Below are 70,280 nucleotides of genomic sequence, written 5' to 3'. Positions count from 1 at the left end.
TCTGTCCTCACTGTGTCGGGGCCATGCTAAAGTCCCTGCAGAAGGAGGAGATTTCATTCATGCAACAGCTATTTGTTGAGCATCTACTCTGTGCCAGGCCTGTGCTAAGTTCTGGGTCACACTAGGGCAAAAATGTGACATGGTATTTGTTTTTGGTGGACTTTGTAGTCTAATGGGTGAAAGGGATGATCAACAAATGAACAGAAAAATTAAAAATTGGGAGAAGAGCCACTAAGGAAATAAACAGGATGTTGTTCAATTACATAAACAAATAGGAGGATGTACCTTGGGATTGGGCAGTCAGGGAGGACTTTCCTGAGGAGGTGATAGTTATGCTGAGACCTAAGAGCCATCTTGCCAAAAGTGAGGGACAGAGCATTCCAGGCGGCAGGAACTGAGAGGAGGGTAAGTGACTGGACGTGGGTCAGAGAGAGAGAGAGGTAAGAGGTGAGGTTGGAGAGGGAGGCTGGGCCAGGTCATTGAACACCAATTTGAGGAGTTTGGATTTTATTTTGAGTGTGATGTGTTTTAAGCAGGGCAGAGATGTGATTGACTCTTGTTTATAAAATGTCCCTCTGGGGGACAAAACAATAGCAGAAGCAGAGAAAACTGCAGAGTTCAAGGTAGGGGTCGCTGGGGGAGCGGGGGGGGGGGGAAGTGGGTGGATTTGAGAGATATTTTGGAGAGAGAATCACCCATTCTTGCTGATGAACTGAAAATGGATATCTTGATTCTATTTATTTATTTATTTATTTATTTTTAATTTATTTTAGATAAAGAAGAAGGGAGAGAGAGATAGAAACATCAATGAGAGAGAACATCAATTGGCTGCCTCCTGCACGTCCCCCACTGGGGATTTGGCCCACAACTTGGGCATGTGCCCTGACCAGGAATCAAACCTGTGACCTCTTGGTGCATGGGTCGATGCTCAACCACACTGAGCCACACTGGCCGGGCTTGATTCTTTTTAGTATAAAAATAACACATACTCTTTGTTTCAATGCCTTTCTCAACCAGGTACTTTACAGAATTTTCCCTGTCCGGCCCTGGGCATTGGACCCAGCGCTTTCTGCACAGTTTCCCTTCCCCAAGCGAAGTTTGCAGCTACCTCCGTGTCCTGCACTAGCCTCAGCTCAGCCGGGAGCACCATGCCACCCAGCGAACACCTACAAGCTCACTCATGCTGCACAGCAGGAAGTCAGGCATTGCACACCAATTCTAGGTTATGTTTGAAAGAGAGAGATTAAAAGACTTACTCCAGATCACACGGCCTCCATGTAGTGAGTTAAAAAACCCCAAATGTAGTTATATTGCTATTAGATCATATATAGTCATTCCAAGAAACATTACCTAAGAGAGATCCTTAGAGAATTTGCTTTAATAAATAGCTAAGAATTCATTTATTCAATAAACCCGCCGAGCTTCTGTGATCTGTTATGGGCATCAGCTCTCTGTTATCTGCCGCATGCCCAGCACCCAGCCAGCCTCTGGCATTACAAAGATAAAGCCCCTCCCCTCATGAAGCTCACAGTTTTGTGGATGAAGGGGTGTCTGGAGGAGGATGGTAAGGACATCTCCAAAGTGAAGGACTATAATGCAGTAAGACCGTGCAGGAGAAAAGTCACACACAACACGCTACAGGAAAGCAAAACCAAATGGTGTGTAAACCCACTGACTATGTATCTAATGCAGAGCACATACTAGATACCGCGAAAAGCTTGGAAATACTTCTTTTCAACAAGTGTATTTAGCCCATTAATTTAAACCATCCACTAAGGCTGGCTCTCCAGGGCCAAGGTAAATGTCAACCCTGGCTTTCAAATGGTCCTAGATTTCAAACTGGTTATACAGCTATTTGTCCTGTGCCTAAGACTGGCTTTGCTTCGGGGTGGCCTCTTAGAACAGAGCTCCTTGAAGAAAGAGATCATGTTTTGGGCTTTCTTTGCATCTGCGCCCTTCAGTCTTCAGGAATGACTTCCTGAATACCTACTGTGTGCCAGATTGTAGTTGCTGGGAGCACAGAGCAAGGACAATGGCAGGCATGGTCCCCGTGCTCATGGAATTTGCAATGGGTGCCCAACCAACTCTCAGAAGCAACTCACAGAAGGTCTTCTTGCATGGTATTGATTGCCATCTATGGCTTTACGACCTTCATCTCAGAGTCATCTGACCTCCAAACTCATATCCAACTTTGAACTCTACCTGGGTAAATGACTTGCCATAAACTCATTATGTCCAAAACCAGTTTCTAGATTCTCACCAATGCCACCACCAACCTGGTCCTCCCCCAGCCTTCCCTGCCTCCATGAATCATCACCCACCTAATTACATAAATCCATACTCTAGGAAGCATCCCTGATTCTCCCCACACACATACACACACGTCCGATCTCTGCACTGATCCCCGTCACCACCATCACCGTCATCTTTTACTCCTGTTATCACAATAGCATCCCCACGGACATTCTCCCGGCTCACCCCGTCCTAATCCGTGTGCTACTCAGTGGTGAGGTCGATCTCATAACATGTAAACAAAAGCGAATCTGTCCCCTGCTGTAACCTTTCAGGGACTGCCCATGGCTCTCAGAGTAAAATCCCAGCTCCACAGTTACCTTGTCTCTCCTGCCTGCCTCTCCTCGGCGTGGGCCACTGTCACTTTGCCCTGGCCGGTGTCATCTCCTTTCTCTTCCTGGACCCATAGCGCCCCTTCCCATGCCTGCTGCTCTGCCACTGACTTCTCCTCCTCTGCCTTGTTCTTCTTTTTTTAAAATTTTTTCTTTATTGATTTTTAAGGAGGCGGGATGGAGAGGGAGAGAGAGATAGAAACATTGATGAGAGAGAACATCAGTTGGCTGCCTCCTGCATGCCCCCCCCACCACCACTGGGAATTTGGTCCACAGCCTGGGCATGTACCCTGACTGGGAATCAAACCGGGGACCTCTTGGTGTGTGGGTCAATGCTCAGCCACTGAGTCACATCAGCCAGGTGTCTGCCTTGTTCTTTAAACAGCTGGATTCCCCCCTCAGGCTTTAGCTCAAATGTCACCTCCTCAGAGAAGCCTCCCCTGGCTTCCCAATCCAATGCAGCAACCCCACCCTGGTGACTGTCAGTCATAACACTCAATTCTCCCCTTTGCAGCATTCGTGAGACCAAATCTTGCGTGGTCTTAGCAATGGAGAATGTAGGGTCCATGAGGGTAGGGTTAACATCCCTCTTCACTCAAATATTTGTTGACTTGAAACAAAACGACGACAAAAGCTTCCCAGGGCTGCTGTGAGGATGACGCGAGACTGTGTGGGGACACTCAGAGTGCCCAGGCAGCCTGCAGATTCCAGGAACGAGCGAGCCATTACCCTCTCCTCCCGGGAAGAAAGCCTGAGACAAGAGAGCAAGAAACATACAGGATGCTCCCGACCACACTTGGAGAAAGTTATTTTATTGGGTTTCCTCCTTTCCCTCTTAGCAATGTGTCTATTTTTAAAGAGCTGGAAGAGTGAGATACAAGACCAGTGGCTTCAGAGATCAGCCCTCCTTGGCCTCTTCCCACCTGCTCGCCAGCAGCCACCTGTGCGAAGATGCGGGCTCCTGCCCAGCCTCCCTCTGTCCCCACCTCGCTGAGCGCACCGGCCCTGTGCTCCTGACCCCAGGAGGCTTTGAAGCCAGGAGCTGCGGCTGCCTGCTTGTAACAAGGCACCACGGATGGTGACGAATCATCAATAAGAAACAGGCACCTGATGACACGGCAGCCATCTGCTGTCAACACGGACCCTGCCCGCAGTCATCTGCGAACTCCAGGCAGCCCACCTCCCGGAGAGGCCGCAGGGTGCAGGGACAGGCGCTGGGGGCCGGCAGAACGCACTGGAGCTTAGCAAGTAGGGATCAAGCCCCGCCGTGTGCCAGGAACTACATCTGGGTTCCTTCCCTGGCTCTGCTTTTAAGCCAGGAGACCAGGGTCAGTCCCTTAGCTCTCTAACCATCAGTGTTCCTAATCTGTAAAATAGGTATTCTCATCGTTCAAAGCGGGCATAATAATCATTCCAAGCGGGTAGCAAGGATTTATAGTTTTGATAAACAGAGGAGACACTCAAATATTTGTTGAACTGAAACAAAACAAACAACTGTGAAAGCTTCCCCGAGGGCTGCTCTGAGGATTCCACGAAACTGTGTGCATATGTGTACGTGGGTGCGTGTGTGTGCACGCGGGTGTGCGCATGTGCATATGTGTGTGTGAAAGCACCTGGCACAGTGCTTTTTGATGAAGGTCGTTTTCATCAATGGTTTCATTTCATTTCACTTATTCAACAAATATGGACAGAGTGCTCCCTATGCCAGGCACCATGCTACGCGTGCCAGATACAGTTGCCCAAAGAGATGAGGTACTGGCCTCCTTTGAGCCTGCTTTGCTGTAGGGGAGGATGAGAGCATCAGGTGATCCCAGAGCAAAATAAAAGTACTGGGGCAATGAGAGCCCGAAATGGGGGGTTTGACCTTGAGGGTCCCCTGGGGCCCTGCTTAAACTGACACCTGAAGAAGTAGAGGTGTTAACAAAGAGAGGAGGGAAGAATGTTCTGGGGAAGGAACACAAGCCGGACGAAACCCTGGGGCAGAAGGTAGCCAGGACCTGTGAGGGTCTGCAGGGAGCCAGTACTTCTGGAGGGTGCAGAGTGGGTGTGAAGAGGAAGAAGTGGCAGGAACTGTGTCTTTGTCCTGAGAGCCATGGGAAGCACTCACAGGTTTAGTCAGGGTGTCACGGGAGCAGGTTTGATGCTTTGCAAGGTTCCCTTGGGCTGCTGCATGGAGAAGAGGTTGGAGGAAACCAAGGGAAAGTAGCAGCCAGAAGGTTACTGTGGTCATCCTGGAGGAAGATGAGGTGGCCTGGTCATCAAGGTGACGGCAGACTGGGGAGAGCATCCAGGTAGCTGGCTGCACCGGGGGATGGATGAGGCTGCCGCTCACCAGGGGGACAGGAGTAACCGCCCCACTTACAGATGAGAGAATCAAGCCTCCGAGGGGAGAACGGGTCCCCACAAACAGCAGGTGACGAGACCAGGGCCAGTCTTCCGCCTCAAAGGTTCGATGTGAGGAACAATGTCAGGTATCATTATTTAGGCAAATGCTAAGCAGCTGAGTGAAGACTGGTCCCTGGGGCCAGAGCTGGCTCCTTTCCCAAGGCTCCTGCTGCCAAAGGCTAGGAAGGCACCTCCAGCTGCCCAGTCCTGCCCAAGTTCAAGGATGCCAGCAGCGGGCGGGGGGGACCAAGCTCGAGGGCCAGCTGGAGACAGGCCCCGGGGAAGCTGAGGAGGTGCCCTCGGGAGGCATGCAGACCTGAGTACAAATCCTGACTTTGCCACCTCCAGCTATGTGCCCCATGACCCTGCCAGGGGCTTCCTGGGGGCTGACCCCCACTTGACTACAAACTTTTGTGAGCCAGGCTGGGTCCACTGAAGTAACTCGTGTCCCTTTCACCCGAGAACAGCTGCCCTGTCTCCGCGGGGACAGCTTCTGGTGGGAGACGGGTGGGGGTGACGAGCACCTGCGCAGGGCCCCCAAGCACGTGGTAGGAGTGGTCCCTCAGTGAGAGGACTATTTTATCCCGACACCGTCTGACTCACCAGTGCAGGGTGGACATACAACGCGGACTGATCTTAGTCAGTTTTATTGTTTGTAAACTCGCCATAGACAACACAACTCCAGTCGCTTGGACTCAGAGCAGCTGGACGCCACCACCCTGCCCCTCATGTGGCACTGCCTACTTGCCACCTGCTTCCCGGCTTTGCCAGATGCCATCTCCCACTGCCACTTCCTCTGAAGAGCAGGGGCAGCTTGATAGACTTTTTGGAACACAGGTGATAGAGTCAGGTGCTCATTTATTTACTTACCCCGCAAGTCTTTATGCAGCGCTGCTGTGTATCAGGATCAACATTAGATGCTGTAAATACCAGTATGTGTTAGACGTGATACTGCCCTTGGCAGAGCTCATTCGCTCATTCCCTCATTCACCTGGTATGGTATTAGTTGAGCACCTACTGTATGCCAAGCCCCATGCTAATCATGGGAACTGTGGCTCCTCAGTAAGGTTATGGAATGGGAATGGTAGCCTTCCTCAAGAAGATGCTACGTCAGCTCTCCTCTGCAGACAAGTAGAAGATAACCAGATGGAGAAGGGGAAGAGCGTGTTCTAGATGGAGGGACCAACATGGGCAAAGTCCCAGAGGTATGAAATGATCTGAAATCAGGGAACCACAAGTCATTCTATGTGGCTGAGAAGTCCACGTGGGTGACTGGGCAGGAGCAGGGCCAGAGAGAAATCAGGGACAGATCATAAAGGGCCTTGGATGATACGCTAAGGAGGGGAACTTTTTACTGAAAGCCATGGGGGTGTCACTGAAGGGTTTTAGGCTGGGCTGAGAAAGGGGATAATAAGTAGGGACAACCATCAGCAGACCCTACAAAGATCTGGTGGCAGAGTGGGGAATGGCTTGGAATACGTGAGACTGAAGACAGGGAACCCAGGTGGGAAGCGATTTAGGAAGCTGAGACAGAGGCAGAGGGATGGAAATGATGGATGCGCCCAAAAGACAGCAGATGGTGAATCTACAAGGGGTGGCTTATCAGTTAGCCATTGCCAGAAAATGCTGCAGACCAAACCGTTCCAAACTGAGTGACTTAAACAACCTTTATTCTAGATCACCCGAGAGTTGGTTGATCTTGGCTGGGCTTGGCTGGACTCCCTTGCACAGCTGCAGTTGGTTGATTTCAGCCGGGCTTCCTTAGGGAGGTTTGGTCCTTCTCTGTGGATCCCTCCCTCCTCCTCGTCCTGGCAGCAGCGAGGCGTGTTCTTCTCATGGCAGTGAGGGCGTGGGCACAAGAGAACAGACCAACAGGCAAGCAACTCACAAGCCTTTAGGTACATCCTACCCGCCAACCTCTTACTGGTTAAGTCATGGGGCTGAACCCCAGGTGGAGGGGTAGGAGCTATATTCCTCTTTTTTAGAGGAAGAACCTCCTAGTCACAGGGCACAGGAGAGACCAACAGGGTCCATTCATGTCATTTCGCACAAATGAGGGCTTGGAAAGGGAAGGCAAAGACAGGGAGGAGGTCATGAGGTTTTTCTGCCAAGAATGTGACACATGTCAGCCCAACTGCCTCCAAAGCTTGGACCTGCTCCCTGTTGTACCCCACAGCCATACTCACCTGGGCCCAGCCCCATCGGGAATACCTAAAACAGGGGTCATCTCAGATGCCGTGCCTGTGCAGCCTGGCCACCTGCTCGGGATGTTCCGAGGGAAGAAGCAACCTCCACTCCAGCCCGAGCCCCTCCCAGGCCTTCCCTGCTCTCTGCCAGCTGTGCCGGGCCCTCCAGCCTTGCTCTGGCCCAGAGTCACTGGCAGACTAGCTTTTCCTCCTCACTCAGGCTGTGGATACACATTTCGGAGATGTGTTTTCCTCCACGCGGGCAGAAACAGTTGAGCCACTGCTTCTGTCCTGCAAACGGAGGGGTGGGTGGGAAAGGAGGTGTGTGCTGGGGCGGGGGAAGAATCTCCTCCTTCCCTCCTCACTGCGACGCCCCCTCTGCACACACCTCTCCTCTCTGGCTGCCCCTCCAGACCGGCTACCTGATTTCTCCACGGCTGCAACGAAGAGGGAGCTTTAATCTCCCCAGAGGGTAACCCTGGGGGACGGAAGCGGAAGTGGCCTGTAAGCTGATGGCCCGACTGGGTGACCTCAGGAGGTCACCTTCCCTTTCTTAATCTCAGTATTCACACCTACAAAACAGTAACACTGGTCCAGGAATCCTTGAATGTTTAACAAACACTCGTATGCTGCTTACTAAATGCCATGCTACCTTAAGTGCTTTGCAAATATTCACTCGTTCGATGATCATAACAACACTCCAAGTCGCCCTGGCCGGTTTGGCTCAGCGGTTAGAGCGTTGGCCTGCGGTCCGGAGAGACCCGGGTTCGGTTCCCGCTAAGGGCACATACCTTGGTTGCAGTTTGTCCCCGGCCCTGGTTGGGTCGTGTGGGTGGCAACCACTCGATGTGTCGCTTTCACGTCGATGTTTCTCTCTCTCTCTCTCCCTCTCACTCTATCTGAACAAAATATCGAAAAATGTCCTCGGGTGAGGATAAAAAAAAAAAAAAAAAAAAACAACACTCCAAGTCATCCTCATTTTAGAGCTTGGATACTGAGGAACAGAGAGGTTAAGTAATTTCCCCAGGGCCACACAGCCAGGAAATGACAGAGTCAGAGTTTAAACACAGGCAGTCCGGCGCCAGAGTCCACACTTAACCACCGCTTTTTCTCCTCTTCCCTTCAAATTTCTAGAAATCCAAAGGACTGGCCTCTAGGAGTCATGCCTGTCCCACAATCTTCTTTATTTCCTTTTGAATAAGATTGGATTGTGTCCCCCCAAAAGATATGTTCAAATCCTTACCCCTGGTATGTGAATGTGACCTTCAGAATAGGGTCCTCGCAAATGTAACCAAGTTAAGATGAGGCTGTACTGGATGAGGGTGGGCTTTAATTAACCACAAGTGGCGTTTGCACAAGAGAAAGGAGAGGGAGATTTGGTGACAGATACATCAAGACCCAGGGACGCACAGGGAAGATGTCCGTGTGAAACAGGCAGCGATCAGAGTGATGCACCTGCAGGCTGAGGACTGCCGAGGAGGACAGGCAGCCCCCAGAAGCTGGAGAGGCCAGCCAGGGTGCTCCCCTCGAGCCTCTTGGGGATCACAGCCCTGCACACACCTTGACCGCAGACTTCTACCCTCCGGAATTGTGAGAAAACGTCTGTTCTTTTAAGCCACCCAGTGTGTGGTCACTCATGCAATGGACGAAGAACCCCTGCAGGCTTCAGCGGAGGCAGCCCTGGAAAATGCCCTCCAGCGGGCAGCCTTCTGTACCCACCCATGCATGTCTCAGATCCCCTGTCTCCTGCCACCCCTCATTTCTTCTTCATGGCCTTGTAGCCCCCCCACCAGGCCGACCTTGATTCCCAGGGAACCTTGGTCCTGAAATGCAAGCCCCAGGCTTGGGAGGACTGGGTTGAAAGGATGAACAGCAGATATGGAACCTGGATGGGAAGCTAATTGGGGGACAGGTATCGTGAACTTTATGGGGGCTGTGAATGGGGCTTTGGGAGCCTGGGAGAAGGCTTGGAAGTCTGAGTGGCGTGCCCTGGAGCCCCAGTCCTTGACCTGCAGCTCAAAGCCACTCCAGGTGCCAGTCACATCTGCCACCTCTCAGCCTCAGTTTCCAGCCATCCAGAGGAGGACCGAGTCTGCCCGCTGTGCCGGGTGAGCAGGAGAATTGAATGAGACGGTGGACGTGGAAAGGCTTTAGGGAGTTGTCAAGTGGAACAGAGGCTGGTTGGGAATCCTTGTGCCTCTTCCCACAGGGCCAAGCACCCGGAACTGAGTCTTGCTCGTCCTCACCTTCTCTAAACACTGGACGCAAAGCCTGGTTCTCGGTGGGTGAGCATACGTATTAACGGCAGTGAATTTTGCCTCATATCTTGATTAATCTTCAATATGACAAAGTCAGCGTTCCATTCCCAAAACTATGGTTTTCTACTTCTGGCTGAGCACACAGCCCAGCGAGCACGCCCAGGTGATCCGGCGGGGCAGCCGAGCAGGAGAGCTCGGGCCTGCTAGCTCCCTTTCCTCCCCACCCGGCCTCCATCCTTCCTGCCCAGCAGTACCGCGCAGACTCCTCCTCCAGGCTGTTCTCCAGAATCCTCGTGCTCAGCCTGCCTCTCAGCGGGCTGACATCTGCAACCATGGGGAAGACCCACGGTTTCAGGTGGATGTGTAATGAGGTCTGGTGGGGCCTACCTCTCTCGGGGATCCCAGTGATGACATATAAAAGACCGAACAGGTAGGATGGAAGCTTCCCAGGCATGGGAACCTGAATCCTGCTCTGTCACCTCCTTGCTCTGTGGGCTTGGGCAAGCCATCCACCTCTCAAATCTACACTTTGCCTGTAAAATCGGGCTCCTGGGTTTTTTATAAGGAACACATGAGATGTGTAGTGTGAGGTCATTAGCTCTGGCCTGTACTTCTGAGGTTTCATAGTCACACCCGGCAGACCTCCTGGCTTCTGGAACAACTTGTCCTTGATCGTGATAAACCTCTGGCTCTGTGGGATGTCCAACGTGTATCCAGAGACCAGACCTCTAGTCTGATGCTTCCCAGAGCTGCACCCAAAAACCTACGCATGCCCCTGGTCAGGAGCTGATGGCCCAGAGACCGTACGGCTGGACAAGCATGACCAAAGGCAGATGACCTGCCCATGCCCACCATGGTAACCAGAACCATCTGCTTGGTGGCATCATGGTGGGGGAAGTGGATAGACAGCTTGTATCATTGGGCCCTAAAATGGACTTGCTGGGGGACAAGGAGATGTAGCGGAGGCCAGCTTGGCTCTCGTCCCAGGCAGAGGGGCCCAGGGCCCTGGCAGGCCGTGCGCAGTTCTCCTCACCGGGAGGCAGCTCTGTCCCCCAGGGAGGAGCTGCCGGAAGGCCGTTAGCACCGGCCAGGTACTTTCCATCAGCCCCAGCAGGAATTAGCTGAGGCTGCTAAGTGGCCTCCTGCTTTCTGCTGTGCTCTGGAGAAAGGGGGAGGGGAAGGGGAGGGGGGAGTAGCACCAGCGGTGTGCGCATGGGGTGATTGTCATGGTTACGCTCTGACAAAACAAATGGCTCTGCTTCCTGCAGGCCACCTAAACAGCCATTGCAATGTGGGCACTGATCAAGCTGGCTGCCAGGCTTGGGCACTGGAGCCTAGCCCTAGGTGCCCCCTCCAGCAGCTGTGGGTAAGGGAACCAGTTGCTGGCACTGTGGACAGAGGGAGTATTTGCTCAGACACGTGTTGCTTCTGGGGCAAGGTAAGGGCTGGTCCAGCTTGTGAGGATGAGGGGCCGGCAGCCGGGCTGTCCCAAGTGTGTGCGCGAGGGTGTACGTGAGAACTTATGTGCCTGTGTGTGTGCATGAAGGTGTACACGTTGTGTGCTTGCCTAGAGAGGTGGATCAGCAGAAGACGGCTCAGGATGTTCCAGCATTAGAAGTGAGAGATAACACGACCACATGTTGCTGCTCGAATTCTCTCTCTCCCTCTCCCTCTCCCTCTCCCTCTCCCTCTCTCTCTCTCTCCTTCTCTCTCTCTCTCTCTCTCTCTCTCTCTCTCCTCTCTCTCTCCCTCTCCTTCTCTTCTGTGTGTGATTCTCTCTGCGTCTTCTTCTCCTTGTGTCTCTCTGTCTCTCTCCTCTCTGCCTCTGCCTCCCTCTTCCCTCTCTCTCAATCACCCCCATTCCTGCCACCTGTTTCTACCATCGCCCAGTCCCCCACCTCTTGTCTGTCCTCCAGGGCCCAGGGACAGGCAGGAGCTCTGCGGGCTGCTCACCCCTAGCTGCGGGGCTCGTGCCCGCTGCCCTCCGGGCGCCCGGAGTCAGACTGTCCCCAAAGCTGCCGGCAAGCGCGCCCTTCTCAGAGCCCCGCGTCCCCGGCTCCTGCCAGGTAAGCGGAGCTCCAGGCGGGAGAAAGGGTCCTCCGGCGGTGGGAGGAGGGCGGCTCAGGGGCACTGCCGGGGTGCAGCAGTGGCTAACACGTCAAGCCCTGGCTGGAGTCCCGTCATAACATCTCCTGCAGCTGCTGCAACAGTTTACGTGCCTTGGCTCCCTCCGCACCGCGCACTGCACCGAGCCGCCCGCCGCGCAGCAGACAGCGGGGCAGGGGGTCATACCTTCCCCCTGCCCCCTCCCCCTCCCCACCCCCCAAGAGCAACAGGCACCTTCCTGTCTCTCTTCCTACTCGCTTTTCTTTCCTTTTTGGAAGAAGACTTAAGAGGCGGCAGAGCGCTCTTCCTCTCTGCTGGCTCGGCAGCCTGTTCTCTGGGTTCAGCTGTCCCAACCCAGCCAGCGCGCGGCAGCTGGGCAGAGGCTCAAAGGGAACGAGTGAACCCCAGGCCTCTTGCTCAGGGGTGGCGGGCAGAGGGCACGGAGGCTCCCTTGGTTAGCTGGACAGGAGGGGGGTGCCGCTGCGCGCACGCGCTGAGTGTGGGGATGTGTGCTTGAAAAGTGTACGGGCATGTGCGTGCAGAGGTGTCCTTGGACGCTAGTGACGTGCATGGAGTGAGCTACATGAGTTGTGGGGGGGGGGTGTGCAAATGCGCTTACATGTTTAGGGGCGCATGTGTGGGATGCCCTGTGTCTGCTGGTGTGCAGGGATTTAAGAGTGTAGGTCACGTGCATGCATGTGCGCCCGTGTGAGCGCACACATACAACTATGCAGGCAACTGTAGATTAAACTTGACCCAGAGATTGCTGGGCAGGATCCCAAAGGCCTGAAGTAGCTGCTTGCGGCCCCCCAGCTTTGGTTAGCATCCATCTCCAGGGATAGTGTTTTGGCTGTTTCCAATCCAGACCAACCAGGCGATGATCCAGGGCCCGAGGTGAGGTAGGCACTGTACCTTGATGAGTGGCCTGCAGACACCACTGCTTTTCTGTTGTGAGACAGGCCAAGGTTCCTGGGCTGGGGGTGACTGGGGTTCTGAGCACCCTCCTCGGCCCAGGGTAATTTGGGGTCTGTGGAAGTCCAGCCTCAAATCCCGGCCAGATGAAGCTCTCGGAAGGGACTCTAGCCATTGACCATTGGTTTGCTGCTTGGTGGAATGGGCTGCTGGTGATGTTGTCTTGGGCCCGGAGGGAAGAGTGGCGTTCCTGTCCCTTCTGGTCTCCCTTGTGGTGCTCAGCTCTGGGTGAGCGCCTGTATCGGCCTCCCCTTGCCGCACATGTGATGCGGATTGCAGTTCCACAGGAAAAGGGAGGGACCGTCTTGGTGGAAGAGGGACAGTGGAAGGGGTACCCAGAGGCTCCTCTAGGACCTTGGGCATCTGCTCAGGTTCAAGTTGTCCTGTCTGCTGGGTGAATGGGTCTCTTAGCACCTCCTGGCTGATTCCCTCCAACTACGTGACCTGGGCAACCAACGGCCAAGCTGACTTAGCTTCCTTGTGGTCTCACGGGCATCCTCAGTCCAGCCAGACTGGGAAGGGGACTTGGGCCATGCCAAGCAATGGGCCACCATACACAGGAAGTCAAAAGACTTCCATGGGGGTTTTGGAAACAGCCCAATGGGCTCTGTAGACAAAGTATGTCTCCAGGTCACCAGGAGCACAAATCCTTTTATCCCGTTAACCTCTTTTAAGAGGATGTGCCCACTGGGTGCTCCCAGCTGCAACCTCTCCCTACCAGGGGTGGGGAACCTTTTTTCTGCCAAGGGCCATTTGGATATTTATAACATCATTCATGGGCCATACAAAATTATCAACTTAAAAATGAGTCCGCTATATTTGGTCAGGCTGATTTGGTGAGGCGTGTGGTGTTAGCTGGTGTTGATTTCGCAGGCCTTTTACGGCCCACGGGCCGGACGTCCCCCACCCCTGCCAGACCGTGCTTTCCAGGTTACTCCCCAGCAGTACGGCTGGCCCATGCAGTCTCCTGGAGAGGGGGGCTGGGATCAGGAGTTTTCAGTGTGGGGCTTAGAAGGCTTCCTGGAGGAGGTGATGTTACAATGGGAACGTGGAGGGAGCAATGGCAGGGAGTGGATATATGGATGGATAAAGAGGAGCAGGAAGGTTTATATGTGGCCGGAGATGTGAGTACAGGCAGGCTTGGGAGGTGCGTGAAGTTTTGATTAGCTGGTATCAAGTAATTCGGTTTGAATGAACAGACAAGCTAGGGTGAAAAGAGGGAAAGGAATAAAAATCGTTTGGTCCGCTGGGTGCCCACGTTATGCCAGGCCCTGCGCTGAGCACTGGGTCTCTGGCCTTAAGGAGCTTGCAGTCTCTGGGGAGACCAACATTAATCAATTACCCAAGATTATGTAAACTAGCGCCCATGAGAAGAGATCTCGTCGGGACAGCCAAGAGGAGGATGCTCAGGAAGCCCATGTGGGCGTGAGGCATGGAGGCCAGGGCCAGGCTGGAAGCACACCTTTGTGAGTCATCTGCTCGCGCTGGAGTAGTGCAGAGGTCCGCACTTCGGGAAGGAGGGGAGGCCTGACATTGGACCTTGAGGGATTCTTGCCTATGAAGACCAGTCACTCGCCTTACTTTAGTCGTGGCCCTGGGAGAAGAGCCCACACAAGAAACAGAGAAGGGACAGCTGGAGTGAAGAGACCAGTACCTTCCCTGCCTTGTGACACCCCCTTACCAGGCACCTCACCTGTAGTATGGTATTATATCCCCATTGTATAGATGATGAAACTGAGTCTTGGAGGGCTCAAAGAGCTAGGTGTAAGGTCACATAAAAATGACAGAGCTGTTTCACCAGAAATGAAGTGAGAGATGCTGGCACGTTTGCCAAACAGTGTCTGAGTATGTGCTACGTCCCGGGTGCCCCGAGAGAAGCGGAAATGAGCTGCCATCCTTTAGAAGAGATGTTAGGACCATTCCGTGGAGGATGGTTATTACAGCAGGGTATGGCTGAGTGAGGCTGCATCCTGAGGGGCTCAGAGGGGGAGAGTCACACCCAGATAAAGGAAGCAGGGAAGGCTTCAAGGAGGAGGTGGGACTTGGAAGGGCCCAGAGGGTAAGCAGGTCTAGAAACAGAGATGAGACACCGATGCTGTGTGTTGAGGGAAGAGCATAGCAAGGGCATAGAGTTGGTGCTCATGAGGGATCTGGGAAGGAGCAACCATTGTGGTTTGTTGGGAGCATAGGGTAAGACTGGAGGAGCTATGTGGGGCCGGGCTGCAGAGGAGGTTGCGGTGATCATCGGGGAGGCTGGATTTGAGATGGAGGAGCTGGGCTTCGGTTAAGGCTATTGACAGTCCTGGAGCAGAGAAGAGAAGCACTGTGATCAGATCGGGACCTCAGGAAGACAAATTGACAACCTGAGGAGTTGAAATTTCATCTCTTGGATACTCACTGAGATCTGGAGGGATCCCAGTCCCCAATTTGAACACTTTGCTAGGTGATGTGAACATTCCCGAGACAAGGGTCCCAAGTGACCTCTGGAGCTCCTCTCTCTTCCTATAGCCACACTGAGAATCCAACTGCTGGGCCTAGGACCCTGCTAGGTGGTTCCTCCCATGGGTGCCCCTCTGGAAATAGTGGAGGACATAGAATTGGGACAGGCAGCTGGAGTGGGGTCATTATCTGAGAGCCCACAGATATGAGGTTGTAGGTTTTAAAAAAAGTCCCCACGATAGAAAAACATTAATGAAATGACCACTTAAAAGTAATCCCATGTGACCATCAGTCCCTGCCCATCACTTAACAGCTATGTCCAACAGGTTCTCGTTGGTTGTTGGGTGTGATCAACAGCTGATCATGCAATGCCAAGGGATTGACTGGTGAAACCAAAACCTCATGAAAATTGTGGAATTTAATGAAGCCAATCAAAGGGGACACTGGAGGACTCTTCCAAAGCCCCAGAAAATCATAGACAAATGGAAACCTGGCAGAGGTAGGCCGATTAACAATAGAAGAAGAGAAAATGAGCAACAAGGAGTTCACGATAGGAGACTCTGATCATTGTGCTGTGACACTGAAATATGACATGAAAAATGCCTTATTCTGCCAGCATATAATTTCATGCAGAAATTAACCCCCTCCCCAACCCAATCAATACTTGATTTGTTCTTTGTCGAAAGTTTTGACACATGGTTTTAATTATCATCTTACTGTGGTCCAATGTAAGATTCTATTTTCATATTTTTACTTTCACATTTCAAAATAAAATCCCAGTTGAAAGCCTTTTCCCACTCACTATTTCCTATGAAGTTTTGATCCCTGTCTGAAATGGATTCGCTTGGAATGGACTTTTTCTGGTTCAGTTATTGGGGAGATATGGAGAGCACATGTAGTCAGTGTTTAATATTTGTGGAGAGTATGGAAGAATAAATGAATGAGTGAGTGATTGATTGTGAGTCCCCTCCAAAACCATGCACTTTTGCTTTCCAAGCCTTTTGCTCCATTCATTCATTTATTCAACATTTAATGAGCACCGATTGCCAGGCGCCCCTGTAGGGACTAGGAATACAACTTTCAGCAAAATACGCAAACATCTCTGCCTTCATGGAGCTTATAATCTAATGGACCCACTGTCCAATCTCCCCTTCCCCCACCTCGTATTTCCTTCTCAATATTGTGACTTCTGTCCCTGGAATCATCGTTTTCTCAGAGACCCAAACATGCACAGTTTTACTAGCCGAATTAGATTAGGTGATGCTACAGTAAGAGGCAGCGATGTTTTCATTCTTGCTCATGTCACACATCTAAAGTGTGTCATACATGTTGTCATATAGCACAGGCACTCCTAGGTCCAGGTAAACAGAAGCTCCTCGTGGACATGTCTCCACAATCACCATAGCAAGAAACAAGACATAGCCAATTACACACGGGCTTTTATAGCTTCTGCTCAGGATTGGCACACTTCACCTCCATTCAATTCATTGGCTGAAGCAAGCCACATGGCCACGCCCTCAAGGAGGGCAGGGAGATGCAGCCTGCCAAGTATCCAGAGGAGGAGACACAGAAAGATCAGCCCAACAGCTTGACCTCAGTGTCTGGCTTCTTCAAGAGAAGAGCGGCGTAGCCTTTATGAAAATGCTGACAGGAAATAGGGGGAGAGGAAAGGGGATCTTGGGTTGGATTCCTTTGAGCATCTTATCCCCAACCCTGGCCAGCTCAGATCAGCAGATCCACATGCCGCATGACCAGTGAAGCCAGCTTCTGCCCTTCTCGAGCCCCAGCTTGGCCCAGCAGCAGTTCTGTCTTAGCGAGGGCTGCTATAACAAAAATACTACAGACGGGTTGGCTTAAACAGCACTTTTCTTCTCACAGTTCTGGAGGCTGGAAGTCAGATCAAGGTGCAAGTATGGCTGGGCAAGGGCCACTTCCTGTTTTTAGACAGCTGGGCATGTTCTTGCTGTGTCCTCACATGGTGGAGAAACAGCTCTGGTTTCTCCCTCTTCTATGTCATCTCATTGTGAAGGCTCCGCCCCCATGACCTCATCATTACCTGATCACCTCCTAAAAGCCCCACCCCCAAACACCATCACATTGGGGATTAAGGCTTCCATATATGAGTTGGAGGTGGGGCGAGACCACAGACATTCAGTCCATAGCATAGAGGAAGGTCTGCCATAAGAACGCCAGTTCTCTCCCTGGCCGGTTTGGCTCAGCGGTTAGAGCATCAGCCTGCGGACCAGAGAGTCCCGGGTTCGGTTCCTGCTAAGGACATGTACTTCGGTTGCAGTTTGTCCCTGGCCCCGGTTGGGGTCATGTGGGTGGCAACCAGTCAATGTGTCTCTCTCACATTGATGTTTTTCTCTCTCTCTCTCTTCCTCCCTCTCTCCCTCCCGCTCTATCTGAAGATAAATGCAAAAATGTCCTCGGGTGAGGATTAAAAAAAAAAAAAGAACGCCAATTCTCTTGTGGTACTTCTCTGAGCCTTAAAATAGGGATAATCATCTTTATTTTGCTTCTACTCATAAAGCTCCAATTAATTCATGGATGTGAAAGGGCTCTGATTATAAATCTCTTCCTGAGGCTTGGGGGCTTATTACTATCACTTTTATGGCTCAGTGGTGGATTGAGAGGGTGAGTTGTTCAGGGACCCGAACCCCCACACACTCTTTGTAATTCCATCATTTTCAGTTCTGCGAACCTTGAAGCCTTTTCTAAGATCTCCCTTTCTAAGAGATTCCTCACGATCCTGTGGAGAGGTCTGGCCTTGGCCAGCTTCACCCCTCATCCCATCCTCCCCACACAGGCCACAGCTGCCCACTCACCCTTCAAAGTCAGTTGTGTTTTGTTCTTCCAGCTTTCCCTGGGCCCCTGGCGACCGCAGCTGAGTTGTGCACACCTGTCCAGAGTTCAGGTGCTACTCCGGCAGAGCTCTGTGCTTACGTTAGACGCATCACCTGGTTTCTTCGAAGTGATGCTAGGAGGTAGACCAGCTGCCGCACCTTTCTTCACAGCTTAGGAAACAGGCTAGCACAGTGACGTCAGTTGACCAAGTCACTAAGACGTACAAATCAGAGCCTGGCTCCAGACCTACATGCTCGGGAACTTGGGAGCCTGAGCTCCCGCCCCTCCGGCTAACTGACACTCGGGCTCCTGATGGCCGGCCCCTGGTTGGGGTAGTCTCTGTTGCTGACAACCCACTGTGTACCTGGACCCTCAGAGACCAGGCTTTTCTTTTGCGTCTGTGCAGTTTGCTGTGGTGTGTAGTGTGGTAAATGCAGGGGCGTAGGAATAGCACGACCATAGTTCAAGCCCCAGACCGACCACTTACCAGCTCTGTGACTTTGGGCAACTTTCTTAACCTCACTGATGGCCACCCAGACCATACGTAAGGCACTTAGAGAGTTGTGCGGAATCGGCGTGATGATCCACATAAGCTGCCTGGCACCGTGCCTGACTCAGTGGCATTTCTACACATGCCAGGAACCTTCAAATTCTATCTCCTTAAACCAGTTGGCAGTGGGGAACCCTGGATCCCAGACATGGCTTCTTTAACTGTCTCCCCATTCCCTATTCACTTTCGGCTAGCTCTCCATCAGCTGCGGTCCTACTAGGAAAAGGGACCCTGCAAACGCCTCCTGAGGTCCTCCTGCAGTAGGTCGCCCCATAGGCTGCATTTGGGGCCTGTCCATGTGTCCGCTATGGTCCATTTGCCTCTTAGTCCAGGTGATTCCAGCGAGAGTCTCCTCAGTGTGCTGGTTCCGGAGGAGAGCGATGGGGTTCATCCATCATCTCTGCTGAGTGTGATGAAGGGCCCTGGGAGGGACATCAGAAGGGCAGGAGCCAGTGGGGTGTGGAACCTGGGGGTTTTGTGCCAGTCTGTGCTGAGGAACCCCGGCCTCTGAGTGGGAACAGGCAGGTGCCCTGACGGGGCCTTGGCATCTGGACCTGGCTAGCAGGCAGCAGAGGGACACTGTTAACAACGCGGGTTCTGGAGCCAGACTGCTTGGGTTCAAAGCCTGACTCTACCATGGACTCACTGTGTGGCCTTGAGATTTACTTAACCTCTCTGGGCCCCGACTTCCTCGGCTGCAGAGTGAAAGTGATCTACTTCATGGGGTCTTTATGGGGATTAAATGAGATAATTTCTGGGGCATTCCAGAAACACTCTGTGCCACCTCAGAGAGTAAATTAAACAAGTCAGACACGGGATCCTTCAAAAGGGCCCCTGTCCTGCCATGTGGGAGAGGGGTATAGGTTGCACTCTCTAGACCCACCTCTTCATGTTAGATACAGATGCCAAGACCCAGCTGGAGTTAGGAGACGACCCTCTCCAGATCATTCATGGATTCATTCTGTAAGGATTGAGGGGTATTAAGGCCTTGGGGTGAAGAGATCAGTTTCTGAAGTCAGAGCCCAAATGCCAGCTGCACCACTCGCACGTGCATCAGCTCGGGCAAGAGATGTAACACTCGAGGCCTGTTTTCTCATCTGCAAAATGGGGATGATAGTCAGGCCTACTTCCTAGGGCTGTCCTGAGGCTTAGCCGAGCTAATTCATGAAAGGCACTCAGAGGAACGCCTGCGTGATGTTCATTGCTCAATGCGTGTTAGCCGTTAGTATTTGAAGACCTGCTCCAGCCGGTGTTCTGTGTGCTGGGGCGTATAACAAGGAACAGGATGGCTGTGGTCCCTACACCCTCGGGTGTTGGCAAAGACAGACACAAGCCAGCAGCCCACCTGTGTGCCAGCCCTGAGAGGTGGGCGCTGGGAGTGTGTGACAGCGGGGTTCCCGTCTGGGGCCCACATGGAGTCAGGCGCAGGGCTGGCACTCGGGCCCGGGAGCCTTGACCCCATGTCCAGTGCCCTCCGCCCACACAGCCTTTCCGTGCCCTCCGAGGGGACAGCGAGTGGAGGAGATCACAGCTTGGCACACCCCCTGGGACCTCAGAGGGAAGCTGAAGATGCGTGCATCCTCCGGCCAACACCTGAGCTCGGCTCCCTGGGGAGGCCGTCCCTGGCCGGCCACGGGGACATGCCGAGCACACAGGAGCCCGGATGCAGTGTAAAGTGGTGAGAGGGTGGGACCAGGAAGAGGTCCCAGAGAGAGAAGGAAACGAGAGCAGTCGCCAACATGCACTGAGGCAGCGCCCGGTTAGCACCTCACACACAGCATCTCACTTGCCATCCTCGCGAGAGTCCTGGGAAGGAAGCCAACCTTTCACGTGCCCATTATGCAGAGTGTGAAACTGAGTTTCGAGGAAGTTTTCCCGTGAAAATGTGTCTTATGGAGCAGGCAAGGCACTTTCCAGGCGCCAGAATTCCTTCCTCGTCTGTCATTTCACCGCTCAGGTGTTGGGGAGGGCATGGGACAGGGTGTGTCTCCAGTGCCCTAGGAGCTCCCAGTGCGGGAGAACCTTCTGGAAGGGAAGAGGCTACAGGCTAGATTCTGAGAGCCCTCCCTGTGTGCCATCATCTCGTGAGCTCCTGGGCAGACCAGGAGGGATGGGCTGGAGACACGGACGAGGCCAAGCCACACAGAGAATCCATTTACTGTCTTTCAACAGGGCCACAGGGGTGCTGGCCGCCCAGACAGGGGAGCTCACCTCTCAAGTGTACCCCAGAAAGGTGGGTGTAAAAGAATTTGTGTCAATGGAGTCCAGTCTTCCCAGGGATGGAGGGGGGCTCATTTCTGAAGGATGCTCAGAAGGCAGAGGCTCCAGCACCAGAACCTCATTGTCCCCAGGGAACCCCGTTTTGTCCACCTGTCAACAAGCACTGTTTATGTGTATTTAAACCGCCTTCTCCTTAATGTTATAGGACAAAGACTCTTTTCAGAAACGCCACAGACAACCCTGAATTATCTGGGGTTTCCAAGTTGGTTGTGCCTCTTTCTCCCTCCTTCTGCAAGTCCAGACCCAGCCTCTCAGCTGGGAGTCTCAGGGGCCGTGGTGGGTGGTGGCTGACTGTCCTCGATGTCCCCGCTGGCCAGCTCCAGGTCTCTCAGGCCACGTGTACACACTAAGCCCTGAGAGGCCTGGGCATGTTCTGTCCTGATCATCCGCCCAACTCCCCACCCAAAGTGGGGAGACTACAGCTATCTCTGGGGTGGAATCCTACAGGCTTCGGGCTGAAACAGGATTTTCCCCACGACTGTGTTATTTAACAGAACTCATAGCCAAGGGCCATTCCCATCCCTGACGCAATCCATCCTATTCATTCCTCATTCACCCACTCACTCACTCATTCATCCCACAAATGAGCACGTGCCATTCATTCACCCATTCACTTCATTGCTGAGCACCAGCTACGGACCAGACACGGAGAAACTGAGTTCTGGTCTGGAGTTCTAGGAGCTGACAGCCCCCCTCCGGGGGGGGGTGGGTACTGGGGAGAGAGCCACACAAGGCCTCAGGGCAGGGTCCTTGTCCATCTTGTTCCCCTCTGTGGCCCAGCCCAGCACAGTGTCTGGCACATAGTAGGTGCTCCATTTACATCTGTTGAATGGAACCCAATGCACGGGTGATGAGATAGCTCCGCTGAGAGGCGCCGACGGGCTGGTGGGGCAATCCCAACCAGCACAGGACTCCGAGAAGGCTTCATGGAGCCGGTGGCCCTTGAGCTGGGCCTTAAAGGGTGGGTAAGAGCTCCTCCAGGGAGGGGTTGGGGGGGCATTTCTGGCAGAGCCAGCGGGATCGAAAGAGATGGAAGCAGGGAGTCAGGCTTGTCTGGGCTGGCTGGAGCGTGGGGTGGGGTGTCAGGAGCATGGATTTTTTACCTGTAGCTGCTGGGTGTGAGCCCAAGGTGAAGAGCTTTGGAGGAAGGAGACCAGAATGTGCGAACCTCAGAATTCTAGAAGCTCAGGACAATCAGACCACCAGACTGGATCCAGAGATCCAGTCCCCATTCTGATGAGGGGGTTGGTGCGGGTCTGAGTGAACGGTCCTTGGAGGACCGGCTCCCAGTGGGGACATGACAGCGTGGACTTCTAGCAGGGTCAGCGACAGGGGAAAGGATGAGGACCCCCAGGCCAAGGTAACTGGGCGGAGTCAGAGTACGCGGACCAGGACTGCTAGGTGGGCTCAGTCTGGCTGAGCCTACTCCGCCCCCCAACTCTGTGGACATAATCTCGGGGGGATCCGGACAGGGGAGGGTGAGAGGCCTCCAGAGTGGCTTTCCATTGGAGGAAGGAGGTCTGCCACACTGTCTCTGGGACAACACTGAACTGGGGATGAAAGAGGACGGGGCAGACTCCATCTCCAAGGGCAGAATCAGAGCGGTTACTGACGGGCCCTTTGGTAGAACCAGGGACCTCCCAGCTCTGCTGGCTCGGCTGCCTGCACAGGCCCCTCGCCCAGGGGGTGGCCCCTGCAGGGAGGGCCTATGAAGAAGGCGGAGAACAGAAACCCCATCAGGATCCGCCCGATTCCTGCCCACTCACCTGACAGGCATCTCTTCTGTATCCTCTCAGTTTCCCAGGAGGGCACCATCATAGTCCCATTTTACAGATGCAGAAGCTAAGGCACAAGGTCACACAAGATTCAAATGGCAGAGCACCGCTGAGGAACTGACCCAAGGCCATCCAGGGACCCTACCCCTAGTACAGGGACCAAGCAAGTTTACCCCTTCCAATCTCTTTCTGAAGCAAATATTCCCTGGCAAGGGGGAGGGGGGCCCCTCTCCTTGACCCCAGAGCCCTGATGCAGACATTGCCCTCCCACCGTGAAGACTAAGACCAGCAGGCCCCACACTCTTTCTCCTGCTCCCTTCCCTGCATGTCCTTTCCTGTGTTAAATCAAGTCACACCACAGCGGCTGCAGGTACGGGCTGGCCCAGTCTCTGTTCTCGGCCCAGAACACTGCACCGCAGGCTGTCAGGGCCCAAGCTGGGCCCCAGACCACAGTGGCGGCATCTGGAGCTGAGGAGTGGGCAGGGGATGGTGATGGGGATGCGATCAGGATGCAATCAGGATCATAGCAACAGCTTGAGAGGCAAGAGCCAAGGGCAGCTCCGAGTCCCTAAGACCCACAGCCCCAGTTCGCCAGGCTCCTGGTTGTCCTCTCCCACCCCGCCTCACCTTGCCTCGTCCCCTCCCCTCTGCCCCCTGTCAGCTCGAGGGAAGGCTGCTTCCTGTCTCATCGAGCCTGACCACTCACCAGCTGTGTAACACTGGGTTCCACACTTCCCGGCACCTCGGTTTCCCCACCTATAAAGTGAAAGTGGGTATGAGCATGGGCAATGATTATAAACATCAGAATGTGGTAGGTGGTCCCATTAGGAGTTCCTCTGAGCTGCACCCTGCTGGGGAAGCTGGGACACGGGCCAAGGAGATGTGTCCGCTGTTCTTAGAGCTCAGAGCCCTGGGGTGGCGGGGCAGACACGCCATTGCAGATGGACAGTCACAGTGCTTCTGGTGCGGGAAGGGACAGATGAGCGCTCAGAGGCCGTGGGAGCCCAAGGAGGGCGTGTCTGATGGACGAGGTTGTCAGGAGGGCTTCAGGGAGGAGGTGACAATGGAACTGGGCCTTGAATGTTGAACAGGACTTTGTACAGCAGAGAGGAAGAGAGCAATCATCTCATAAAAAGGCTCAAGGGTAAGAAAGAACCTGACCCATTCAGGGAGGTTACTGACACTCATTTCTTCATTTATTTAATTTTATAAAAATATTTATTGAGCATCTATTACATGCCAGGCACTGTACTGGGTACTTGATATATTGTATTCAATTTCATCTTCACAGTACCTGTGAGATGGAAGCCAGTGGCCCCCCACTCACCCAGTTTTATAGATGAGGGGCCTAGCATTCAGGGATTAAATGACTCACTCAGGGGGACTGAGGCAGTAAGGTATCCACCAGGATTCAAATCTGAGTTTGGCTCCAAGAGTCCTGTCTGAAGGGGAGCCAGCATTTGGGATTTACGTGTTCTAGACCTGACCACTCAGAAACAGTCTTGGTACTTAACATGGGGACCTCCTAGAACCTGTGTAGCATTCTCAGGGCTCAGGCTCAGCACAACATTTCGTTCAAAGAAACACAGTCCGACACCCCACATCATTCAAAGCTTTCTTCATGACACTTAAAGAATATCAAATGGGGCCCCACTTGTAACGCAGGGAACCCCTTTTAAAAGTCCTCTTTCCTCTCCAGTTATCCTTGTGGCTGCTCTAAGGTCTCTAAGTGGCCCTTCCTTCCCCAGGTCCCCCACCATCCTTTCTCCCAACCCATTCAGCCCCTTTCTGTTTTCTCACCCCTCTGACCCATTTTCCAGATTCAGCATCGCGTAAGTCAAGGACCTGGGTGGAGACAGGTTGTGGCAGATTAGGGGGAAGAGGTGGGGAAGGGAGCATGTTGGCCCCGATGCACTAAATTCAGCCCCTTTCACCACCTCGGACCCGCCCACACTGTTCCTGAGGCCACACTCTTGCTTCTCATACTGTCCTGGACACAGTGTTGGTGGCTTCTTCCCTGTCAAGTCTCTCCCAAGTGTTTTCCACGGTCTGGTGCCCACTCGAGGCTCAGCTTGGGATGGTTGGATGGCGGATGCCCCGCAGTATTTGCTCTGGTCCCCAACTGTCACCAGGATGGCCCTGGGCTCCTCCCAGGAGAAAGCTCTACACAAGCACTTGTTGTACCCCTATGTCCTTCAGACACCCCAAACTCGTGTGCAGACCAAACACCTCTCTCTGGAGGCCTCAGCATCCTCCTCTGCAAGATAATAGTGCACCTGATAAGGTTGTTGTGGGATTAAATGAGATCATGGATATGCCTGGCACATTGTCAATGTTCAATGAATTTCAGCTGCTCTTACAATTCTTCCCGCACTCCCCAATCTCCTCTGCAGCTAGGTTGTGGCTCCTTAAGGACAGAGTGTGCCTCGTCTTGGCATCCCCAGTGGCAAATCTGGGGCCTGGAACGCAGTCAGCGCTTATCAATGCTGGACGTATTGATGAAAATATGCATTCATTGGACTCCCAAGAATTTCAGGTTTACTGTCCCAAGAGGGATGATGTTGTTAAGGGGTCAGTTCTGAGTGAGTTCGCCTGTGTTATCAACGTTGCTCATCCAAGCAGCACTCCCAGCCCAGGGGCAACCCAGGAAGCCTGGGGTGGACAGCAGGGGCTGGGGGAGAAGACTGGGTTGGATAAGATGCCCTTGGCAAGACCACACCCCAAGATGAACGGAACCTTAAGTCCAAGTTCACCCCACATCTGGGTGCTTGTTGCCTGAAGCTGCATTCCCCAATCAGCATTCCGGCCAGGAGTGAACCAGGAGGAGTGTGGGTGGCCTGAGGCAGGCTCAGGAAATGAGCTTCACCATCCTGTTCTGCCCCGTGAGTAGCCAGGCTGTGCTGGGGCTACCGGGACAGGAACCGGAGAGAAGGCAGCGGGCAAGGCTGAGCTTATCTACCTCCTCCCATCAGCCAGCCTGCGGAGATAGCCAGCACTAAGCTGTCTGGGCTGGAGCCACAAAGGAGGACATAATTAAAAAGACACTCTGGGCTGGCAGGGAGGGTGGGAGCCCCGAGGAGCCCAGCCAGGCTGGGGGAGGGCCTGGAGGGGAGGGTGCCCTTCCTGAGAAACAGCGGAGTGGTCCGCACTCATTGAGCAGCCTCGTAAGTCAGTAGCCACAGGCCACCAGTCCATGGCCGCTTCGGCCGGCTCAGAGAGGAAATCCCAGAGAGAACCTGACCTCAAATGTCTACTTTACACCCCTTGTTTGACTTCCCCTCCCACCCGCCCCTCAAGGGCAGTGGTTACCGGGGAGGGTCTCAGGAGCCCGCAGAGAACCGATACCTTGTCCTGAGAAGTGCTCTGGTCTTTCACGTTGGAATGATGACGCCATCCATTCTTTCATTCATTTCACGCGCGCTGGGGACACCGCCGGGAGCTGAGACAGGCGCGGTGTGCCCTCCAGGAGCACACATTCCAAAGGGGACCACGGACAGTCCCCAAATGATCTCGCGCACACAACGGTGTCCCGACACACTGAAGGGAGTGCCCTGGTGGAGAGGCTCTGTGAGAGGCGGGCCAAGGATGCTGCGCACGGTGGTCTGGCTTCCCTGCCGGGGACCCTGAGACAGTGAGGGATGAGTAGGAGGTTACCAGTTCAAAGGGAGCCTGGGCTGAGCCTTCCAGGTAACGAAAGACATACAAAGGAAGAGGGGACACGTTGAGGGAGGGAATGGAAGCGGGGAGACCCACAAAATGTGACTGGGACTGTGGTGCCTGGTGAGCTGGAGGGGACAGCAGGCCCAGACACACAGCGCCCAGGCCACCTGAGGGACTTGGGTCTCTATCCTCGGAGCAGCAGGGAACCACCGGTGGGTGAAAGAGGGTGGGGGGGTGGGGAGACTTTGCAATGTGTGCGTAAGGACTGGACTGGACTGTTCCGGTGGGGGAGGCGGGCGGGGTAGAGCAGAGGCCGATTAGGAGCTGCCGTGCAGGTGGAGATGGTGGCGGCTTGGACGAGGATGCTGATGGCCGAAAAGGAAAGACCAGCATCCTGGATGCGTGCCAGGGCTCTTCCAGAGATAAACCCCAAACCTTAGGGGTAGGTTGGGGGAGGGTGTGGAAAAAGAGGTGCCAGGAATGACTCCCAGCCTTTTAGCCTGGCCACCTGGTGGTATCATGGCTCCCTTCACTTTGGTATCTTTTGAGGGTGCTCCTCCTCCTCCTAGTACCCCAAGTCTAGTAGGTAGATTCACTGAAATCAGAGAGGGAGGGGCCTGCGCTCTCCCAACGCCCTCCTTTTGCCAAGGCGACATGTACGGCTCGGAGGCTGCGGGTGGCGGAGGGCGGGTCAGCCCAGGAGGCCTTGTCTGTGGGGAGGATCCAGGCCGGGCGGGAGTCTGCTCCCCTCCAGCCCTGACTGCACCAACCCGCTGAGTGGATCCAGGCGGGTCTCATGACTTCAGGCCTCAGTTTCTCTCCTGCGAAATGGAATGACCCCTTCCCCTCTTGCAGTTCAGTGTTACTGTGGGTCACGGGCTGCGAAGCCCTGGGGGAAGAGGAAGAGAATGACACTCTGTCTATGGGGTCTGAAGTGAGCACACTGGGTTGGGGGTGTGGGGGCCTCTCCCCATTTCCTGCCCTCCCTGTCTCTTGCAGACCCTGAAGGCCGAGGAGCCGGCGGGATGCCTGGTCTGCTGAACCAAATGACAGGGGCAGCCCTGCCCCTCACCGCTTCTGATGTCACCTCCTTCGTCAGTGGTTACGCCCTGGGTCTGACTGCGTCCCTCACCTATGGCAACCTGGAAGCCCAGCCTTTCCAGGGTAGGGGCCCTCCTCCATATTGAATCCCCACCCCAACAGGTAGCCGATTGACATTGGGCAAGTCCAGTAACCTCTCTGTGTCTCAGTTTCCTCACCTGTAAAATGGGCACACCATTTCTGCCCAGCAGGCCTCCAACCGGGTAGCAAGTAGGGTCAGGATTGGAGCCCAGGTTTGGGCTCAGCCCTGCCAACTGCCCAGGCACTATGTAGCGTCCACAAGGCATGCCCAGCTGTGTCAAACCCTCAGGCCTCCACTTTCTCCTGGGGGCCGCGCAGAGGGAGAGGCCTCAAGACTCAGTGGAAGCCAGGAATTTCCGGCCCCAGGTGTGACTTTCCCCTGTGACTTTGGGGAAGCCACTATCCTCCTCAAAATCAGGATGTTCCTCTGCCTGTCTGGACGCCAGGGTTTGCAGGAGGAGCAATGAGGTAAATCTCGAGGAAGAACAGTGCGGAATGAAAACAGTCTGCGGACAGAATAGGAGAACAGACCAGGAATCGGTGGGTGGGGCAGTAGGGGCAGCCTTTCCACTGGAGGACAGGAGTCACGGGGATGCTGGCCTGGAAGGTGCCATGTAATGGCTGGTTGGGGCTGGTATTCTCTCTCTTTCACAGTTGATCAGGGCCTTCGAAACCCCAAGCTTCCTGTCATGGGCACTACCCTCCACACCGAAATGGATTCTGAAGCCATTTCGGTTCCCAAAAAGAACCTGTGGGAAAACCTTCCTCCAAAATCTCCTGGGCAGAGTGAATGACCCTGTTCCTCTGTTTAAGAAATCCCAGAGCCCTGGCCGGTTTGGCTCAGCAGTTAGAGCATCAGCCTGTGGTCTAGAGAGGCCCAGGTTCGGTTCCCGCTAAGGGCACGTACCTCGGTTGCAGTTTGTCCCCGGCCCTGGTTGGTCATGCGGGTGGCAGCCACTCGATGTGTCCCTTTCACGTTATGTTTCTCTCTCTCTCCCTCCCACTCTATCTGAATAAAAAATGGAAAAAAACCTCCTAGGGTGAGGATAAAAAAAAAAAAAAAGAAATGCAGATCTAGGCCCTGCCCCAGAACTACTGAATCAGAATCTGCATTTTAACAAGACACCCCCCTATCCATCCCCCCGCCGATGATTTGTGTGCTCTGAAAGTCTGAGAAGCACTAGGTATAAAAATGTGGGCACACAGCTTAATAAATGGTGGCTATTTTTATAATTTTCATGATGACCCTATGAGTTGAGCTCTGTTGTCCTCCTTTTACAGATGGGGCTGGGAGACTTAGAGAAGCTAAATGTCTTATCCAAGGTCACCAGGCTCAGAGAGGTGACAGGGCCCAGATTCAAACCCTATTTCCCCCAACGCCCAGCTCCTGGGAGCCATGGAGAGCATGTTCACACAACAGATCACATAAAGTGCGGTGTCTACTCTCCCTTGAGGAGTCAGAGGTCCTGGCCTCTCGGGCCTGCAGAGGACGGGCTGGCACGGAGCCGCTGTGCCTTGTCCAGTGGCCCCGCGGCTCACAGCCTGCCTGCTGCCCCCGACCCCGCCTGGCCGCAGAGCCCCGAGGTCCCAGCCCGAGTCCTCTGGCATCTTCTGAGTGGCAGTGAGTACCATCCAATATCTGGCAGGCCTAGGCTTGGGCTCCTTCCCAGTGTGGGGAGTGCAGAGTGGGGCTGGGGCACCCCATGATGCCAGGCTCTGCTCCGGCAGGCCTCTTCGTGTACCCACTAGACGAGTACACCGCGGTGATCGGCTTTGAGGCAGTCATCGCTGACCGGGTCATAACGGTACAGATCAAGGACAAAGCCAAGATGGAGAGTGGCCACTTCAATGCCACCCACATTCGAGCCACAACTGTCACAGGTAAGGAGGCCAGAAGGGCTGGGGCAGAGCTGGGGCAGAGTCTCAGGCAGACTGAAAAGCCAGCAATGGGATAGAGTAGAGAGAGCACTGAACTAGGAGTCAGGCACCCTGTGTGCCTTTGGGCCAGTGATCAGCATCTCTGAACCTCACCTTACTGTCTGTCAAATAGAGGGAATCTCGCCTGGTCTCATCTTGAAAGCACAGTGAGGATCAGAAGATGCAACAGAAGGATTTCAAAGGTATCTGATCTGTACAGAACAGAATAGATGTCGTTTAAGTTCAGAGGTTATAGAATGAGTCACACCTGGGTCTGACTCTTTATTCTGGTGCTTGCAAGTGGTGTGAGCTTAGATAAGAAATTAAAATTATCCATAAAATAAAGCTAATAATTATACACACCCAAAGCTCAACAGAGAACATGTATACTAAGCACTCATCACAGTGCCTGGTACAGACTAACTACTCAAATTGTGGTTACTCATGCCTGTTTTTGAGGATTCTGAGGCTCAGAGAGGGTGAGTGACTGGCCCAAGGTCACACAGCATGTTCGTGGCAGAAGCAGGACTTGAATCCAGACCAAATATTATTTATGTAAGAGATTCTCACCATTGGATCTATGATTGAAGTGATGTTTGTTCATCTGATTACTAAGACATTCAAGAATATTTTGATGGGCACTCACCACGTATAAGACGCAAAGTTGCCCTCAAGCTGTTATGACCACTCACGGCCTGGAAGAATAGCCAGAAATAACCAAAAGAGCAGGTGGAAAGTGACCAAAAGAGGTCTAGACAATGTCAGAGGAAGAAAAGAGGGCACAGACTGGGGGCCAGGGAAGTGCTATAGATGGATGGGTAAGACTAGCTAAGGAGGGGTGGGGGATGGGCCTTTCAGATAAAAGGACAGAGCAAGAGCAAAAGCATAGGTCCTGGGGGGAGGGGTGCTTGATTGCGATTCTTGTGGGGATGTGGAATTTACGGATGGAGATGTGACCCTCTGCTGGGGTTCTGTGGGTCTAAGTTGCCCAGTCCCAGCAGGATACAAGTCCACAGGCCTGGCGTCAGACTCATGCAGATCCAGGTCCTGGTTCAACATGTTAGTTATTTGCTGAGGAACTTGGCCAAGTCACAACCCTGTGCTGAGCCTGTTTTCCCATCAGCGAAATGGGCTACTCAGACCCACTGCAGAGCAAGCTTAGAGGGGACTAGATATAACACATGACCGCTGCTGACTCCAGGCCTGGCACTTAGGAAACATTCTGCGAAGGGGGGTTCCCGCCATCCCTCCTTCCTGCACACTGGAAACGGTGGTTTTGGATGAGGATCTGGAGCGAATCCTGTTCGTGGTCAACCTGGGGACCATCGCCCCGATGGAGAATGTCAAGGTCTTCATCAGCACCTCCTCGGAGCTCCCGACGCTGCCCAGCGGGGCCGTGCGGGTCCTGCTGCCTGCTGTCTGCGCCCCAACCATCCCCCAGTTCTGTACCGAGAGCACCGGCCCCTCCAACCAGCAGGCCGAAGGGTAAGGAGCCCCTGCCTGGACAAGGGGACAAGGGCCAGCGTCTCGGGTGGGCAGCAAGGAGTATGTGGGTGTTCAGGGTATGCAGGGCAGCGGAGACAGAGTGGGAGGTGAGGCTCAGAGCTAGAGGCCACCCCCCAGACAATTGCTCCTCCCTGGCTCACTTTGAGAGCACTTAACATCTCCCTGAAATGCCTTGGAATGGCACGGGCCAGAAGTTCTGGAATTGGAACAGCCCGGAATTAGAATTTCCAGGCTTTATTCTTTAATGCACTTAAGACAGAGTTGAGTGTTAAGGATCCAAATCATCATGGTCCCTGCCTTTTTAGAACTCAATGGGAGAGGCCACTATCCAATTAGTTATGTGAAAAGTACAATGAAGGAAACATTCATTGGACTAAGAGTATAAAAGAGGGGCCTAACCTGGGGTCCTGGGGCCAGTCCAGGCCTCCCTGAAGAGTGATATTTCAGCTGAGAGCTCAGTGATGAGGCGGATGTAGGCACAGAAAGGAGCATTCCTGTAGGTGAGAACAGCAGGAGCAAAGGCCCTGAGGCAGCAGGCCAGGATAGCTACAGCAGGCAAGCGAGTGAAGGAGAGAGGTCAGAGGGCTGGTGCAGAGTCAGACCATGTAGGACCTGGAGGCCACAACAGAGAAGCTGGAGACACAGCCCGTCTCAGCCCAGGGGACACCAGCTTGCATGTTGCCTCTGCATTTGAGGGGCAGGACCTGGTGGAGCTGGGGACATGCACAACTTTGGCAGATGAAGGAACAAGAGGCCTGGGGGGCCCCGGTGCCCCTGAGAGGCCCCAGGAAGCTCATTCCTGCCATCCCAGCAGGTAGTTTTAGGGGTGCTCATGGGAGAGGCCTGCAGCAAATGCCCAAGGGTGAGGAGAGAAGGAGGTGTGTTCAGTGCTGGTGAAAGAGGAACTGGGGACAGCCACCATGCACAGCAGCCTTGCCGTGCTCAGTCGTGCCCTCTGACCCAGGGGTCCCAGAGGAATCCTGTCATAAGTTCGAAAAGGGGACACGGACGAGGATCTTCGTGGTGGTGGTACCCGTGGACACGGGAGGAGAACAAATAAGTACAATATAAAATACCTGCACAATAAAGCAGGTGCCCCCGATATGTATGACAGGGACCATGTAGCAGCAAAGACTTTGCTATGCAGACTTGGACAGAGCTTAGAAACACCATGTTGAGTGAAAATAAAAGGAAGTGAATGAAATTCATAATAGAATGTAATCTCTTCCACTTAAAATGCATTCACAACCACGTGCCACCGTGGATATGTGCATATTAAGGACATACATCAAAGACCTCAGAGGGTGTGCCTTTGGGGAGGGGAGGGAGGGACCAGGAGGGACACAGGAAGAGAGCCAGAAACTGGAGTGCTCAGCAGGGGACAGGCACTTTGCCCAGCTCTCTCCAAAAGCAACTGCGTCATTATTATCCCCATTTAATGGATGGGAAAACCAAGGCTTGTGCAAAGGCCCCCAGCTCCCTGAGACAGAGCAGGGATTCGAGAAGCGGTATGAGCTAGTCAGACAGGAGCCAGACAGACCCAGCGACGGGGCACGCTTGCCCAGTCCTGGCTGCAGGAACTTTGGCTACTTGCCTGCTCTTGCTGAGCCTCGTTTTCCCATGTGGGAAATGGGGAGACGAGGGCCTGTTGCTTTTCCCTGGGGGTTCACCGTGCAAGTGCTGTGGAGTGTGGAGCTGACCCCAGCCCAGCCCTGTGAGGCGGCGGTGCATATGTCTGAGCCCAGGCTCCCCCTGGGGTCAGGTTGAATGGCTGAATGGGCTGGGTTTCAGGGGTGCAGGACTGTCTGAGACTCACCGTCCTCTCACTCCGCACCCACTTCCACCTTGGTCCTGGCTGCCGCTCCCCTCCCCCTCCTCGCCCTCCTCCCCCTTCCCCCTGCTCCTCTCCCCCCTCCCCCTCCCAGCAGAGACAGGCACTGCTTCGGCCCCGACGCTGAGACCCTGCGCTCCTGGAACAAGCTGTGCCTGGCCACTCTCCTGGACACTGCCGTGTCCAACCCCATGGAGTACGAGTTCAGCTTCCAGCTGGAGATCCGAGGGCCCTGCCTGCTCGCAGGTGAGCGGCGCTGCCCAGACCCAACAGGCGCCAGAAAGACTCGAGGCCCTGAGTGGAGAGGGCTTCGCCGGAGCTGCCAGGAATGGAGAGGAAGGGGAGGCAGGGAAGGTGACCGGCCCGTGTGGAGCAGATCCTGAAGCACACTGAGCTCTGTGGGTCCTTGTTTCCTGCTCTCCAACTTGTGGCCCAAAGATGAACCCCTCCCAGGGACAGGTCTCGGAGCTGCCCCCTCCTCCGCCTCCATGGCTTCCTTGTTCTTGGTCCTCTCCTGGAGGTGGCACAGGTCTCGGAGCTGCCCCTCCTCCGCCTCCATGGCTTCCTTGTTCTTGGTCCTCTCCTGGAGGTGGCACAGGTCTCGGAGCTGCCCCTCCTCCGCCTCCATGGCTTCCTCGTTCTTGGTCCTCTCCTGGAGGTGGCACAGGTCTCGGAGCTGCCCCTCCTCCGCCTCCATGGCTTCCTTGTTCTTGGTCCTCTCCTGGAGGTGGCAGCACAAAGCTGCTCCCTGCTTCTCACCCTACGCAGCAGAATCCTGCCACCTGCTCCCACCCTGGAGCTGCCGGTGCCCTTGGTCCGGGGCATGTCTTGGGTACTGGACATGTAAAAGATTCCAGGTCATTCTAACATGCAGCCAGAGATGGGAGCCATGGTCCTGATAGTTCTCCTCTCGAACCCACTCGAGGTTTGAAAAGGATGTGGTTTCAGTCAAGAGCGTTTGGTCGGAGCAGCATGACATTCCAGCCTAAGAGGCATTTATGAAGTGCCCACCAGTGCAGATTTGAGCATTTCTATCTTTATGAGCCTCGATGGGGAAGCGATTCCTTTGACTCCCCCACCATGGAGCCCCATTTTGCAGATGGGGAAACTGAGGACACCTGTCCATGGTTGCACAGCAGGTCAGGAGCACTGATGGGGTTGAAGTGTCATCTCAGTGTCCCCCACCAAGCCCGTATCTCCCTCAGGGCTCCTGAGCCTATCCTGCCTTTCTGTGCCACTCAGGGGTAGAGAGTCCCACCCACGAGATTCGAGCCGATGCTGCCCCGTCCGCACCCTCCGCCAAGAGCATAATTATCACCTTGGCCAACAGGCACACCTTCGACCGGCCCGTGGAGATCCTCATCCACCCCAGCGGTACTGTGCACCAGGAGGGGCCCCTGGGATGCCTGCGGGGGCGGGGAGGTGCTGGCCCTGTGGGGCACAGACGGGCCCCCCAGTGGTCGGCCAGGGAAAGGGTAGGGGTGCGTGGCAGAGGAGAGACCAGCCTCCTAGGAAATTTGGCTCAAGCTGGTGGAGTTGAGTGTCTCCTGCCCCGGTTCTCGCTCCAGAGGCTCCAGGATCTTATCCACCCACTGGGGCATTTTTGTCCCCAGGCCAGCTGAGCAGAGGATCTTTGAAACCCAAGCTCAGTGAGGCCCTGGCAGTTCTGAACCCTCAGGGAACAACTCTTCTGTCTCTTTAAGAATTCACAAAATGTCAGGACCTGAAAAGATCAAAGCACCTGGTCCCACTCCCAGTTTACAGATGGAAAAACTGAGGCCCAGAGAGGGGCGGTGGGTCAGCCGCGGCCACTGCACGTCTGCCTTGTAGCTAAGGCGTCTTCCCGTGGCCCCAGCCCTCTTCGGGAGCCGGGCTGCGCACCCTCTTCCCACGCGGGGTCCTCCCCACTGAGGACCCCGCCCCAAGCCAAGGCCCCTGACTGACCCTCACACTCGCACCGGTGCCAAAAGTTGCTCTCGTCCCTGCAGAGCCCCACATGCCACATGTCCTGATGGAGAAAGGGGACATGACCGCAGGCGAGTTTGAGCAGCACCTGAAGGGGAAAGCAGACTTCATCAAAGGGATGAAGAAGGACGGCAGTGTGGGGCGGAAGGTGAGGGTGTCTCAAGGACAGGCGGGGCGGCAGAACCAGGTTGGCACTGGGGACTCAGTCTTCACTGGACCAGTGAGGAGACGGAGCCCGGGTGGGGGTTGGGTGACTTGCCGGAGCTCACACAGTAAGCGGGTGGCAGATCCTTGTCCCTGTTTCCCTGGGTTCTCTGGGACACGGCGGGCAGAGGCAAATGGGCTCACGTAAACTGTGAGGGCGGAGCAGGGAAGCCAGACACAGACCTTCCCTCCGCCACCCTTCCCTCCACCACCCTCCCCTCCACCATCCTCCCCTCCACTACCCTCCCCTCCACCACCCTCTTCTCCAGAAGCAAAAGGGTAAGAGACCTTCAGCAGAGGGGCTGGATGGGAAGAAACGATAGGAGACGGAGCCGACAACTACAGATTGTACCAGACCTGCTCTGGCCAGTTTGGCTCAGTGGTTAGAGCATCAGCCCGTGGACCAAAGGGTCGTGGGTTCAATTCCCGGTCAAGGGCATGTACTTGGGTTACAGGTTCGATCCCCGGCCCTGGTCAGGGTCATGCGGGAGGCAACCAATAGATGTGTCTCCCTCCCTCTTCCACTCTGTCTAAAAACCAATGGAAAAATACCCTCCAGTGAGGATTAACAACAACAACAAAACTGGGCCAGCCCGGCAGCCCGGCAGCCTCTGTCCTGCTCACGGCCCTGCTGCCAAGCTGGCTCCTGAATGCCAGGACGGGTTTAAGGACGACCCACTTCTTTTAATTGTCTCCCCTTTTTGGATGAGAAAACTGAGGTTGTGCACCCCAAAACCACTGGCGACCTGGGGAAAGATGACCCTTCTCTTGGGAGTTGGCAACTGAGCATTTAGACCCGATGGGCAGGCAGTGAGGGGTTAGGAGCCGCCCCTTTCCTGGTGGCCAGACTGGCAGAAGTTGGTAGCGGCTGAGGAGTGTGCAGGGCCGTGTAGACAGCTTCCTGCTCGCCCCCCACTGGAAGCACCTGTTTGGTGGGGGTCAGGAGGCTGTCCAAGGGAAGGAGTAGATGGCTCAGTGCCCATCATCACCACGTCACAGACCCACTGGAAATGCCTGCTCTCCCTTCCCCGCTGAGTCCCTTGGGAGAAGAGGCTGAGCCGGGTTCTCAGAGTGGGGGAGGCAACGCCGGTGGTGCTACTGAGCTCTGAGCGCTGCAGCCCGTGGACAGTGTCGGGTGGGGGAAGCAATGGGCGTCCCAGGCTGAGGCTGGGTCTCCTGCCTACCACGCCATAAATCAATTAGCTCTGGGACCACTGAAGCAAATGAGAATTAATTTGCCACCTTAGGTTGGTTGTGCAAATACCTTGTATTCTCACGAGCTCCAGGGATGACAGCGATCAGCCTGAAGCTGCGAAGAAGTGATGAGTTTATTGTAATGAGATGATGGCAGCTTGAGGGGCCATTGAGAATCCTGAGCCGGGGCCTCCTCCCTGAGAGGCCACCTCAGGAGATGCTCTTCTCCCCGGCAGATGTGGCTGTTACTGCCCTGGGCTCTGTCATCAAAAGAGCCAGGCGGGGCAGTGGCTCTGGGCAAAGGGGCTCTATGCGGAGGGAAAGTGTGACCCTTCTCCAGGGAGGGAGGCGGGCATCCGGAGGGCGAACATCGATCAGAAAGAGTGGGTGGAACAAGCTGTCATTTAGCAAAGAGGGAGCAAATGACACAGAGAAAGACACCATGTAGAAGACATGACGATGCAGTGAGAAGCAGAGACAAATAGAGACAGAGACTGAAAAACAAGAACAAAAAACCACATGCACACACAGGTCGGTGGCAGACAGACTCACACAGATTCCTTCTCTCGCTTGTTCATTCAACGAACACTACGTGCCCAGTAGATGTCGGGCTCTGTTCCAGGCACTGAGGAGGCCACACTGCAAATGACACACCCTTGTCCTCGTGGAGCTTATGTTCGCGCACAGGGAGACAGACAGGAAGTAAACAAACGAGCAGCGTCCGTTGGGAGAGGGCTGGGGATGATGCAGTGATGAGTGACGAGCACTGGCCGCTGCTTAGCCAGGTGTCTAGGAAAAGCTTCCCCGAGAACGAGACCTGTGGACGGTGAAGAACTGGAAGCAGAACAGTGGTGACGTGTTTGGGAAACAGTGTGGGAGAGATGTAGAGAGCAGAGCGGGCAAAGATGAGGTGGACAGGCAGGCAGGGGTTAGGCCAGGCGGCTTCACGAGCCGTGGTGCAAGGTACGAGGGGAAGTCATTGCTTACGCGAGAGAATGCCAAGACCGACCGCGCGGCCTGCTCTCTGGAGAATGGACCGGGAAGCAAAAGTGGAGGAAAGAGGCGAGGAAGAGGCTGTTGCATGGGCCCAGGCAAGAGAGAGAGTGTCCTGAACTCGGGTGTGGCTGTGGAGACAGGAAAGAGGACACGCGTAGGACGTGTTGAAGCTGCAGGAGGGGCGATCCTTTGCTGGAGGTGTGGGTGTGTGGGGTGAGAGAAAGACAGGAAGCATCGACAACTCCTCCATCTCTGGTCTGAACACCATGGTGGGTGATAATGTCATCTACTGAGTTGGGGAAGGGATTCAAACAGACAGAAACTGAAAGAGAGACACAAAGAGACATGTTCACCCAGAGACAGTCAGATAAAGAGACAGGAAGAGGGCACGTCAGGATGGAGAGAGAGAAAGGAAATGAGATTGATATGGAGTGAGTGGGAGAGTCAAGGAGGGGGCTCAGCATCATGTCAGCCAAGAGAACACATGAAAAGGCAAAGAGCAACGGCGCTGTTCTTCCTGTGTCTACCGGGCCCGCCTCTGCACCAGGCTCTGTGTTAAGGCCTCGAGATGCAGAAGAAACTCGGGCATGACCTACCTTCAAGTAACACACAAGCGAGAGGGGAGGCAGAGATCTGAGCATAAAGTTGCAGTGTGAGTGTGCCTGGGCCCCATGACAACCAGCAGCAGTGATGCTTAGGGACAATGACTGCCGGGCAGCGGGCTTCACAAGCATAGCATTGATTCTGTGCAACTTGGAAGACATATGGTCCTGTCCTTATTTCATAGACGAGGAAACTAAGTAACTGAGTCCACATGGAAGATGGGGGCAGGTTTTCCCAAAAGGTAAAATTTAAAGAATGAGTAGAAACTTATCAGGGGGAGAGAGTCAGTCAACCGGGGAAGCCAAGGTCACAGCCAAGATAAGCCTGAGAGTAGCTCATACACTGAGTGTGAAAGAGAAAGAAACCGCTGTTCACCCGAAGGCCTGCACATGTGCCAGGGCTTCCCCTTCGTGTGCCAGCCCAGTTTATCCTCGTAACCGCCCTGAGACAGGAACATTGTTTGCCTCGTTTTTACTAATGAAGAAACAGGCCTGGAGGAGGGACTTGTTCAAGATCACACAGCTGGACGGTGACAGGACCGGGATTCGAACCCAGGTCTTCTGCCTCCTAAGTCCATGTTTGCTGTTGCAGCCTGTGAAAGTCTAGCAAAGGGGGGAGCCAGGTGTAGTCGACCCGGAAGCCTCTCATGCAGAGCAGGGTGGGATCTTGACAAGGCTTGGAGAGTAATGGGAGACCGTGTGCGCTGCACCCTGGGAAACCCAAGTGAGAGTCTTTCTTCTCCCCCAGACAGAAATCATCCGGAAGCGCCTCCACAAGGACCTTCCCCACCATTCTGTCGTCATGCTCAACTTCTGCCCCGACCTCCAGTCAGTCCAGCCGCACCTGAGGAAGACCCACGGCGAGTTTATCTTCCTCGTCGACAGGAGCAGCAGCATGAGTGGGACCAACATCCACCGGGTCAAGGTACCAGTCAGAGGTCCCCTCCCCCAGGGTCCCGTGCCCCACACCACCTTCATCAGCACTCTCGGGTCCAAGAAGCCCCCTCCCACACCTGAACCACTCTCCATGACCACGAAAAACAACAACTTTTAAAAACCAGTTTGAACAGCCCTGGCCGGTTTGGCTCAGCGGTTAGAGCATCGGCCTGCGGTCTGGAGAGACCCGGGTTCGGTTCCCGCTAAGGGCATGTACCTGGTTGGTTGTGCGGGTGGCGGCCACTCGATGTGCCTCTTTCACGTCGATGTTTCTCTCTCTCTCTCTCTCCTCCTCTCTCTCCCTCCCACTCTATCTGTGCAAAAAATGGAAAAATGTCCTCGGGTGAGGATAAAAAAAAAAAAAAAACAGTTTGAACAGAGACACCTAAACTCAATGTGCTCCCAAAGTAAAACCTGAAGTGGTGGGAGCAGAGGCAGAACTATGGTCCATTTGCAAAGGATGAAGGTATCAACATCTTTCCTCAACATTCTACAACTCTTGTTGAATGCTTGCTCAGGCTAAAACACCCCTTTAGGTACTGAGTGGAGAGGGGTACAGCTGGATGTTGAATCCAGACAATAATCCTATGAGGTTAGTCCTGTTGCCACCATTTTCCAAAGGGATAGTCTCATCCTGAGAGTTTCAGCAACCTAACCAAGGTCACACGGCTAGTGTGGTCTAAGATTAAACCCATGTCTGTCTGACTGTCCCTATGATCTGACAGCAGAGATTCACTGGACGTGGCCCCTGCCATCAAGGAATGTGTAGAATCCAGTAGAAAAGATTTGTTCTTTGTCTTGTTTTTTTAAATGCCTAATATGTGCAAAATTCTGTGCTTGGCCATCTGGAAGGACAGCAGGATGTAGACTCAGTTCTGGCCCTCAAGGAACTGACAGTCACGAGGGGCACAGACCCGCTAGCCAGTCGTGCCTGGAGCATGGCCCCCTGCTGTGAAGAGTTCTGATGAAGGCAAAGACAGTAATAAACCTCCCCCAAACATCCGGGAGTATTTCCTCTGCCTCAGGAGATTAGCCGCCACAATTTTGGCATTATCTAATGTTCCCTTGTATTTTTAGTTGTGCAGATGTCTGTCTCCTCCTCTGGAGTTAGGAACTCATTGAGGGAAAGAACCAGATCTTTCTTCATTTCTCTTTCCCCGTGGGGCCTCGCTCTGTGTTTAGGCATAAAAAGCCCTCCGTTGAGGTTCATTGAACTGGGCTCAGGAGAACAGGGATGAGGGAGCAGGATGGGAGAGGGTTCTGTTGCCACCTGAAATGTCACTCCTTCCCCAGTTTGTGCCTGGAGCAAACTTTGTTATCCTGTTGGATAAGCAAGGGGGGGGGGGGAGGCTAGGTGGGATTTGTGATAACAGCTAACTCTTCAGTCTTGCCATGACTGGGTTTTGTCTTGAAACATGAGAGAGTAATTATAAATGGGACCCAAGTTTCTGTTTGAGGCCTATTGATTCTGGGATGTAGGACTGGTTTGTACCTTCTCCCCATCCCTGCCCACCATCAAAAACAAATGTTGGAGTGGGGAGCTGTCCACAGTGCTGGAGTGCTGAAGCACAGTCCAGGGCCCATGTGTATTTGTTCCAAAGGTGTACCAATCTGTGAGATCTCTCCACAGTTATTCTAAGTATCACAAGATCCTTAAACATCCCTTAGAGGGCATTTGATCCATTTCTCTGCCTGTTTTCAGGTAAAAAAAACCAAACGAGTCACCAAGAAGCTGTTTTTCCCAACGTCAGTGTGAGTGAGGGAGCCTAGCCTTCCACAGCCTGGTGCAGTGCTCATTTCCTTACACTGCTGATTAGGAATTATACATACTCATCCTCTATGAAAAGTTCTCTTTTCTGATTATGTCATTTCTGCTGCATGGCATAGTGAAGAGAAATACCTGGGTTCCAGGATCAATTCTGTCACCTACTTGCTATGTGGCTTTGGGTAAATGACTCTCATATTTATACTTTATGTAAAATGAGAAGGTAGGATTAATACAGGAAAGACAAACATATGTCTGTCAGACGTCCCTCTGTTCCCCTCTCCCTAGCCCAGATAGACATCAATAATTAACTATGACTTTATTTTCACACTGAATCTGGACTCAGACTGCTCATCTTGGTGTTCCAGGCCATTACTATCAGTTCTGTGGAATCGGTTCACGAGTGGAAATCCATTTCCTGAGCCAAAGACCTTTCCAACCTTGACATTCCAGAATTCTCTGACAACTTCCTCCAGGCCCCTCTCAGTCTCTTTCCCCTTGGAATCTTCCTTGCTCACTTTTAGAGTTCAGCTCACTGACCTCAAGGTCACCCGCTCACAAATGGCTTTGCATTGGCGCAGTCCATTCTGCTGCAAGTCCCCCTTTTTATAAAAAGGCACAGAAATTGCTCAGGCCACACACTGCTTTCCCCACTGACAATGAGGCCATTGGGGGGTTGCTTGCATCATTAATCGTGGCCCATTAGGTTGAAGTTTTAGGGAAAACTGGGCTTAGGGAGGTAGGAGAGAATACAAATCCAAACAGCCACGCCGAAGGGGAAAGTTCAACCAATTTAATTTCCTGCAGCTGGCCCCATTCTTCAGCTGCCACTTTCTGCCAAAAACATGGCTTTGAAAATTCTAATAGGTGCGAGCAGAGACGATCTGTATGGATCAGCGGCGTCTCCCACAAGCAAGGATCTACATTAGAAGCTAATGAAAAAATAAGCAGATACGGACTTCTTTCACAGAGAAGCAAAATGTATTGACACAGGCAACAAAGAGAGACAAAGAGGACATTAACGTTAATGCTTGATGTTAGTGTTGACAGAGGGGGTGGGAGAGGGCTGCAGGTCCTTATGTGCGGAAGATGCCAGAATCCACTTACAGCTGTTTGCTTCTAGAGTCTGCAGCGGAACAGTTTGTTTCCCTGAAGCCACGCCGAGATCCTTGGACTGCCATCAATAAACTACACGGGCATGAGGGAGAGCCCGCCCCCCGCCCCCCAGTCCTGAGCTCTGTGCCAAGGCAGAGCCAATGTGAACAAAGAGCTCGGAGCTATGTGTTGTTTTTTTAAAGCTTCGCCTTTTTAAAAAGAATTTTTAACTTTAAATGGATTTTTAGAGAGAAGAAGGAGAAAGGAGAGAAAGAGAAACATCCATGTGAACAAAACATTGATCAACTGCCTCCTGCATGCCCCCTACCAGGGAATGAGCCCACAACCCAGGCAAGTGCCCTGACTGGAAATGGACCCAACAACCCTTTGGTGCTCAACCAACTGAGCCACATAGGCCAGGGCTCAGAGCTGTTTTGAAAGCCTCTGTCCTGTTCTTAGATTTTGTGATCCAACACATTTCTTAACCCTCTGAGCCTCAGTTTCTTTATCTGTAAAATAGAGGTATTAATATTAATATGTATTAATATGTTATTTTGGGTAGACAAAAATAACCATTTGCTGACTGCTTACTATGTGCCAGGCTGAGGCTCAGAAGACTGACATAATTAACCCAAGGTCAAGTTAGCAATGGCAAATGTAAGATGGAAACCCAAATATGTTTAACATCAAAGTGAATCTTCTTAACCACTCTTGTAGAGATTAAATGAGATAGTTAATATAAAGTGTTTAGCAGTGTTTGACATACAGTAATTGCTTGATATGTATCATTGCCTTGTATCATCATTTCCCTCTTGTCATCTCCTCCACCTTTCTTCTTTGTCACTGTTGTTTCCAATATCCCTTTATCAAGCTCTCCTGGTGTCACATAGCTAAATAGGTTAAGACTATAATGTTCACAGACTTTGGAGGCAAAGTGACTCGTGCCCAAGGCCTGGCTCCACCGTTTACTCTCTGAATGCTCACCAACAAGCCGTTCGCCTCTCTGTGCCTCAGTGTTCTCCTGTATGAAATGGGGATAGTATTGTGTCGGCTTCAAGGGTTATTATGAAGATTTTACGAGGTAGTGTGGGTAAAGTACATCCTGATAATTCAACAAACGTGACCTAAAGAGACTGTCCCAAAGTGATTCGTCCCTAGTTCATGATAATTGGGGTGAATTCTGCTACAAAGACCCTGGATGAGAGCCAGAAGCCTGTCCCATCACCAGAGCGGCATGGACCAGGCCACACGCCTCCCTTCGACATTGGTTTTGTCTTGGCAGAAGGGAGAGGGCGCGCCATGCTCTCCCTGCCTCTCAGGGTCAGCAGGAGGCGCGATGAACTGGCGAGTCATAATAGAATGCCTTTGAAAGCCAGGCTTGCTGTACGGATGAGGGATTTTATGAGATGGCTTCAGTCCAGCCTCAGCTCGGCATCAGCAGATCCCTCGATCTGGGGAGAAAGGGCGATGCCGGGTGCAGACGGGGGTAACAGGTCCTCCTGGAGACAGAGTCTGTGCTGGGACAATAACACCGGTGTGTGGTGGCAGAAGTCATAACCCCCTTCCCAGTCCTGAAAACCTCTTTCTTGCTCACCAGGATGCCATGCTGGTGGCTCTCAAGAGCCTCATGCCAGCCTGCCTCTTCAATGTCATTGGGTTCGGATCCACATTTAAGACCCTCTTTCCTTCCAGCCAGACCTACAACGAGGTAAGGAAGGGCAGGGCTGGCCCAGGAGGGGTGGTGAGGGGCAGAGGAAAGGAAGGAAAAAGAAAGAGGAGGCCTGCTCAGAAGCTGCCCCCCACTGCGGACCAGGGTGACATCCAGGACAAAGCACTAAATAGAAGCTAACTGTACAGGCAGTTTTCTGACACCTCGGCCTCCGACATCCTCCTCTTGCAAATAAAGAACATGTTGGGCAAAGTATGGGTGTGCAGAGAGAAGGGGTGCAGGGAGGGGAAACGGGATACCTAGCCAGGCCTGCCACTCACTGAAGCCTCTGCCTTGCGAGGACAATGGATGCAGGCAAGGTTGAACTGAAGAAGTGAACAGGAAGCGGTAGCGGAGTGAGTGGGTGGTAAGTGAGCTAAGAATGGGACTCACGAGGCTCGAGCTACAGTTTTAAACAATAGAACTGTGGCCCAGCAGCATGTTCAAAATGGCAGCATCTTACCCAGGTCTAGGACTAGGGAGGGGGGGAGGGAGGGAGGGAGGGAGGGAGGGAGGGGAGATGGACTTAGGGGTCACTTTTCAATTTAAAATAGCTTATTGGTTTTTAAAATACAAAAATAATATATGTTGATTATCCCACAATTTTTAACGCTGAATAATCCAAAAGAAAAAGTTTTAAATCTCTCGTGATCCCCTCAGTCAAAGAAACAAACGGAGAAACAATGTTAAGAGCTTAGAATAAATCCCTTCAGACTTTGTTCTGTGCATTTACACACACTTTCAATAACGATAGGGTTAGGTCTTCGGGAAACAACTTTTCTAACACAACAACCTATCATGGCATATTTTCATGCTACTGAGTATAAATCTGCAGCACAAGTCTAACGGCTGCCTAGTATTTCACTACACGGACAGGCTGTGACTTGTTTACCTAAACCCCGACAGTTGGGCGCTGAAGTGGTTTCCATTTTTTTGCTACCTACTGTCTTTGTATCAAAGACTTCACATATATCCTTCATGGTGCCCTTGGGATACATTTCTAGTTTTGCTGGTTCAAAAGTACATATACACTTCGACTTTTGACATGGGCCATCGCTCCAAGCATGGATGTTGGAAGAACATCTCCCCGAGTCAGAAGCAGAAGGACACCTGATGTCCAGTGAGAATCTGTCCTTGCTGCAGGGACATCCATCCGATGCCAATGATCCTTGGGCAGAAAGGACAATGATAAGTTAATGCCGGGAATGGTAGTGTGCCAGGCAGTGGTGGAGGTGTAATTGGGCAGAACCATGTCAAATAAGTGGTCACCTATTCTTCCTGTGCGTGGGGCAGAGATGAAATTGGGAACAGGACTCAGCTCTAGCGAGGTTGAACTATTATCCACGGCAGTGATTTTCAACCCGTGAGCTGCACGAATTTTTAGAACATGCAATGCCTGACTATTTGGTCAGGGGCACTGACCTCTTTGCCCTTAGAATGTCAAACAAAAAAATGACAACAACCAATAAAACAATAGCCGTCCACTGTGAATGAATCAAAATTATACCTATTTTTGTTGTTGTTGTTAGAGCTTCAAAAAAATATGTATTTTTGGTATGCCACCGAATTTTAGTAATTAGTTTATGTGCCATGGGATGAAAGAAGCTGAAAATTGCTGATCCAGGGAAACCAAAGACGCATCCCTCAGGGGGCTCGGAGTCTCCGGCCAGTGGGGACCCTGGGAGCTATCTCCCCTGCTTGGGGGCCTTTCCTGCAGGAGACCTTGGCCATGGCCTGTGATAACATTCAGAGGATGCGGGCTGACATGGGTGGCACCAATGTCCTCTCCCCGCTCAAGTGGGTCATCCGGCAGCCAGTGCACCGAGGCCACCCGCGGCTTCTCTTCGTGATCACCGACAGTGCGGTCAGCAACACCGGGAAGGTGCTGGAGCTGCTGCGGAGCCACGCCTTCTCCACCAGGTGGGCACCTGCAGGCCTGGCCCTGGGCCGCCCTGGGCTGCCCTGGGCGGGGGTTCCAGGGCCCCAGGGAAAATGCCAGGAGAGGAAAGAACCCCATAGTGCTTCGCCTCCAGAGCGGTGTGGCTGACTTCAGAGTTCGCCTTTCCCCCTCGAAAGTTCCGGAGGGATGAGCTGTCCCCACCTCTGCTCCAGGGAGCAGCCCACGTAGGAAAGGCCCCTCCCGCGGCTGCGTGGAAGTTGCGGCTGCGTGGAAGTTGCGGCTGCGTGGAAGTTGCGGCCGTGTGCGCGAGTGAATGCCCACGGTGGCCCTCTTCCCCGCCCTCTGCCTGAGGGCCGCTCGTGAGACAGCTCTGCGGGGCCACGCACTGTCCCTTCCCCATGGGGGCACAGAGGGGCAGAGAGGATGGGAAGCAGCAGCCTCTCCGCCCCTTCCCCCAGGTGCTATAGCTTTGGAATCGGACCCAACGTCTGCCACAGGCTGGTGAAGGGGCTGGCAAATGTGTCCAAGGGCAGCGCTGAGTTCCTGGTGGAGGGGGAGCGGCTGCAACCTAAGGTAGGTGGAAGGGCCCGGTCCCCCTGCTGCCGGCACCTCCGGGGCTGGGCATGCACAGCTCTGTGGCGGAGCTAGGATTTCACCGGCCACACGGCTCCCCAGTGAGAATCCGAGGCGGACGCCACAAAGCCGGCAACTCAGGAAGCTCATTCGGGACACCAGGTCCCTGGTCTCCAGGCACTGGGTCACGAGCCATCCATTGGCTGGGCGGGATGGGCTCCTGGGGGAGTCACCGCCTTGGTGCATTTGGGGTCACTTCTGGCCACGTTCCTGATGGGACAAAGGTGGCTCAGAGAGATCTAAAGGGTCCAGAAATCAAGGAGATTTTAGTCTTTTCTCCATTTCCTGCACACGGGGCACAATAACCCACCCCTAGAAAACCCGTGTCAGCCCAGGACCCAGAGACAGCTGGAGTTCGAGTGCAAGCATCTGTGGGAGGATAATGTCTGGGAAAGAGAGACGAGGAGGAAACAGAAAGGGAAGCTCTCGGTCCATGATGCACACGCAACCCCTGAGAAAGGACAGGAAGGAAGCAGCTTCGGGTGGGGCGGGCCTCGGACTGCGATGCAGGTCTGCCAAGGTCTCAGCCCGCCCAGGGAGCGACGGTGGCCGTCAGGGATCTGTGTGGGGCTGGAACACCAGGCACTAGGATCCCTGCCATGCTCAGGTGTTGCCTGGGGGCTTCCAGGGACAGGTGTGGTCTGGGCTTCAAAGTTGGGGCACTGAACCTGGAGACCGTCACCTGACAGTCTCTCTCGCAGGGATATTCGAGAGAGCTCCTCTTTGACGCCAACAATCCCCAAATCATTTTTCTCCAGCCTTGCGGAACATTTCAGGAAATCCGCCTACACGATGCCAAACTATAGCTGTCATTCATCAAACCCATATCAAGTGGCAGATACTTCAAATCCAGGATCTCCGATAATCCTCCCAACTCCGCTGAGAGTTGTGGATTACTAACTCAAGTTAACAAATGGGCAAAATGAGGCCCAGGAAAGCAAACTGACTTATTCAAGATCACCATCCAGTCCATGTTTTTGACACAGACTTTCTGTGTGCCCCGGACTCGTCACGACCCTCCTCTGAGTCTTGGGTTTTCTCAGTTATTGAATGCTGAGCTTAGAGAAGATGATGGCAAAAATCTGCTCCAATGCTGACATTCGAGGAGCCTAAGAAGTGGCATGTTCACTGGTGGGCAAGCCACCCCGAGGACTCTTGTCACTTCTTCCCTGCTCACAACCCCACATGGTCATACCCACCCGGTCTTCATGCTTCCATCCGGACATACCCCTGCTCACACCCCCCCAACCTGTGTTTTGATTCTGCACACAGATGGTCAGATCCCTGAAGAAGGCCATGGCCCCCGTCCTGAGCGATGTGACCGTGGAGTGGGTCTTCCCAGAGACCACTGAAGTGCTGGTCTCTCCTGTCAGCACCAGCACCCTCTTCCCCGGAGAACGGCTGGTGGGGTATGGCATCGTGTGTGACGCCTCCTTATACACCTCCAGTTCCAGATCTGTAAGTATCTTAGAAACGCCAGGGGTCAGTGAGGGGTCCAGAAACATGCCCACCGAGCCACCCCAGCTAGCAAGCCTGCTCGAATTGGATCTGGGTTTACAGCTGTGAGGCGTAGTTGCCAGGCCGTGGACATTCGGTCCCGGTGAAGTGCGTGGGTGAACACAGCCATCTCCGTACGTGGCCCTCCGGATCCCCGCAGCAGCAGAAGGAGGGGAGCGGGGTTCAGATGCAGAGCGCTGGCTCCAACCTAGTCCCTGAATTAAAATCTCTGAGGACAAGGCCCGGGAACCTTCATTTCACGTGATCTCCCCAAAGTGATGTTGGGGAACAATTCAGTTCAGAACAACTACACTCGGGTTTCTTTCCCCAGACACTCTGGTCAGGTCATGGCTCCTTAAAGAGTCTGTGTTTTAGTTATTTGCACAGATAATTTCTTCTACGTGGTGGCAGAAGTGGGATAAAGCAGGGAGCTTCTCAAAGGGGTGGCGTTTATGCTAAGAGGTGTGAGATTTTCTGAGAAGCTATTTCTTCACTCATCCTCCCTTTTCAGTGAATCTCTGCACTTCCCCTCAAAGGATGCATCAACTTGTTTTGTTTTAATATGTTTTATTGATTTTTTTTTAGAGAGAGAGGGAGAGAGATAGAAACATCGATGAGAGATATACATCGATCGGCTGCCTCCTGCATGCCCCCCACTGGGGATGGAGCCTGCAACCCCGGGCACATGCCCTGACCGGGAATCGAACCGGCGACCTCCTCGTCCATGGGTCGATGCTCAACCACTGAGCCACACAGGCTGGGCTCAACTTGTTTTGTTTTTAAGTAGGAGTCACAAACTCAATGCCTAGAGGGTTGGGGCAGATGTAAAATGAGTAAAGTCGACTTGCTGTAAAAATGGAAGGGGCAAATGCCAAGAGGGACAGCAGTTGTCACTGAGCTCACAGAGAGGCACTGGGGAGTAGTGAGGGATATGGCGAACTGGATCGCTCACGCCCTGTCGAAACTGGGCAGCCCTTACTCAGCTCCAACCAACTGCTGCTACGCAGGAATGTGGAGTCTGTGCTGAATGTGTCTCTAGTCTTCCAAGAGAAGTTAGACTCTTATGTGGACTTTCCAGATTTTAGAATGCTGGGGAAACTCTTAGGAACCACGGTCAGTGGTGGTTCACGTGTTATGGAGAGCAGATGTTATGTTATGTGCAGAATGTTAGGTTCAACTGCAGGGAGAATATACTAAACAAAATGCTGGCCACGTCTTGGCACAATCTAAGCCCTTCTTAGAAGTTTGGGAGGCAACTGGTGATCAACAAACCACTAGAAGGGACCGTTTCTCCTGCTACTAGCAAGGCTGCTGGATAAATGGCACCCTCGTACCTTGTCGATGTAAACAGGACTGCCCTCCTAGAAAGCAATCTAAAAATAATGACTGAAACTAGAAAGACATCAGTTTTGAACCCAGAAATCCCTCCTAAAGATCTAACACACAGAAATAAAAGTGATATTATGGAGTTACAGCCAAGGATTTATTGTAGCAATTTTTATGATGGCAAAAATACATGGCCATGTCCTGATGCCACCCCTCTCTCTCAAAATGTTGTTTGATGTTACATGAAGCAGGAAAATATTGTGAAAGACATGGTTACAGATGATTTCACAGCAAGAATATGAATTTCTCATCAAACTTAATTATTCAGAGGGGGGACAGCAATTTGTACACCTGAACTGGTCAGTTAGGTTTCTAATTTTCTTTTGTAAATTCCAGCATTTCGTATACCTCTCTTTCTTTCTTCCTTCCTTTTTCTTTTATTCTTTCTTTTAAAGAGAGGAAGGGGGGGGAGAGAGAGAGAGAGAGAGAGAGAGAGAGAGAGAGAGAGAGATTTGTTGTTTCATTTATTTATGCATTTGTTGGTTGATCTTTGTATGTGCCCTGTCCTGGAATCGAACCCACAACCTTTTGGTTTACAGAACCTGGTCAGGTTCACATATTTGTTTTGTTTTTGTTGTTGTTGTTATATATAACTTTTCTTTCTCTTTATTGATTTTAGAGAGAGAGGAAGGGAGAGGGAGAGAGAGATAGAAACATCAATGAGAGAGAACATCAATTGGCCGCCTCCTGCATGCCCCCCGCTGGGGGTTTGTTTTCATTGAACTAACTTTTTTTTTTTTATTATCCTCACCCGAGGACATTCCCTCATCTTTTGTTTAGATAGAGTGTGGAAGGGAGAGAGAGAGAGAGAAACATCGACGTGAAAGGGACACATCGAGTGGCTGCCACCCACACGACCCAACCAGGGCCGGGGACAAACTGCAACCGAGGTACATGCCCTTAGCGGGAACCGAACCTGGTCTCTCTGGACCGCAGGCCGACGCTCTAACTGCTGAGCCAAACCGGCCAGGGCTCATTGAACTAACTTTTTAAAGAGGTTTTCTGCTCCTTGTTTCCTTTTCTCCTTTGTCCTCTTTCCTGCGCCAGGGGATTTATACTTGGGTTGTGTGACCAGGCCTGACTTTCTGCTGAAGGGATGAAGGTTAACAGCATTTTCTCTTTGTGTGTTTTGTATCCTCTGTCATCAACTTTTATCTAGCAATGGGTGACATGTTGACTTTTTGACTGATAAAACATTAAATGTAAGTGTAAATGTAGCCACAAAGTGAGTGCTTGATAAAAAGCGGTGGTAGAATCTCGTACAGTCAAGTGTTTAAAAGAACGGTTGACGTGCAGGATGTACAAAATGTTTCAAGTGCCTGCTACATGTAAGAAATATGGTCCAGCTTTTGTAAAACAAAAATGACCCCCCCCAAAAAATATATGTGTATGTATATATTACCCCCAAAAGCCTTTATGTTTGTTTTTATCTTTACCTGAGGATATTTTTCCATTTATTTTCAGATAGAGGGGGAGGGAGAGAGAGAAACATTGATATGAGAGAGAGATTGATTGGCTTGATTGGCTGCCTCCCACACGACCCTGACCAGGGCCGGGGACCAAACCTCAACCGAGGTACATGCCCTTGACCGGCATCAAACCCAAGACTCTTTGGTCTGCAGGCTGACACTCTAGCCACTGAGCCAAATTGGCCACCGGGCCTTTATGGGGTTTTTTGTTTGTTTGTTTGTTTGTTTGTTTGTTTGTTTGTTTTCTCACCCAAGGACATTTTTTTCCATTTTTTGTTCAGATAGAGTGGGAGGGAGGGAGGGAGGGAGGGAGGGAGGGAGGGAGGGAGGGAGGAGAGAGAGAGAGAGAGAGAGAGAGAGAGAGAGAGAGAGAGAGAAACATTGACATGAAAGGGACACATCGAGTGGCTGCCACCCGCACGACCAACCAGGGCCGGGGACAAACTGCAACCAAGGTACGCCCCCTTAGCGGGAACTGAACCCAGGTCTCTCTGGACCGCAGGCTGACGCTCTAACCGCTGAGCCAAACTGGCCAGGGTTGCCTTCATGTTTTATATGTATGTTTATATTATGGAGAATGGAATGAAAAGAAGAGATGGTTCATTCTGTTCATTGTAGTTACCTATTTGGAGACAGAGTGGCATTTAGAATTGCATTTAAAATTTTTTTAATAAAGAAGATAATTAAAAATATAAACAATATAAGTGATATGCAGTCATTTCCATTCACCATCTCTTAAACAGAAGTCTGCCTAAATTCCCCAGGCAAGCAAAACACTTTGTTATTATTCCAGTTCTTCCCAGAGGGCCTGGCCACACTCACACGCTGTCCGGCTGTCCGGGGAGGTCCTTCCTGGCATGGCCCTCACTCCCAGCCCGCTCTCTCTCCCTCCTCCAGGACAAGAGGAGACGCTACAACATGCTGCACTCTCAGGAGTCCGGCAGCTCTGTCTTCTACCACTCACAGGATGAGGGGCCCGCCTCAGACAGTGCGGAGTGTGGCAAGAGCTTGGGGGCACCCCTCAACCTGAAGCAGGCCAAAGACGCCCGGTCATCCAGCGGAGACTCCCCCACCAATCCTGGTAAGTGCCGCTCTCTGTGACTCACTCGCTTCTGCAGAAGCCGTGTTGGCTGCATTTTACTGAGCACTTACTATGTGCTAAGCACTTTGCACAAACGATCTCATTGAAAAGTTAGCAGCTGCAGAGGTGGGCACTACCTGTTTTACAGATGAGGAAACTGGGAACGTAAGTAACTAGGAACTGAAAAGAGGTAGAGCACTAGACCTGTCTGCTCCGGAAGGCACTTTGTGGTGTTAGTTTCCACCGGGGGGGGGGGTACGGATCACCTTCCAAGCTAAGTGCTGAGCAGCGTGGGAAACAAAGGTGGAAACGGGCACCTGTTCTCCAGAAGCTCTCCGCCTAGTGGGAGAGGTACAACTGACCTTAATTCTGGTAGAAAGCCGGGTGGCAGGGGCCACAGAAGATTCTCGGCAGCACTGCCTGAGCAAAGGTGGGGTGACACCCAGAAAATACATGCAGGATGGGCTACTCGGCTGCTATGCTCGGAGCGCTGGGAACCTGAACAGAGGGTAGAAGGAGAGCAGCTGGGTGGTAGACGAGGGCCTGGGAGGTGATGCACCCCAACCTATTTCAGTGGGTGAGCAGGGGAAAACTCAAGAACTTTCCAAGCATGAAGGGGTCTGCCAGCCCCTCTCTCTTTGCCCGCCATCCTCCGCCTCCATTCTGGTGGCTCCTCTGTCACAACCTGTGTCCAGGTGCGGACCTCTCCCAGCGAAGACGGGCTTATAGCACCAACCAGATCACCAACCACAAGCCCTCCCCAAGGGCCGCCACGGCCAGCGACCCCACGATGGCTGGCAGGAGATACCCGCTGCGGAAAGCGAAGCTGCAGGACCTCACCAACCAGCCCAGCCCAGACGCCCCGCGGAGGCAGGCTGACTTGCAGGTACTGGGCAGGGCAGGTTGGAGTTGGGGAAGACCGTGGGCGGGGGTGAGCTGTGTCTCCTGCTTCAACTAGAAACATGGACCCAGCCCACAACACACACTGAGAAGTGAGTCACCTCTTCTTTCTTTTTCTGGACTTTCATCTGCCTGACCCCCAATGACACCTTCCTAACCGCGATGCCCGCTGGTCAGTGGCATCACCTATTCTCTGCACACAGCGCTTCCCGGTTGGCGAGAGGCATGCAGAGCCACGCCCTCATTGATTTTATAGCACCCCTGGGAGAGAAGGGAGTGTGGGCCTGGCCACCCTGACTCTGCACAGATGTGGAAATTAAGGGCCAGAGAGGTAAAGCGATTCATCCAGGGTCACATAACTTATCAGGAGATTAAAACTCAGGACGCTCTCCTTGCAAAGCCCTTGCATTTTCTGCAAATCCCAAGGGTTGTACATTCACCCGGGGCAGAGGTCACCTCAGAGTTAGAGCCACAGCAGGACCGATTGCCCACTGTCCAGCTGGACCCGTTTCTCAGCCTCAACACTATGACCACGACAATTCCTGTTGGGGGGCCACCTCGTGTACTGTAGAAATTTGACAGCATCTCTGGCCTCTATCAAATGAATGCCAAGAACACCACCACCCCCAGTCATGACAACTGAAAATGTCTGCACACATTGCCAAATGTCCCCGGGGGAGGGTGGCAAAATCACCAGCTTGAGAAACACTGTCCTAAACCCAGTCGGTGTCCGGTATTATCTGCACGCCTTTTCCTATTTTTTTAAGAATGGGCTTCATGTAGCTTTGCCAGGGGAATCTGTGGTTCCATAGGAGCAGCGTTTCACTCCCCACTCCCGCCCGCCGTCTCCATCATCCCTCCTCCTCCACGACACAGAAGCCCCTGTGCTCCCCAGCAGCAGAGACACTGCCACCTTGTCCCTGAGGTCCTCCTCTGTCCTTAGCCAGGGAGGCAGTGGGAAGACAGTGACCTTGGAGTCAGGCAGACTCTGCTCCTCAAACTGTTACTTAATCTCTCTAAGCCCCAACTTCTTCCCCTGTGAAATGGGGAGGAGAATAGCGTGTGCAGATGGCTGAGCTAACAGTCATCGACAGATATTTATTGGGAGCCAGCTGCAAGTGGAGGACTCTTGCAGGCATCGGGTGATAAGAGACCAAGTGCCAGGCGCAGCGCCTGGCACACAGTAGGTGTTCTTCTTGGTGAGAGCTCTGGGCAGCTTGGATTCTCTTCTCTCCTACTTGCTTCTGGCCCATCTTTGTTCGTCTCCGTCCCATCCCCTGCTTGGCTTCCTCCCTAGTCTGATTCTCCCCAACACCCTGGCATCACCTATTCTCTGCACACAGCACCTGGCATGAACACACATGGAGACACGTACATACATGCACACACTGCCTGCAGCCTCTGGCTGGCTGGAGCGCTGCACCTGAGACCAATCTGTTGCCATGGACACTAGCAGTTTCTGTTTCTCAGTGTGGTGCTGATGGTGGGGCAAAGGTGGGGGGAATTCCAGTCTCTGGTGAGGGATGTGGGTTAGGGATCCCCTGGGACGCAGCAGCCCTGGCTGGGTACCAGCTCCCACTGAGGCCATCCTGAGTGACCAGTCCCTGTCTTCTCCCATACCTGTACCATCCCAGGACGTCAGGCCCAGAGGAGTCAGGAAGGAGCATCTCAGCCCCTGCCCCAGGAGCCCCATCTAGTGGGGAGGTGCAGTCCTCTTCCCAATAAATACCTGACAGATGAAAAAGACCCCGGTTAGCTGTTAGCCTGAAAGACTGAGAAACACCTTTTCTCTTTATTACACCTAGTAACTGCCCTTGTCCCGTCTCCTGCCAGACAATGTATATGTTGTCAGACATCAAATTTGTTTCTGATTAATTTAATATTCTTTAATTACAAAAGTAATGCATACTCAGAGTTTGCAATACAAACCTTCAAACAGTTGAGTTGAGTATAAAGTAAAAAAAATAAAATAAAGTACCCCTTCCCAGGACCCAGACCACTTGGATTTTAGTGCTTCCTTCCAGAAATACACACGTGCAAACATACATGTACACAATACACATACATATTTTAAATAATCACATATACAACCTTCTCTCCAAATTACGTTTCTATTTTTTTCTTGATTCACTTTTTATATACAGTAAAAATTAATCTTTTTGGTGAATAGCTCCGTGAGTTTTGACAAATGAACACTCATGTAACCATTTCCACAATCAAAATACAGAACAGTTGCAATTTATAAAATATTTTTAAACTGATTTAAAAAATTTTTTTTCTTTATTTATTTTTAGAGAGAGAGAGAAACATCAATGAGAGAGAACATCGATTGGCCACCTCCTCCATGCCGTCCACTGGGGATCGGGCCCACAACCTGGGCATGTGCCCTGACTGGGAATCGAACCAGCAGCCTCTTGGTCCATGAGTCAATGCTCAACCACTGAGCCACACCAGCCAGCTTAAATTAATTTTTAGAGAGAGAGTACGGGAGAGGAAGAGAGAGATAGAAACATCCATGAGAGAGAAACATCGATTGGCTGCCACCTGCATGCCCCCTCTTGGGGATCAAGCCCACAACCCAGGCATGTGCCCCAACCGGAAATCGAACTCTTGGTGCGTGGGATGGCGCCCAACCAATTGAGCCACACTGGCAGGACAGCTGCATTTTTTAAAATAAGTTTTATCTTGGACATCTTCCCATGTTAATTTAAAAAAAAAACTGCCTCTTTCACTGCAGTGCTCTGTGTTCCAACACACGAACATACCATAACTTATTTGCCAACCCTTTTTGAAGCACATTGAGATAGTTTCCAGATTTTCACAAAATCCTTTTCTGTTAACCAACAATACTGCAACAAATATACAGTACATGTACATAGATATTTGCATCCTTTTATATTTCCACAGGATTCAATTCCTAAAAATGGAATTGCTGGGTCCAAGGAGCTTATGCCTTGTTAATGTTGACAGGTAGCATGTGGCTACACTGTTCTCCCGCAGGTGTGGGTCAGTGGCACTCCCACCAACAGTCCACGGGACACCACCTCTCCCCATTGACCACATTTACACATCATCAAACATTTACATATTTACCAGTCTGGAAGATGGAAAACATCGTAATTCATTTTATTTTATTTTTTTAATCCTCACCCAAGGATATATTTTTATTGATTTTAGAGAGACGGGAAAGGGAGAGAGAGAGAGAAACATTGAAGTAAGAGAGAAAGATTTATTGGTTGCCTCCTGGACCTGCTGATCAGGGATCAAACCCAAAACCTAGGTATGTTTCTGACCAGGAATGGAACCTGCCACCTTTTGGTGTATGGGTGATGCTCCAACCCACTGACCCACCCAGCCAGGACTGTAATTCATTTTAATTTAGAGCAATACTCGAGAAGCTGAGCATTTTTTCATGGGTTTATTGGATACTTTTTCCGTAAACTGCCTGTGAATGCCCTTAATCCATTATTTTATTCAGTCTATCTCCACTCCCACCAATGATTTATAAGAGCATTTTCTTTAAAATGAGCTTTGTTGCCCAGCTAGTATGGCTCAGTGGTTGAGTGTCGGACCCATGCATGAAAAGGTCGCTGGTTTGATTCCCAGTCAGGGCACATGCCCAGGCTGTGGGCCCGATCCCCAGCGTGGGGCAAGCAGGAGGTGGCCAATCGATGTTCTCTCTCATCAATGTTTCTATCTCTCTCTCCCTTTCCCTTCCTCTCTCTCCAAAAAAAATAATAATAAATAAATAAATAAATAAAATGAGCTTTGTCAGAAGAGATAAACCAAAGAACTTACATGCATATATGCATAACCAATAGACACAGACAACAGCGTGGTGAAGGCAGGGGAGAGGGTGGGAGCAGGGAAGAAGGGGTAAATGGGGGGGGGGGCATATGTAATACTTTCAACAATAAAGATAAAAAATTAATAATTTTTTTAAATGAGCTTTGTCATGCACGTTGCAAATATATTTCCCAGTTTATCCCTTCCCTTTTGATGTCTTATTTTGTACCAGCACAAGAATAGACAGATTAAATCCACAAAACAGAACAGAAAGTCCAGAAATAAAACCAAATGTGCATGAGAGCTTTGTCAGCATCGAGGTGGGGAGTAGATAAACCCTAGAGGTTCCATAAATGAACCGTATTCAATAAATGGTGCTGGAATGTGTACTGTTCGGAAAATCAAGGAAAAGGCTGGTTTCTGTTTCTTCACACAAAAATAGATTCCATGTGAATCCGAGATTTAAACAAACAAACAAAAAAATCACAAACATTCTACAGGATTTTTTTTTTTAAGTGGGAAAGACCTTTTAAGCATGACATATAAGAGAAGACATAAGGAAAAGGTTAACTTTAAACAGACACACACACACACACGTTTTAAATTTTATGGCAAAATGAGTGAGTTTAGATTGTCCATGGTATGTGATTTTCCATGGTTTCCGTGGTTTGGACTCAGTCCATGGTTTGGGATTATTCATGGTGATGTTCCTCGTGGGTAGTGGAGTACTCCGGGGGAGCTGGGATGCCCAGGGACAGAGCTGTGGCTGGGGTGGAGGGAAGGAGACCAGCCTTCTCTTCCTCTTGCCCTCCTAGCCCTTCCTGAACAGTGGCCCAGACCTGTGCCAGGGCCCCAAACTCCGGGGCCCAGGAGCCCGCAGGCCCTCTCTGCTGCCCCAAGGCTGCCAGCCCTTCCTGCCCTCTGGCCAGGAGCCCCAGGCCGGGAGCCCCATGAGGGAGCTGGAGCTTGGGTCCAGCCTGGAGCCTGCCTCAGACAGCCGCAGTCCTGGGGATGCAGGTAAGCGTCCTCAGGGCCCGGGCTACTGGGGACAGGGAGACGCCTTGGCTGGGCCTGCCTTCAGATGACAGGCCCACAGGACAGATGCCTGTGCCCGTGGGGCTGGGGGGAGTCTGCCGCGGCCCTTCTCTCCCTGAGGACCTCACCGACCCCACACTTTCCCAATCAACCTGGGCTGCCTGTGCCCCCACCCCATCCTACCCGACCCCTCAGGTACTGGCTTCCTGGAAGGTGGGTCTGTCCCACGCTTGGGAACAGCCCACGAGCCCACGCCACCCCACCTGAGTTTCAAGTTCCCCGGGAGTAGGGGTGGGAGTGCTGCACTGCACTTGCTTAGGGGTGTCTGCGCCCTGGGAAGGGATGAGTCCTCTGGGGGCGGGCCTTTGTCCCCCAGTTCAGAGCACTCCCTCGTGTCCCTCCACCCACAGAGCTGTCCCATCACCCCTCCGCCTTCGAGACCGAGACATCGTCGGACTGGGAGCCGCTGACCGAGTTCCAGGAGCAGGCCAGCTCCGACCGGCCAGCCTCCCCAGACCTCGTGCTGGGCAAGGCCGTGGTCAAAGGCCTGCGCGACAGCCAACATCTGCAATGGGAGGTGAACTTCGAGCTGGGACCCCCCGGCTCCGAGCCGGGCAGCGCGCGCGACGCCGACCTGTGGAGCGAGACCTTCCACCACCTGGCGGCCCGCGCCGTCATCCGCGACTTCGAGCAGCTGGCGGAGCGCGAGGGCGAGATAGAGCAAGGTGAGCGCCCAAGTGCGCCCTCCTCCCGGCCCTGCCCCTCCGAGAGCCCGCCCAAGCTCCACCCCACTGACCCCCTCCTCAGCTCTCCTCCCCCGGCTCCAGCCCCTCTTCTCTTCCCACAGCCCTGCAACCGCCCGATGCTCCACCTCCCAATGCAAAGCTGCCTCCAGGTGCCTCCCTTCACCCCTTCATCCCCTTCCCTCAGCACACACAGCCCGGGGCTCCACCCCCTCCTTGATCTGCCCCACCCCCTGCCTCCAGGAGCGCGCCTCCCCCCACCGGCCCAGGACTCCTCCAGCCTTCCCACCCCCACCCGGCCCAGGACTCCTCCAGCCTTCCCACCCCCACCCGGCCCAGGACTCCTCCAGCCTTCCCACCCCCACCCGGAGATCCGTCCTCTCCCCTCCTCTCCTCCCCCACCCCTCCTCACTGCTCCCCACCTGTCCCCTCCTCTGGGACCACACCTACCGTCCCACAGAACCCTCTAGACCTAGTCGGTCCACTCACTGGTCAATGTCACTTACTGAGCGCGGATCAGCCGGGGACCAGGCTTGGGGCTGAGCGCAGTGATCCCTGCCCTTCCTTACTGGTGCTTGACACAGACTAGCAGGAAAGCCGGTTTTCATCAAATAAGTATACACACAATTAATTGACCGCATTTGTCCTAAGTACTATTAAGAATAAATACAGGCCCTGACTGATTTTGCTCAGTGATTAGAGTCTCTGCCCGCAGTTGCAGGTTTGATCCCCGCCCCAGGTCAGTGGGGGTGCATGTGGGAGGCAACCAATCCATGTGATATGTCTCTCTCACATCCACGTTTCTCTCTCTCTCTCCCTTCCTCCCTCTCACTCTATCTGAAAATCAATGGGAAAGTATCCTAAAGTTAGGATTAAAAAAAAAATTCAATGGAAAAAAAAATCCTCAGGTGAGGAAAAAAAAGAGATACAGGAATACAAGAAACTGTATAGCAAGGGTGGTGGGGAGCTAATTTAGTTCAGGAATAGGGGGAAACTTTTCTTAAAAAGAGACTCCTGATATCCTGATGGTGTTCACCTGCAGAATAGATAGATATAGAGATAAATGGAGACGATTTCTATTATTTGCTATAGTTTATGCTTTATTTATATAATATGGTTTATATTTTATATTATTTGTATTGTTGTGAATATTTCAGAAATAACAGAAGTAACACCAATGAATCACTGAAATAATAATTAGTAGAAGTTGACTGTGCACACACCAAAAAGACAGTTTGCAAATCAAAAACACCCAAACCAACACATGGAATGAGGCTCAGGGTCATATTATCATAAAGCAGCAAATAGAGTAAGGAAGCAGTTAATTCTTCATGGTGACTGGTTGCAATATTGGCATTTTCAGTGGTTACCTTATATTAACCTTGGGAAACAGTTCAAGTTCCAGAGGCAGAAGCAAGAAATGACCCAGGTCAAGTTAGTCTTGCAAAATGAGCTAAATTAAACTTTGTATAAATAAACTGGTTTTGTCTGCTCAGGGAATTTTCAAGGCTGATCTCTGTTTGGTTTTTATTTTAACATTGTATAAGATGTTATTTCCGTTTCCCCTGAGCACTTCAGTTTACAAAATGTGTCTATTCTCCATGTCCTTGGCTCCTCAAGCAGCCATTTGGAGGTGGCAAGCCAGAGACTGCTCACCTGTTGCGTGGAAAGAGCTTGGGCTTTGGGAACAGACCATCCTAAGTTCTGATCTCAGGTCCACTACTAACTCGCTGTGTGACCCTGTGCTTGCCATTCTCCCTCTCTGGTTTTCTATCTTCCCTGCAAAATTGTCCAGTGGGCTAGACCAGTGGTCCCCACTCAGCCAGGAGACTCTGAAGTCCTGCAGCTATAGTCTCATCAGTCAGCCAAACTGAAAATAGAAAACACAGACAACACAGAGGGGTTCGATTTTTTAAATAACACTAGTTATTTAAAGAAAGTAACTATCTTTCTTATTCTTAGATGTCTTGCCTCTTTTACATTAGAATGTCCTTATTTTATGAAATGATAATGGATGATAATAATCTTGAGGGTTTTTTGTTTTGTCCTTAATCGGCAAGTTGGCAACCCCTGAATTTGAAGAACTTACTTTAATACGTACATGGGGACTGCTGGTCTAGGCTCCCTTCTGATTTCCAGAGCTCCCGTGGCAGAGAGAACTTCCTGAGTCCACGCCGTGACCCCAGCTTCTCCCTCCGCAGGGTCCAGCCGCCGCTACCAGGTGAACGCCGTGCACACCAGCAAGGCCTGCAACATCATCAGCAAGTACACCGCCTACGTGCCTGTGGACATGAGCCAGAGGCAGTACCTGCCCACCGTGGTGGCCTACCCCAGCTCCGGTAAGGCCGGTGGGCTGGGGGAGCGGCTGGGATATGAAGGAGCACAGACCTTGAGGGGTAGGGGCAAGGAAGAGCCCAGAAACAAAAAGACCCCCGGTGGACGGTTTAGCCACCCGGGGGCACATGAGCCCCGTCCCTTGGCTCTGCAGAGGCTGTGAAACCATCCCCCTCCCTTATCCCACCAAATAAACATAACTTCACCGAGTTTTTCCAGTTAGGACAATGATATGCACTATAGAAAGACAGAAAATGAATAAAAGTGACCGGAAGTGACAGTCATCCAGAAATGAGTACCAATTACCTCCTTGGAGTGACTGTCCTTTCAGACTTCTCTCTATGGATATCTACATGTAGAGAAACTAAAAAATATGTAATTTTGCATGATGGATCATACCAATGTGTGCTACATCTTACGAAATATGGGTGTGGAAAATATCTCTCCATGAAGGTAAATCTGTATCATTCTCTTAACAGCTGCAGAGTCTTCCGCTGCAGAAAAAATACCATCATCATCATCGTAATAGTCAATCAGACAGTGTTCCAAGGAGATAGATATATATTTTCATTTCATTCTCAGAACAACAATGCAAAGTGGATACTATTACCCCATTTTAAAGATGGGGAAACAGCCTTGGCCAGTTTGGCTCAGCAGTTAGAGTGTCGGCCTGCTGACCAGAGAGACTGGGTTTGGTTCCCACTAAGGGCATGTACCTCAGTTGCAGTTTGTCCCCGTCCCCGGCCCTGGTTGGGGTCATGTGGGTGGCGACCAGTCGATGTGTCTCTCTCACATTGATGTTTCTCTCTCTCTCTCTCTCTCTCTCTCTCTCTTCCCCCCTCTCTCCCTTCCTCCCATTCTATCTGAAGATAAATGAAAAAAAAAAAAAGTCCTTGGGTGAGGATTTAAAAAAAAGATGTGGAAACAGAGGCTGAGAGCTTAAGTAACTTGTCCAAGGTCACACAGCGGTAAGGAGCAGGTCACACAGCCGTAAGGGACAGACAGGCTTTGAACCCCAGGGACATGGCTCCAGAATCTATGCTCACCCCGCCCCTCTCCACTGCCTCTTAAGGTTTATCAGAACCTATTGAGCTAACCCTAACCACCCCCACCCTCGTATTAAACCTTCTGTTTATTCCCTTTTAAATGATTGTAAATGATGCTGCAAAGAACATCTTTGTGCACCTGCCTGGTTATCTGTTCAGGGTTCATTAACTCTCAGAAGTAAGATTGCAGACCAAGATTGCCCATTTGTGAACTATATGTACTTTTCATTTCCTGAATTACATTCTCCTGTCCTTTGTAGTTCCTTTTTTTATTTTTTTTAAGCAGCCCTCCTAAAAGAATTGTGTTTGGAAACAAAATGTACCTTTCCTCATTCCTCTGTGCCCTGCGCTCTTTGTTTGTAATCATGGTTGTTCCCTCTCAGACTCTGGCCAGCAGCCAGGCTGTTGCTCCACTGACCATTCTCACTCCCTGGGCATTGTCATCCTGAATGACATGTTTATTCAGGATGTCTGCCCTTCCCACCAATCTCTGACCATCCTCCTAGCGTCTGCAGCCACCGTCTGAGAGGTTCGGGGACCTGGCATCTATCTTAATCCAAGTCCCCCCATCCCCTCAGATCTGGATCAACACTTTTCAAAGTATATTCCAGGAAACTGGAACCCTAGTTCCCCTTTCAGTTAATGGCATTTGGCACAAAAAATAGGAAATGCCAGCCGTGGTCTGTGTGGCTGGGTTGGGTGTCATCCCATGCACCAAAAGGTTGCTGGTTCAACTTCCAGCCCGGGTTGTGGGTTCAATCCCTGGTAGGGGGTGTGCAAGAGACACATTGATGTTTCTCTCTCTCCCTTCCTCTCTCTCTAAATATCCTTTTTTTTTTTTTTTTTAAGATTTTTCATAGGAAATACCAGATCAGGAAGAAACATTTAGGGACCACTGAACTAGATAAAGCTAAAGAGCTTTCTTCACAGCAGAGTTTCTCGGAGACTTTGGGATGTTACATCCAGAGGCTCAGAGAATGGACTATAATATGCAGCTTCTTCAAAATATATTTCCTGCCCGGCCGATGTGCTCAGTGGTTGAACGTCAACCCATGCCCGAGCAGTCACCAGTTCTATTCCCAGTCAGGACACATGCCCAGACTGGGGGCCCAATCCCCGGGGGGGGGGGGGCGTGCCGGAGGCGGCTAGTCGACGTTCTCTCATCGACGTTTCTCTCTCTACCTTTCCCTTCCTCTCTCTCTAAAATCAATAAAGAAAAAAAAAATTTAGCCCTGGCCAGTTTGGCTCAGCGGTTAGAGCGTCGGCCTGCGGTCCGGAGAGACCCCGGTTCGGTTCCCGCTAAGGGCACGTACTTAGGTTGCAGTTTGTCCCCGGCCCTGGTTGGTCGTGCGGGTGGCAGCCACTCGATGTGTCCCTTCACGTCGATGTTTCTCTTTCTCTCTCTCTTCCTCTCTCTCCCTCCCACTCTATCTGTACAAAAAATTGAAAAATATCCTCGGGTGAGGATAAAAAAAAAAAAAATTTATAACAAAATGTATTTCCTCACAGAACTAGTCATTGTTTAAAGAATAACTTACAGACTAGAGTAGGGTTCCCCAAAACACATGTGGGTGTGTATCTTCATCTCTCTTCCATCCATCCCTCATTGGTGATCCCTGGGACTTCAGGGACCCGAGGCAGCAAACTGGGAAGGAAGGGAAATGGGGTGCTCCTGAGAAAATCAGCCTCTTAACTAACTAGAAAACACTGCTGCTTTCTGGACACTGTCTCAGCAGCAGTATTTACCTGGCAAGGGGGGTATTATTATCCTCACTTTCCAGATATGGAAACTGAGGCTCAGAGAGGGATCCGGCTACTACGAGATGGAGCTGGGATTCAAACCCAGGTCATTCTGGCTCCAGAGCTCATGGTCTCACCCTGTGCAGTGCCTTCCTGTCTTTGGGTAAAGACAGACTGAAGCCAGAATCGCTGCTGCCAGCCTCGGGGAGGGGGCAAACGACTGGCCCGAGCGCCCACCTGACCCTCCTCCCGTCCTCCCGAAGGTGCTGCGCTGCGGGTGGCCAGCTCGCGGGTCCTGAGCCAGGAGTGGAGAGGCAGCGGCCCCGGCCCCCGGCGCTCCCGGACCATGCTCGGGGAAGACTCGGCAGCTCGGCCTGGCAAATTTCAGAGCCCACGTAAGAGCCACCTGGGACTGTTCTGGGGCCTGAGCTCCCGAGCGACGGCATCCTCGTGTCTGAGACCCTGGCGGCCTCACTCTGAGTCTGCACTCCGGGCCCTTGCAGGACCAGGGCGAGGCCAGGCCCCCAGGCAACTCCGGGGCCTGAGATGGGCAGAGGGGCACGCATGGCCCAAGCACACGGCCCTAACAGCTCTGCTGAGAGCCCTGGGAGCCGGACGCAGCAGGGCCTCCCGCCCACGTGCCCACACCATCGCTCCCCTCTTCCCTGTGAAGGCCCCGGGCTGCTCCGCCTCCACTCTCAGCTCTCCCAGGCACCGAAGGCCAGGAACCTAATCAATAGGGGGAAAGTGAAGAGCAGACAGGCAGGCCCGGCAGTTTGGGTCCTACCGTCTGCCTCGTTCGGGATCCCCAAAAGGGTCCTTTCCACCTTCGCCTGATGGCACTGCACCTGCAGCTGGGGTCCTTGAGGACCTGTGGTTTGGCCTTTATGTGACTTTGCACTAAGTCACAGGACGGCTTTGCCTCTCGGTGTCCTGAATGTCTGCAAGCCTTTCTGTCTCCCAAAAGACAACCTAACTGCTGCACTAGTCCTACCCCCTTCTTCGTACCCTCGTGTGCACAGCGAAGACCTCCTACCTTCTGTGCACAGGAGGAAGGACACTGGAGGTCCCACCTGGCCACAAGCCCACACACCCAGATGATAACAAATGTGTTTACCTGAGGGACTATCGCAGACACTGATGGGTTTTAAAAAGGCACGTGTGTCAGGGGGTGGAGGAGCCCGAAAATTTGAGTTCCAACTCTGGTTCCTTCAGAGCCTCCAAACCCGGGGACCCTGCTCTAGCCCTGTCCCTCGGAGCCTCCAGCCTGGAGGAAATGCCTTCCTTTCTCCGTGGCTCAACTCTTGGTGGCCCACAGCTTCCATCAAAATCACAAATCCCTTCTTTTCAGCTGTCCTCTGATTCAGACCCAAGTGTCTGTGACTTAGGTTCTCATTCTACCCCAAAGCCTTTCCCTCCCCCGCGGTGACAATAGCTAACATGTGCTGGGAGTTTCCTGTGTGCTGGGCACTATCCCAGTTATCCATGGCGCCTCACCATCACCTGTGCTTGTTCCTTTTATTGTCCCCATTAAGAGATGAGAAAACTGAGGCTCAGAGAGGTTACGTGAGTTACTCAAGATCACACAGCTGATACATGGTAGAGCCAAGACTTGAGCCCAGGCAGTGTCTGCCTCCAGTGCCCAGGAGGTTAACCACCAGGGTGGTGCAGGGGAGGGTGGCAGAGGGGAGGATGGCATTCAGTCACTGGTTCCCTCCTGTGCTGCCCCCCTCCCCACCCCCGGGCACCCAATGATAAACAGAGCTTCTTGGCCCTCATGGAGCCACTGAGGGTCTCACAAGGGACCAGAGGCTCTGATGAACGTATTTGTGCATGAAGCTTTTCCCATAATTTGGTTTATTCTTTTATGGCCTAATGCCCATCACTCTCCATCTTTAAAATAATAATCCTAAGAAAACCACCTCAATTACTCATTTTGAACAAACTATGTGCAATTATTACCTCCATTTTACAGATGGGGAAGCTGAGGCTCAGAGCCCTCTGACAAGCCAGTGCCATGCTCTGGTGCCTCCAAGAGAGCTGGCACAAGCCTCTCCTCAGTGAGGCACAGACCCGGTGCCTCATGCCCACCTCTATGCCCATCTCCAACTCCTGCCTTCAGCCCCTAACCTGCTCCTACTTCCCTGATGGGTCTGTAGCTCAAGGTTTTATTGAGCACTTACTAAGATCTAAGCTCTAAGCACTATCTGTGTGTTATCTCATTGAATCCTTACAACACTGTGAGATAGATACTATTAATCTCAAATTCACATTCAAAACGTATAGAGGCCCGGCCAGTGTGGCTCAGTGGTTGAGTGCTGACCTGTGCACCTGGAAGTCACTGGTTCAATTCCTGGTCAGGGCACATGCCTGGGTTGCAAGCACAATCCCCAGCAGGGGGCATGCAGAAGGCAGCCAGTTGATGCTTCCCTCTCATCAATGTTCCTATCTCTCCCTCTCCCTTCCTCTCTCTGAAATCAATAAAAACATATTTTAAAAATATTTTTTAAAAAAAAAACATATGGCCCTGGCCGGTTTGGCTCAGCGGTTAGAGCGTCGGCCTGCGGTCCGGAGAGACCCGGGTTCGGTTCCCGCTAAGGGCACGTACTTCGGTTGCAGTTTGTCCCCGGCCCTGGTTGGTTGTGCGGGTGGCAGCCACTCGATGTGTCCCTTCACGTCGATGTTTCTCTCTCTCTCTCTTCCTCTCTCTCCCTCCCACTCTATCTGTACAAAATATGGAAAAATATCCTCAGGTGAGGATTAAAAAAAAAAAAATAAAATAAAAAAAAAAAAAACATATGAAGGAAGTAACTTGCAGCTAGTTAGTCTGTGGGGAGTCGGAACTGGGGACCAAGCACCATTGCTTGCGGTGGAGCAATGGTGGTGTCTCCGGAAGACGAAGGCCCAGCCACGTAGGGATGAACCCTGACCTTGCTGTCCCAGCCCGCCCCAGGTTCCGTGAATTCAGCCGTCACTCTCCTGGGATGGGTGGGAGGTGAGAAAGGGAGAGCGGGGTGCTCAGGCCTGTCTGGCTTTCCTCTGTCGTAGATGTGGAGGCGAACCCCACCACGAACCCCACCGCACCCCCCAGCGAGACCACGCCCCCAGGCCATGAGAAGACCCCAGCTTCCGAAGGTAAGCGCTAGTCAGCTGCTGTCTCCTTAATGAAGATGGTCACAGGGATTGATCCTTGGGCCAGGAGAGTGTTCAACCCAAGAAAGTCCTCAGTGGTTCATTTAGTCCTCAAAGCAACTCTGTGCAAAATAAATAGGAATATCCCCAATTTAAAGACAAGGAAACAGACTCGCAGAGGTAAGGCGATTTGCCCAAGGTCACGTAACAAATTGGTGACATAGCCAGGCCTAGAAGCAGCCCTCCCAAGTTCTAGCCGAGGGGCCATTCCACCCCCTCACTCTGCCCGGAACCCTCCAGCGATGTGCCGGGAAGGACACTCGATGTCCCCACGCAGGGACGGGGGGCTTGATCTGAAGCTGTCATTGCTGGGGCCACCAGCCTTCCAGAAGGTGCCAGGGGCCACCAGCCCAAGGAACTCGGAGGCCCGTTTCTTACACCTGGACCCACATATTTCATACCAGCTGGGTCTGGAACAGCAGGCAGACCCCTAGGGTGCAGGCAAGCCCCGCCCTCTCCGGGCCTGTTTCCCCAGCTAGGCAGAGCATGGGCGGGCAGGGTCCTCTGTCAGGCAACGGCTGTCACTGTGTGGCTCTCCAGGTCCCCTGCACAATCTGGCCACCAACACCCTCTCTTCCTTGAAGACCTCTGAGAACCTGTTTGGATCCAGGTATGTGGGATTCCACTGGGGGAACCCTGTACCGTCACCCATTTTGCAGGGGCTCTCCCTGGCTTGGAAGGCCACAGCAGGCGCAGCCTGACATTTAGACAGAAGTGAACAAACAGCACTGTCTTCCAGGTGTCCCGCTGCCAAAACTCCCCCTTCGTGGTTCTTCTCCCACAGTGCGGTCTCTACAAGGGCAACCACTCGACCACAGGGCTGAGCAAACTCACACTATCAAAAGAGGGCCCTAGAACGAACACTAGCCTGGTCCTTGTCCAGGTTGCTACTGACTCACTGAGGCACTCAGGGAAATGCACTCGCCAGGCCTCAGTTTCCCCAGCTGTCAAGTGAGGAGGTTAGAGGAGGTGACCCATCAGATCCCGTCTGGCCTGACTTTCAGAGGCTGAGGAGTGAGCCTGGGGGGTGGGTTGACCAGGCACACTGCCGGGATGGCCGTGGCCACTGTCCCCTGGCTCCACCCACACAGGCTGAATCTCAAGAAGTCCAGGCTGCTGACTCGAGCGGCCAAGGGCTTCCTGGGCAAGCCGCTGACCAAGGCTCCAGAGGCAACACCGGGGAGCCAGAGCCTGGACTACGTCCCACTGGTGAGTGCCCCAGACCCCACCCGCTCCACGAGGGGCCTTCCTGGGAGCCTCCTCCCACCCCTCCCGCTTGGCAAAGGGAAGAAAACCTACACCTTCGCACCCACGTAGTCAGCGGTGCAGAGGGGTCTGCACCCGGCCCCGGCCTGGGGTCTAGGAGTGTTGCTAGAAGCCCGCACCAGCATCATAAAAATTCTTTGCAATCTGCTGCCTTTTAAAAAATCCACGGGAATTGTACATTCTACTCCACCATCTATGTGTTTCTGTTTTGCAATGCATAAAAATAAGCCTTGAAATGACTCTCAGGAGTAAAATTCACACCCAAGGGACACGTGCCGCACTCAGCCAGTGCCTGAGCACTCACCCAGCGTGCCCGGCGGGGCGGGGAGCGCAGGCGCGCAGGGCAAGTCTGGAACTGAGGCGCTCGGGGGCAGCGGGCGTGGGGCGCAGAGGGTGCTGGAAGGAGGCATGGTCGGGCTGCAGGGCACCACTCGGGGCTGCCCGCCCACGCTCGCAGTGCCTTCCAGACACCCCAGGCAGCGGAGCACCACGCGGTTCACTCAACAGGGAGTCCCTGGACCAGGCGCAGCGCTAGCCCCTGGAGACAGCCTTGAACTAGGCGAACGCAGCCCCTGAGCTCATGGCGATAAGTGTCTGGTGGGGACACAGACAGGAACCAGGCGGCTCTGCTCCTTGGGCGCTGTGATGGGAAAGTGCGGGTTTGGTGAGGCAGATCAAGGGGGTGGTCGGAGGATGGAGCCTGGCTCCCTGAAGATGTAATGGTTGATGAGACCTGAAGGACGAGAGTGACAGCCGACAGCCGAGAGGAGAGAGAGCGCGGTGGCTGGAGCATGGGGTGGGAGGAGGCAAAGTCAAGGACGAACCAGTGCTTTGGAAATCACAGTTCGGACTATTCTCAGGGAAAACCGAAGCCACTGCACAGATGGCCTCCAGAGAGTGACATGCTCTATGCCGTACAGAGACCCCTCAGGGTGTAGGAAAGATGGAAGGGTTGGGGACAGGGGAGGGAGGTAGAGGAGGCAGATGGTGGACCGGACGGGTATTTAGAAAGCAGACCTGTTGGGACTCGGAAACTGATTGGCGTGGAGGGCAGAAGAGGGAGGAGAGCTGCCCAGAGCCTGCTTGATGGCAGAGGGCCGTCCCAGTGGCCGAGATGGGCCCATCTGCTGGAACAAAAGGTAGGTTTGGAGTGAATATGATGAGTTGGGTTTGGAGAGTGATCAGTTTGAAGTACCTGTGGGATAAAGGATGGAGAAGCTCAGTCAGCCTGGGTACCCACAGATCCCCCAGAAAGGTGGGGCAAGCTGGGGAAGATGAATGGTGGGCTATGTGGTCCCAGATGTTTGCATGGCCTGGGGTTCCACGGGCTAAAAAGTTTGAGGCCCACTGAGGGGCTCCCCCACACACAGGTGTCTCTGCAGCTGGCCTCCGGAGCCTTCCTGCTCAACCAAGCCTTCTGTGAGGCCATCCACATCCCTATGGACAAGCTCAAGTGGACCTCGCCCTTCACCTGCCACCGAGCATCCCTCACAGCCCGCCAGCCCGAATCTAAGACCCCCGGCCCCCAGGTGTGCACCAGCCCCTCACCTCGGCACCCCTCTTGTGACAGCTGCTCCGCAGAGCCTGCGGCAGAGGGCGAGCCAGGCTGGGAGCTCAGAGCTGTGACAGAACGCACAGGGAAGCTGTGGGCCACGGTGGTGGCCCTGGCGTGGCTGGAGCACAGCGCGGCATCCTACTTCACCGAGTGGGAGCTGGTGGCCGCCAAGGCCAGCTGGTGGCTGGGGCAGCAGGAGGTGCCCGAGGGCCGCTCGCGGGGCACGCTCAAGGCCGCCGCCCTGCAGCTGTTCGTGCTCCTGCGGCACTGGGACGAGAGCCTGGAGTTCAACATGCTCTGCTATAACCCCAACGACGTGTAGGGCGGGCGAGGGGCCGGGCAGGGGACGGGGCGGGGGCCCGGCGGGGCGCTCTGGAAGCTGTAGCCAATATACTGGTTGCTAGTAAGAGCCCTGGACTCCGGCAATCGGGAGGCCTGAATTCAATCCCCACTTTGCTCCCACCTAACTGTGCATTAAGGGCCGTGCCCCCTCTCTGGGCCTCAGTTTCCCCACCTGTAAAATCAGTGGGTGCGGTGAGAGTTAGACTAGGTAGTTAGAAGGTTCAAAGGTTCCCTTCTGCCCAGACTTGTGGGCCGCTGGGGGGTTACTGCCCCTGGGGTGGAGAGGGAGCGCGACTTGAAAATGAGTTCCCTCTGCAGGAGGAGCACTTGGGCAATGCCCCCTCAAATTAAAGGGTGGGTGAGCGAACCCCCAAACTGCAAGTAACCAGACTTACAAGCTTGCAGCTAGGCACGAGAAGCCATCTCTGCCTGCTGCATGGTGGGACAGGCACTTGTCTCCATGGTGACCATCCAGGACCCCTAAATCCCACTTACCAGAGAACCATCCTTCCTACCACTTTATAAAAGAGTCACCGAGGGCCTTTTCTTCCGGCTTGGAAGCCCTTTGTATATTTTAGTGTTGGTTTGCCAATCATTTGTGACCTCCTAGCTAAGAAGGGGAGGTGAGCAGGACAAGGGGGAGACACCCTGCAAGCCAAGGTGTTAGAATGAAGCGGCTGTCTGTGCAGAAATAGTCCCCAAAGAGTAGATGTGGAAACCAGGCAGCATCTTAAATAATTTACACACTTTCAGCAATTGCGTAATGCAGACTCTGTCCTCGTGTGCTGAGGGGCTGGAGAGGCGCCCGTGCCAGCTGCGTTCTGGGGCAGTGGGGCGCTGTCCCGCCACGCCACACCCTGGGGGGGCTTCTTTGCAAAGAGAACCGCGCCTGGCCACGTGCGCGCGGGCAGCATCAGCCAGGAGACTGGTCTATTCCAGGAAATGGAAGACTCCCGGCTTCAAGGCAGAGAGGCCCTGGGGACTTCCCTCTCTCAGGCCCTCCTCATGGTGCCAGGTGGTGACGTCTCCGTTGCGGCCTCAGATTCCCTTCTGGGTGCTGCCCAGTGACCTCCGTTTCACGACTCCCCTCGCCAAGGAAGCCCATCAGCTTGAGACCCCAGGCTGAATCCACACACCCCTCTCCAAGGCCTTAATCTCGCCTCATCAAGTGGTTCCATTGGGCCCCACGGCCTTCGCACAGACATCCGCCTCCCGGAGATCTGGGAGCCCCACAGACCAAACTGACCTGTGCAGGACCTGTGGGCTCAGGCATGTCTCCGCCTCAGGAAGACTCAAGAAATGCCCAGTCTTCAGCAGGAGCTGAGCGAGCAAAGGGGTCCAGTAGAACATCCATAGGGGCTGGAAAAAGGCAGCCCCAACAGGAAATGGTACCCTGCCCCACACAGCCCACCCCTCCATGCAGAGCCCCTGCCCCCCCCCTTTCCTGCTGAG

The 70,280-nt window shown here is 52.9% G+C and overlaps 1 protein-coding gene across 2 annotated transcripts; it reads left to right on the top strand.

Annotated features, from left to right (window-relative positions):
- Positions 1 to 27,107: 27,107 nt before the first annotated feature.
- Positions 27,108 to 68,808, top strand: VWA5B1 (von Willebrand factor A domain containing 5B1). Of its 2 annotated transcripts, XM_036257264.1 has the most exons (21): positions 27,108 to 27,246; positions 28,933 to 29,085; positions 30,336 to 30,606; positions 32,553 to 32,704; positions 33,701 to 33,832; positions 34,447 to 34,571; positions 38,168 to 38,344; positions 42,813 to 42,923; positions 44,641 to 44,843; positions 45,282 to 45,396; positions 46,729 to 46,914; positions 50,706 to 50,889; positions 51,585 to 51,775; positions 56,391 to 56,592; positions 57,021 to 57,335; positions 59,555 to 59,692; positions 62,737 to 62,850; positions 65,522 to 65,608; positions 66,206 to 66,275; positions 66,757 to 66,874; positions 68,302 to 68,808. In XM_036257264.1, the coding sequence occupies exons 1-21, from the start codon at positions 27,108 to 27,110 to the stop codon at positions 68,806 to 68,808; spliced, it is 3,690 nt and encodes a 1,229-aa protein (XP_036113157.1). The 2 variants fall into 2 exon arrangements, with proteins under 2 accessions (XP_036113157.1, XP_036113158.1); XM_036257265.1 differs by lacking the exon at positions 27,108 to 27,246 and having other exon boundaries at positions 29,053 to 29,090; positions 30,397 to 30,606.
- Positions 68,809 to 70,280: the final 1,472 nt, after the last annotated feature.

Source organism: Molossus molossus, unplaced genomic scaffold, assembly GCF_014108415.1.
Source record: "Molossus molossus isolate mMolMol1 unplaced genomic scaffold, mMolMol1.p scaffold_m16_p_12, whole genome shotgun sequence".
In the NCBI taxonomy this organism is placed as follows: domain Eukaryota; kingdom Metazoa; phylum Chordata; class Mammalia; order Chiroptera; family Molossidae; genus Molossus; species Molossus molossus.
This window is presented reverse-complemented; position numbering and strand designations above follow the sequence as displayed.

What these genes read in the sequence shown, in the direction of transcription:
- VWA5B1 (XM_036257264.1), top strand. Translation starts at nt 27,108, where the DNA reads ATGCCTGGTCTGCTGAACCAAATGACAGGGGCAGCCCTGCCCCTCACC. An exon ending in TCCAACCAGCAGGCCGAAGG is followed by an intron (nt 30,607 to 32,552) that starts GTAAGGAGCCCC and finishes TCCCCCTCCCAG; the next exon opens with CAGAGACAGGCACTGCTTCG. An exon ending in GCCTGGACTACGTCCCACTG is followed by an intron (nt 66,875 to 68,301) that starts GTGAGTGCCCCA and finishes CCCCACACACAG; the next exon opens with GTGTCTCTGCAGCTGGCCTC.